Source organism: Neopsephotus bourkii, unplaced genomic scaffold (genome assembly GCF_033783945.1).
Source record: "Neopsephotus bourkii isolate Nb327-2 ecotype Australia unplaced genomic scaffold, CSIRO-AGI_Nbou_v1 NB_244, whole genome shotgun sequence".
NCBI lineage: Eukaryota > Metazoa > Chordata > Aves > Psittaciformes > Psittacidae > Neopsephotus > Neopsephotus bourkii.
Window position 1 is genome coordinate 1275589 of NW_026900754.1, and position 70950 is coordinate 1346538.

A 70950-nucleotide genomic window follows, 5' to 3' on the forward strand; every position below is an offset into this window, starting at 1 on the left:
CTTCCTCTTCCTTGAAGAATTTGGAAGCCAATTGAAATTGGAGATGCTGTTCACCTGTATCTTTGTGCTCTGTATTTTACCAAGCTGTATTTCTTATACCAAAGTCTGGGTGAGCCATCTCATCTTTGTAAAGTGATTAAAAATTACAGTTCTGTAGTTACAAGTGAGTATGCGGACTCTGTCCTGTCTGGCTGAGTAGTTACTGTACAATTCCAACATGCTTTGCTTTTGAACAAATAAAGGAAAAAAAAAGAAAAAAAAAGGAAAAAAAGCACAGCTCTAGGATTAGACGTGATGATAACTTTTGTCTGATGCCTTGAACTCCTTGTTTGTTGTTTGATAAGGAAATTTACGCAAAACTTTATCTATTTGGGTGCTGGCAGGTTCAACCATTTCAGGACAAAAAGGCCCAGACTAACACAATAAACAAAGCATATCAAATTCATTTTTGCAAGGACAGTCCAAGTTTTGTAATCTTCTTCAGGCCAAGTGGAAACCTACAAGTGCCAGCTCTATGGTTAATATTTTACAGACTCAAGTAAGAAAGAGTATATAAGCAAATGCTTTCTCTTCTATCTTCCAACTTTTCTGAGCATTTTAACCCGCATCATAATCTGCAACCATGAAGTGGGTAACATTAATTTCATTTATTTTCCTCATAAGTTCTGCCAGATCCAGGAATCTACAAAGAGTTGCTCGAGAGGCAGGTAAGAAAGAACCATTTAGTTGTTTTTGCAGTCTTTGCTATATCGATTTCATGTCTTTAATGCAATTTCATGGACAATTCTTGCAAGCCTGATCCAAAAAGAAGAGAAAAACATGATTGACTTGAAAAGAAACTAAATGAAGAAATCATGAGGAGATGGCTTGAACAGTACAACTTAACTGGGTGAGAAAGTCTGGTGACGTTCCTTTGCAGCATCAGTGTAGGGTATGAACAGATGTTGATTATTCAGCATCTGTTACTTTCCAGTGCAGAGAAAGGGGACTCACTGTACTTTTTTAAGTGCTGTCTTTTGCATGGTAGTTCATATGTCTGCTGCTCACCAGTACAAGGTGACGGTTTTCACATAAGTAGGTCAAACAAAAAATCTGCATCTCAATTTGGGCTATAGGAAGACTAGCCAAACCCTCCTAATTGTTTCATCTCTCCCTGTATTATAAAACTTAAGACGTTTGTCAAGAAAATATTCCTGCAGGCAGTCCTAGACATTTTTCCACTGATATTTTTAATTTTTGTTTGAAACGTGAAAATTTAACCAAACTCAGTTATCCGGAGGTGGCTGGAAATGCCAGTGAACAGCAGCAAAAAAAAATCTTTTAATTACAATTTTCTGCACCAAAACACTTATTATCAAAGCAGGTATATTCAGTTAGGTAAGGGAATTACTCCTAATGTTTTCTAAATGCTTCTGAATGGTATTTCTAGACCGAGACAAGTGCCCCAGTCTACCTCATTCATTAATGTAGCCATGACTCAGTATCTATTGGAGAAATCTCATGGGAGTCTTCTCACCAAGAGCAAGGTGTAACTACAACCTGTATTTGTTACCACCAGGACCAAGGGAAGGTATTTACCTGCTTTCCTTCTCTCAGAGAGCACAGATGATATGCACTGGTTGGAACCAGAATATTGAATCTGCCAAATTAATAATTTTGTGTTCAAAAAGAGAAAATTCTGTTGATGCTTGCTGTCATCAAACTACAGCTGCATTCCTTTCTTTGTAGCGTGGACATGATCGTGTTGTCAGTTACTCAAAGGACATGTTTGTTAACCCTTAATAGTAAGCTACAGCAGTCATTTTGAGTATTTGAAGTAAGTGTGTGCTTACAGAGGTAAATCTCATATTAAAATCCTAAAAATCATATGCTTGGGCTCCTTCAGAAAGATGAGTGTAAGCATTAAGTGTCTACAGACGAACAGGCAAGAAGGGTCATTTGAGACATCAAAGAGCTCAAGGTGGCTGAAAAGATGTTTAGATTGAAGTTCCCAGAACATCAGCACAGGTTACCCAGAATGGCGTGCCCAGAGGTGGGATTTGACAAGTGCTCAGCATCAGCTGGGGCTGTTTCAAAATAATGATGTTACTCCCTCCAGTTATTCCCTTAAGAGCTGTATGAATGCTGCACCCTTCTGCAAATCTGACCCAAGATGCCCAGCAGGTATTCCTTAATGGGTCTAGCACAGCCAGGGGGATGGGGAACATCACTGTTCTCTTTGCTTTTCTTCCTAGAGCACAAGAGTGAGATTGCCCATCGCTACAATGACTTGAAGGAGGAGACATTTAAGGCAGTGTAAGTGAACATTCCACTTACATTTTCTGACTGTTTTCCATCTCTTTTGATACTGGAGAAAAAAGGGAAACTAAAACACACCATACGAGCAAGTGAAGAGTGTATGTGTCTCACTGAAGGCACTGAGTTAGCCTTACTGTTAGTATACAAAGCCTACAAATACGTTAAGACCTGCAAAACTCACTATGACTTTTGTGCTCTCTGGGAAAAGAACTCGTTGCAAACCTCATGAGAAAACCTGTGCTCCTTATGGGAACCCAGTTATGCTGGACTGTGATATTACCAAAAAAGCCCAACCAAACCCACAACAGATTTTTTGAGACAATTCAATTATTTCCTTTTGAAATTTGTTTTGGGAATCCCTGCAGAAACATACCAACTTCTGAAAGAAGGTAGCCTGAAGATCAGTATTTGTAACAAAATGACAAAACCCAGCTTAGTTTGCCACTGGTAAAAGCAACAGGAAACTCAGATCATAGTCTTTTCTGGTTTATTTCTAATCTACTATCCAAGACTTTTGTTCTTGGGTAGTAAGACTGAAAACCTTCTTCTAGAAAGGAGTTGAGAACAGGAAGGATATGGGATCTGGTACTAAGCTCTTCACGGTACTCTATTTAAGCATTTGTGCATGGCATTAGTATACAGATGCACATTTGAAAATGTTAGCTGTTATGTTTCTTATCCATATTCAAAATGTGCTTTGTGTTTCAGTGCCATGATCACATTTGCCCAGTATCTCCAGAGGTGTTCTTACGAGGGACTGTCTAAGCTGGTAAAGGATGTTGTTGATCTGGCACAGAAGTGTGTGGCCAATGAGGATGCTCCTGAGTGCACAAAGTCACTGGTATGCAATGAATCCTTTGGTACTGTGTTTCTCCTCATTCTGTGCAGCTACCAGCATCATCCTCACTGAGGATTTATAACTGATCCTTTCAGGTGTGGCTGTTGTCATTGGCAATTCTCAGATTTTAGTGCTGAAACGAAGAACTCGGTTGTGTTGGGTTCTGAAACTGCATTTCAGAAATGATTAAATGATCTGTGGAGCCACATACTGGAGACCAGACACCACACGCGGGCACATTAAGTTCAGCATTGCCTGGAAATAAATGTTAGCATTTAGTGCCAATACCCCAGTGGTAAAATACAAGTCTTATTCTAGATAATCAGGTGACCAAAATGTGTGGGTTTTCACACTGGGATAACTTGAAAAGGTGTGTGTGCTGATTTAAGGTACTTAGTTTACGAAGTTTTAAACTCCTGTAAGATGAGGTAACAAAAGAAGCTTGCAGGTATTGAAGATCCCCGGCTGTCTAGCAGGCTTCAGAAAGACAGATGCCTCTGTTCTTGTGAGCAATAACTTTCACGCCAAATGACATGACTACATTAGTTCTCCATAAAGGTTTCCCCAACCTGATCATCAAGTAGAATCTGAAATTCTGCTTCACTTCATCTGAAAATTCAGTTTAGTCAGATTAGAAGTAAAAGGAGATCTCTGTCTTGCAGAGTATTTTAAATTGTAATTTTTTTCCAGTAAAGCATTGTAACAGTTTTGATACTGAACCACATGAAATAAAAATTTATGAAATTGTGTTGGAAACAATGGATTATTCTGAATTATGGTCTAAATATTATCCCTGTAAAAAATGTATTTACTTATCAATCTGGGTTTTCTTTTACAGATAAGTACATTGTACATTATACTGTCTATAAGGAATAATTCTGACCCTCAGCATCTCCCTTACAGCCCTCTATTTTCCTGGATGAAGTCTGCCAAGTCGAAAAGCTCCGTGACTCATATGGTGCAATGGCTGACTGCTGTAGTAAGGCTGATCCTGAAAGAAATAAGTGCTTCCTGTCATTTAAAGTCGCCAAGCCAGACTTCGTTCAGCCATACCAGAGACCAGCTGCTGATGTGATATGCAAGGAGTACCAGGACAACCGGGTGTCATTCATGGGACAGTAAGAAAAATGGCCATTTTGTACTCTTTAAGCATTTAGGTGTGCAGAAGAGGGGTCTCCAAGCTATACAGAGTGCATGGACATGCAAGACATGAGAATTTGCAAGAGTTCAACCGTATATCTGCATGTGTAAATCATTTGCTAAATTGTTAAATGGCCAAAGCTCTGATCGTGTTTTTTCACTCCATGCTAGCACAGGTTTTTCCATTCAAAAATGGATTTTAAGGGATCACATTCTATAAATCTTGGGGGACTTCTTTTTTCCTCAGAAAACCCCCGAAAAAACACAGTGTTTCCAATATTTACTTAATAATTTACTTGCTCAAGTCTCCAACTACTCTCATAATTAGAAAGGATGAAGAAAGATAACAGTAAAAAGAATAAAAATCAGGAAGAAAATCTTGGTGAAATGGCCATAGAATAATTTTTCACACTCAAAATCACAATTCTCAAGTATCTGACAACGCATTTAAAAAAAATCAAACCATATGCACATCAATCTAGGTGGCTGTCATAAAAGGAGTTAATCCACCTGTCATTGCTACTGAGCCCTGCTTTGGAAATTGAGATTTATGAGAGCGTTTCCCATAAAAGACATTCTATTAGGAAAGTAGATTACATTTCTGAACTCAAAATGAAAGTTATGGAATCTCTAAAAGATTTAAGGACATTTTCTGTTGTCATCGGAATATGTAACTTAGATTTTTCTTTTCCTCACAGTTTCATCTATTCTGTTGCAAGAAGAAACCCCTTCTTGTATGCTCCAACAATCCTTGGTCTGGCTGCTGATTATGAACATGTACTTCAGAGCTGCTGCAAAGAGAGTGACGTTGGTACTTGCTTGGATGAAAAGGTATATCCAGTTTTTCATTGTGGGTGAAAACTAAGCAAATGTTCTGCTGCATAAAGGTCTCTTCTGATCTTAGTAACAACTCTCTTTAAAGGAGGAAGTGGCTTTAAATGGCTAATGTTAATTTACAGTTTATAATTCCAACATTCTGCTTTACTAGGGTGGTTTTCAGTAAATATTTGTATGTGGGTTTGTAGAAACTAACACAGAGTAAAAATTCATTATTTTGGGTTTTTTTTTTAAGAAAAACAAAAACAAAAGAATCAAACTGTAGATATCTAAGTTTGTCTTTTTGTCCCTTTGCTAACATGTTATCAGGGAGCTGTGAGTATTGTGCAGATGTGCTGAATCCAAAGAACATGTAGCACTTGGAATTTTTCATCTGTAGTGGAAAGGCATGCTACCAGAGATGCATGAGGGCAAGACAGCTCTCTCTTGGCAGCCTAACATGCCATCACCCCATCCAGTGTGTAGGTCTACAAGAGGTTCTCCCCTAATTTTGCTCTATTTATTGTCCAAGCAAATGGAGGGGAAAGAGTGAGAAACAGGTAGAATCTTCCTGTTCATTAAAATCTTGGTATGAAGAACTTGCAGAGAAGGATTAATCATGAGTTAGTCCAATGATTTGATAGCAGGTGACTTCCACAGAGCTCTGCTGTTTAGAGAGCTATAGCTAAGATTCCATGTTAGTGTTGGGAATGGCTTGAGCCTATTTTCCTTTTGTCTCCCAGTGACTTCTGTATAATCACTGCAGTGCTTTGTAAGACAACTTAGGCTCCTTTGAAGCCACAGGCTTCAATCACATTGAAGTATTTGGTGAACAGCAGCATGTCTGTAAAACTGCACTGTGCCATAAGGCATAGCATATAGACTGGAAGTTCAGTGCTGATTGCAAACGGGTTAGGACTGCCTAAGGAGTTCTCACTGGTTTGGCTTTTCAGCAGAGCTAACTGGAGCAGGACCTACTGTACATCTGAAATGTGAGTTTCAGATTGCTTCTTCTCAGTCTATTAAATGTGACATGTTTAATGTGACCATGTGCATCCTGTTCCTATAGGCAGGTGCCATAAAAGAAAAAGCCAAGAAAATAAGTCTGAAGCACCAGCATGTTTGCGAAATCCTCAGCAAGTTTGGTGAGAGAACTTTCCAAGCAGAGTAAGTTCCAATCAGTTTTTTGTAAAAGGTAGGCTTGTTAACATGAGCCTGAAACTAATCACAAGGAAAATTGCTCGGTATGAGGAAAATGTTCCCTGTGAGGGTGGGTGAGTCCCTGGCACAGGTTGCCCAAAGAAGCTGTGACTGCCCCAACCCTGGCAGTGTTCAAGGCCAGGTTGGACGGGGCTTGGAGCAACCTGATCTAGTGCAAGGTGTCCCTGCCTGTGGCAGGGGTGTGGAACTGAATGAGCTTTACAGTCTCTTCCAACCCATAGCTTCCTGTGATCTTATCATTCTAAGAAAACACTAGCATGTAGAATTCACTTCCAGATGCTGAGTTAGAACAGTGCACTCATGGTACTTCCTAGTACGCTTTTTATTTATTTATTTTTAATAAGTTGCTAGTTCGAGCCTTAAATCAGTGAAAGAGTCAGATTTGGCAGTATCAGAGTTATTATCAAAGCTATGTTTTTAAGATTAAGAAAGACTTAATCATCTTTCCAACAGAGTTGCTTTGCATTCTGTGCTTGTCTAACACACTGACTAGGATTGACTTACTAGATACAGTCAGTTTTGATTTAAAGGCTTCATTAAAACTATATACATCTGTGCTAAGCAGCCTAGAGATGCTTTACAGGCCATTCCCCAGCCATGGGGAATTCTAGGCTGTGATTCTTACACAGACAGCTCAGATAGAACAGAAGAACCAAACACTTGTTTCTTTCTATTTTAAATGAGCACTGGGTACTTTTGCAGATGTTGATGCCCTTTTTTTTTTGCTAACCACCAGAAATTGGTTGAGAAGAATGAATTAATATTTACTTCCAACAATGCTGATCTACAGTATCTCAAGTGTTAACAAGATTTCTGTTCAACAGTGAGCTTTAAAACAAATGTATTTTTCTTCTTTTCTACCCAGGAAACTTGCTTCCCTGAGCCAGAAATATCCCAAGGCTCCGTTCTCAGAAATTGTAAAAATTCTACAGGACCTTAAGGGTGTCTACAAAGAGTGCTGTGAAGGGGACATGATAGAGTGCATGGATGACAACGTAAGCTAAGTATTTGTCAAAACTGTTTACATACTTGAACAATGTTTAGGAAGACAATAATTTGTGCAGCTACTCATTCACAGTCCAGGGAATTCATACCCGACACTGCTGGAAGATTCTTCAGCCACTGAAAATCTCACAGCCAGCTCAGCAGCTTGTTCCTGGAGCTAGACTTTGCACCAGTTCTGGATCTAGCCTTTCATGATCATAACAGCAAGATGTTACTTATAGTATAGTGTGTGTGTTTGCCTGAAATCAAAATGTTTATCTCGGAGATTGTTTGATGATATTTACCCACTTCAGTTGTAAACAAAGCAAAAGAAAGGCATTCTTCTGCTGTCCTCTTGTGTGTGCTGCCATTCATGCAGCTTTCCTGTAGTGCCAGGGAACTCTAGAGAGCAACTTGCATGGGAGGATTAGCAAAACTGTGCAACAGTGACATGATTTAAATATTGTCTATCTGGCTGGAATTTTGATGTGCTTTTTAAACCAGCTGGTGGTCAGTGCTGGCTTTATGAAGCTCTGGGGTTTTTGTCCTCTATCAGAACTGGGCACCTGACTATCAGATCTGTCTGGTACCCTTGTGACATATCACTCAATGACGTTCCAGAGTTTGTCTTCTCAAAGTTTCTAACATCAAGGAAGAAACAACATTCTCCCTGTACCCACGAACACAGTGCTTAGTATGCAGAGGACATGCCTGTTGCTGTCACTATTCTCTTTAATGGAAACAGCATTTCCTTAGCATAAATAGGTGACCTGGATGAAAAAGAAAGAATCTGAAAAAGAGAGGGGGGATGAATATATCTTTAAATTAATATTTCATAGCTTGTCTGATAATATGTTTATTCTTTAGGCAGAGCTTATAACCTATATGTGCTCTAAACAAGATGTTTTCTCAAGTAAAATCAAAGACTGCTGTGACAAGCCAATTGTGGAACGAGGCCAGTGTATTATTGAATCAGATTTTGATGAGAAACCTGCAGATCTTCCTTCACTAGTTGAAAAATACATCCAAGATAAGGAAGTGTGCAAGAGCTTTGAGGCAGGCCATGACGCATTCTTGTCAGAGTAAGTAGTGCAAACAGCATGTGTGCTTGCTTTTGAATGTTTCTGCAAATGAGCCTCTGTTTTTTCTGGACTATGACCTTTTGTACTGCTAGAAAAGCTGTCCTCTTGTAGTTTCAACTGCATATGGAGAACAGAGATGACCACATGGAAGTCTGATGTAGCTGTGACCCAAGTTGAACCCAAGTTTCTCATTCATGCATTGTGATTGTTTATGTTCAGCACTGTCCTACTTACCAAACCTGAATTTATCAGTGTTTTTATCTGTGGGCTTTGTGCATGCCCACATACATTACCTGCTTAAGAATTATTCTGCCCCAGGGAACTATTTTGTTCCTCTCACATTTGCCTTGATGGCAGACGACAGAATGATAAAACACGTGCTAAAACAAGCAAACATCATTCCAAGCTCATCGTCCATTTACTTGATCTTATCCAAGGAACTGTCATTTTAAGTTATTGTGCTATGCATGAAGAAAGCAGCACATTGTTCAGGAGCTCTAATTCTGTCAGCCTGTGTGTCTTTCAGGTTTGTTTATGAATACTCACGGAGACACCCTGAGCTCTCCACACAGCTGATTCTGAGAGTTGCTAAGGGATATGAAACACTCCTGGAAAAGTGCTGCAAGACAGACAACCCTGCCCAGTGCTACGGAAATGCTGTAGGTGCACAGCTTTTTTTGCAGATAACTACAGTGCTTGGTCAGTACCTATTATGAAACAGCTAGGTTGAGAATCTCCTATGGAAAAGCAGACAGAAAGCATTTTGAGAGACTAACCCCAGGGAAAGTTAGTGTCCTGATGGGCGCTAAGCAGTGCAGGGCCTGTGACAACAGAATTTTCTTAGATCAAAGAATAACTTCATTGGTCACCTTATGAAATTTCAGACCAGTCTCACAACTGCCTGATGCCTCTGTCTCTCAGAAGTGATTTTGCTTAGCCTGAAGATGCTTAATAACTGATTAGATTAATTATTCTATGAGCTCCACTGCCTATATTGAGTATGGCTGCTCATGGATTATGATGGGAACCTGCATGGCCAGCTCACAAACACTAAGCATAAACTTTGATCTCCTAATCTTCAACTGAATTGCACACAAGTCACAGCACAAATTGAGTCACTGACAGCTTTGGCCAAGGAATAGAAAGAGGATGTTCTCCTCACAGTTTATAATCCTATACTTGAAAAATATTCACCGCATTTAAACAAAAAAAAACCCAAAACCAAACAAAAAAGAAAACAAAAACCCCTGTTGTCTAGAAAGTAAGTCCAACAGGTAACTAATTTAAATTAAATCAAAAAAATCTTGCTGCCTTTTTAACTGAATTTCTGCTAGAACTTAAGACTCATATGAGAATCAAGCCCTCCCTAAGTTACCCAGGCTATGCAGAGGTAATCAGCATTACAAAATGGATATTTAATAGCTAATAAGATTTAGAAGAGCTCAGAAGCTGCGTTTGTATGACTGTTACCAGGACATCCTGCTCTAACATTACTAATGAATTCATACTTGTTTGCAGCAAGAGGATTTGAACAAGCATATCAAAGAAACTCAAGATGTTGTAAAGACCAACTGTGACTTTCTTGCTACCCATGGCGAAGCAGACTTTCTTAAAGCGTAAGTACTTAGCATGACCAGCAGGTCAAAGGAGGTGATCCTCCCTTCTACTCTGCTCTCTTGAGACCTCACTTGGAGTATTGTGTGCAGTTCTGGTTTCCTCAACATAAAAAGGACATGGAACTGTTGGAACAAGTCCAGAGGAGGGCCACGAGGATGATCAGGGGACTGGAGCACCTCCTGTATGAAGACAGGCTGAGAAAGTTGGGGCTGTTCAGCCTGGGGAAGAGAAGGCTGCGTGGAGACCTCATAGCAGCCTTCCAGTATCTGAAGCATATAAGGATCCTATAAGGATGCAGGGGAGGGACTCTTCATCAGGGACTGTAGTGGTAGGACAAGGGGTAATGGGTTTAAACTGAAACAGAGGAAGTTCTTTACTGTAAGGGTGGTGAGGCACTGGAATGGGTTGCCCAGGGAAGTTGTGAATGCTCCATGCCTGGCCGTGTTGAAGGCCAGGTTGGACAAAGCCTTGGGTGACATGGTCTAGTGTGAGGTGTCGCTGCCCATGGCAGGGAGGTTGGAACTTGATTATCTTAAAGTCCTTTACAAACCTAAATATGCTATGAATCTATGATTCTCCTTGCTGATAAATATTCCAGATTGTAAAGAATGGTGCTGGCTGCTCTGGGTGAATTTATTTGGTCTTCTTTTTTCACTTCAGTGGTCTAGCTCAGTAGAGTATTCAACAAATGTGAGCCAACAGTCATTTTCATATGACTTTTTCAGACTTCTCATCCGCTACACGAAGAAAATGCCTCAAGTATCAACTGACACCTTGCTGGAAATCGGAAAGAAAATGACAGCTGTTGGTACTAAGTGCTGCCAGCTTCCCGAGAACAAACGCCTGCCTTGTTCTGAGGGATATGTGAGTACATTGCTTTATTCTCTCTACTCTTGGAGATTTCTTCTGTTCTCAAAAAACTTGATTTCTGGTGAGATAGTTTCCATAAACCCCAAGCTGAGCATCTACCTAAGAGAATTTGAAGTCTGTTTATTTTTAATAAATTGAGAGCCTAAATAGTTGTCTGATGGAAGCTTGTGAAAATTTCAGCTAAGCTTTACTCTCCCTCAGCAAGCAAAAATAAGTTGGTTGGCTGCTGGTATTTGGAAAAGTTAAACAGTCTTAAAAAAACTAAATATACTTACTGATTGTAGCGTGATTGATAGACAGATTGTTGGCAGACTAGGAAATACTCAGGTTCAGGAATGTATATTTAATTTAAGTTTTAAGACCATGTCATTTCCAAGGAGGTGTTGGGATCTGACAGCTTCCACTTCCAGCTATGCTACTGTACCACAAACACCACCTCTGTTACTGCAGCAGATGAAACTCAAGTTTGTTCTTCTTTCCTTCTCTTTCCAGCTGAGCATTGTGATTCAGGAGATGTGCAAGAGGCAGGAGACCACACCTATAAATGACAATGTTTCACACTGCTGCAGTGACTCCTATGCTTACAGGAGACCCTGTTTCACTGCCATGGGAGTAGATACCAAATATGTGCCTCCAGCATTTAACCCTGATATGTTCAGCTTTGATGAAAAATTGTGCACTGCTGCTCCTGCTGAACAGGAACTAGGGCAGATGAAGTAAGCCAAAAAAAAAAAATACTTGTAGAAAAGCTTCTGAAGTATAATACTTGGAAGGGGGGTGCAGAAGAAAGCTACAAACACCCTGTTTTGTCATCAGACTGGGACTTCACTAACAGCAGCTAAAAAGCCAGATGGAACTATGTGTTTGCACTGCACTTGTCAGTGCATAGCATCATGTGGTTTGGAAGAGGCAAAATAGGGCGTTTTCTTCAAACAAAATCAGTCTCTTAGCTGACCTGTTTCATGTAGGCCCACTGCCAGTGCAAATCTTAAGATGTACTTCATTAAAACAACATAAAGGTTATTGCAATAAGGTTTTTTCCCACCTGTAACTGGGATAGCAAAAAGCAAGGTGGTAGACTGAGAGTTTGGAACCACAAATAGGCACAAACTCCTCTAGACATGACAAAAGAAAAAAATAGCCTCATAAATGAGCAGTACCTGCACAGAATGGCATATTTGAAACTGGGAAATCAAACTACAGCAGGTAGTGTTAACTCTGTGTTGCCGCTTTGTTTTCAGATTGCTTGTCAACCTCATTAAACGCAAGCCCCAGATGACAGAAGAACAAATCAAGACAATTACTAATGGTTTCACTGCCATGGTGGACAAGTGCTGCAAAAAATCAGATGTTGAGACATGCTTTGGGGAAGAGGTATTTCCTATCTCCTTTAAAAAACAAAACAAAACAGGAAAGGAAAGAAGCATGGGAAACCAGAAACTCAGTAGGAAACCATGCATTAGGAAAGCAGTCCTGCAAACTGCTGTGATCCCTTGTCTGTGTACCCTTACAATAATTTTGCCTGCAAAGCAGAACAGCAATCATACAGATTATAGTCGTTGCCCAGTTTCATGTGGAAAGAATGTCTGGAGGTCATGTAGTGCAGTCATCTGCTCAAAGCACAGCTAAATTTTAGATTAGATAAGGTTTTTCAGAGCCTTGTCTGGAAGAGTTGAATTACAAGCCATAGCTGTAAAAGAGGTATGTGTAGAATCTAAACTCTGCCTCTCACACAAGCTTCCTTTTGTGCTACAGATTCTTATAGAATTCTGAAGGATTACCAGTAAAAAGTGCATGTGGACCAATTATCAGACACCTAGCAAATATAGATACATTAGCAGGGGGAGTCCAGGTGATTATGTCCTGTGAACAGTCATTCAGGTTGTTTTTTTCAAACTCATCAACCACAGATACATTCATTCATTCAATATCTGAAATAACCACAGGAGGAGCTGATCTGTGGCCATATAGCTGAGAAAGCACAAAGCATTTACAGGAAGTTTAAATGACAATTTCCAACAGCAAACTCATAATCATTTGAAGCAGACAACTCTATTACTGGTATCATAAATCATTTATTGATTGAATCCTTTTTAATGTATAACCAAAGTACTGTACAGGTAAATATATTAGGGAGACCTAGGAAATAATGATTTTTGTCTCTAAAGGTGTATTTTCTATGTTTGCAAAACTGAAGAATATCCAACATACATGAGTGCACAGATTCTAAACTTAGGAAGGACCATTAGAATTATCCTTTCAAACAGAACACAGTCACAAGTTTAAGTTTATAGAAATTCCTGCTCAAGCACCACATACTTTGCTCCCTTGGCTTCTCTCTCACAGCTGTTTGTACTCCTTTTTCTAGGGTGCAAACCTGATAGTTCAGAGCAGAGCCACGTTAGGAATTGGCGTTTAACACATGGTAGGTAACAGCAGTAATGCACATATCATTTATCTATGTATGTTTGTATCTATGTATGTATGTATCTATCTATCTATCTATCTAATCTATCTATCTATCTACCTATCTCTTCCCACCCTTCTGCCCAAAACTTAACTCCTTCAGCTCAAAAAAGCATCAAGCTTCCCTTTAACCACCAAGAAGTTGCTTTTTCTAACAGCTGGTTTAACCCTCTGCCATTACACAGCATACAGCAGGTGGATGTATTACTGGTGTGCTACTATTATATAAAATAATCCTTTTTGTTTCCCCAATCTAGGTTGCCACTGAGGGAAATATGAAGAAAAATACTTCTGTGTAACTTCTCCTGCCCATTACCTTTTTTCCTTTGGTATTGAATGAGTATTTCCTAAATCTTTCGCGTTTTGTCAAACCACATGCTTTTCCAGAAACTTTTCAATTCTATCACTTTGAAAAAATGAATAATAAATAAAAGCTTTATAAATCTGCATCTGTCCTTGTCTGCTGGTGACTACCATAAGACAAAGCTCTGCAGTGCTCCCTACACAAAATGGTTGCTGTAAGTATTATGTAAGGGCAGGGATTCTATGGGTTTTTTTCTGTTTCTTGCTCTTGGAAACCAGATATGAAAGAATATGAAAGGTGCTAACACATTTAGCTAGGCTTTAATACTCTGATTCAATTAGAGGTTCATTTTAGGCTTTACTTCAGCAATTATAATCACACATTAAGAAAACATTCAAAGGAAGTGCTCAGTTTAAATAAGATGACTGACAATGAGATCTTGTTCAAAGGAAAAAAAAAATATTTTCTTACATCAGTCCCAGATGGAGTATCCCTTTGCTTGCAGAATTGCAAACAGATCTGCTTTTAGACACTTCTTTTCATGTCTGAAGTTGTTTTTTTAAACAGCTTTTGACTTTAGTCTTGTCTCCTGAAAAGCCTACCATCTGAATCATGCCTTTTGTTTCAGGAAGCTCCTAAGAGAAATATTTCTGTTCTATGCCACTAAAGCAGCATGATTTTCTAGCTTATTGGTAGTTTCACTTTAACAAGGACTCTTGCACAACCCTTGCATAATAAGACATTTCGTAAAGACAATTTTCTTGGCCTTGGCTCTTTTACCAAGTTCATGAACTAGGAATGTTCTCTAGAACCACAGAAGTACACTCAAAATGAAACATTCAGAGACACTGGGTTGAAAATTGATAAGGAAGAATCATCCATCTTGTTATGATTGAAAGGTTTGAACAGTCAATCACTGTGAGTCATAGTTAGGTATTGGTTTAGCTCGTGTGACCCCAAGTCATTCACAAAAACATCATTTGAAATGTACAGTTTTGTGAATTGAAGCAAGAATCACTTGTCAGTTGCAGTGAAGCACGTTTTCCCTTAGTTTAAGGGAGCAAAACAGACATTCTGAAGACCATTATCTAATTCACCATCCAAAAATCTGACAGTCATTCACTGCAGGTAAAACTAACCTGCTCTAGATTACTGAATTAGGACAAGTTAATCTCGTCCAAGGAACAGGTTTGGTGATGATTCTGATGCATGGAAATCAGCCTTATACCACAAATCTATCAAGAAGTGGGGATTTCTCATTCGATTTGCAGCTACTCCCCACACACTGTAGCGATTCTTATGTTTGCTGTCACATGGGCTATGGCTTTTCAACTGCACTTTGAATAACTCCAAATACAAATGAGGTTAAAGGTTGCATTAAGATTTAGTAACTGAAAATATACATATAATGTGTTTGTAATTTTGGTGGCTCCAAAGAGATGTAAAATTAATAGATAAATGATTTTTGGCCTGCATTTATCATTTATCAATGCCGAAAAGAGTAATGTGTCAAGAGAATGGAGTTGATTTAAATATCAATACAGCAAAAGTATGTGGAAACAATGGATTTCTGTCCACCCCAGCCCATTTCTACAATTTGTAGGAACCCATCTCTTTCATTCTTGCACATCATCATATCCATAAAACCATAACAAACTACCACGTTTGTTGTGCAAGGTCCTACACCTGGGTCAGAGCAATCCCAGGCACAGCTACAGGTTGGGCAGAGAAGAGATTCAGAGCAGCCCTGAGGAGAAGGACCTGGGGGTGCTGGTCGATGAGAAAATGAACATGAGCTGGCTTCAGTGTGCGCTCACAGCCCAGAAAACCAACCATATCCTGGGCTGCATCAAAAGGAGAGTGACCACCAGGTCGAGGGAGGTGATCCTGCCCCTCTACTCTGCTCTTGTCAGACCTCACCTGGAGTATTGTGTGCAGTTCAGGTGTCCTCAACATAAAAAGGACATGGAACTGTTGGAACAAGTCCAGAGGAGGCCACAAGGATGATCAGGGGACTGGAGCACCTCCTGTATGAAGATAGGCTGAGGAAGTTGGGGCTGTTCAGCCTGGGGAAGAGAAGGCTGCGTGGAGACCTCATAGCAGCCTTCCAGTATCTGAAGGGGGCCTATAGGGATGCTGGGGAGGGACTCTTCACTAGGGACTGTAGTGATAGGACAAGGGGTAACGGGTTTAAACTCAAACAGGGGAAGTTTAGATTGGATATAAGTTCTTTCCTGTTAGGGTGGTGAGGCACTGGAATGGGTTGCCCAGGGAAGTTGTGAATGCTCAATGCCTGGCTGTGTTGAAGGCCAGGTTGGACAAAGCCTTGGGTGACATCGTTTAGTGTGAGGTGTCCCTGCCCATGGCAGGGAGGTTGGAACTTGATGATCTTAAGGTCCTTTCCAACCCTAACTATTCTATGATTCTGTGGCACAAGCTGGGGGATAATACACTGTTTACTCCTAGGAGTAACCAGTTTCCAACATCCCTTGTCTCCTAGGTTCCTTCCATCTGCCTGATGGCAAGAAGGTAGGGGATCCTGATGCCCTTCTGTTTTGGGTGGCTGGCTTGATACTCCCAGGAATGGCAGAGTGCGGTTCTACCAGGCAATCTCCTCCTCGAATTCCCTTATGCTCTTTGGCCATTCCACCTCTTCCTGTACCTCTGCCACCATGCAGAGCACATTGTCAACTTGCTGACATCTAATACAGCTACCATCTAACATCACTGACAGGCTCGCCTGGCTGCTCGCCTGCCCATGCCAGCCACCACTCTGACTGCCACAGCCATGCTCTGCTTGCCCGCTCTGTTTGCCATGCTCTGGAGGGCAGTGTTTTACCCATTCGGGAGTGGTGCTGACCCTCCATAAGCCAGCTGCTGAGTCAGCAGCACTGCTGTTTTCCAGGCGAGTCTTGACGAGGACTTGAGGTTCCTTTGGTGGCTCTTTGCCGCTCAGACAAAAAATGTTTTTAGTCTTCTTATAGCTTGCAAACCTGATAGCCTAAAGTAGAGACATGCTAGGAAATGGTTTCTAAAGCACTGCACATAACAGCAGCTTCACAAACTGCTGTTCAAAGATCACCTTCAAACATCACCTTACCTATTACATGAACAACCTAAAAGTTGTCAGGCAGAGATAAAGATGGGATAAGAGCCAGTGACCCCCTGCAGTGGTGGCCTGTTGAGGAAGTGTAAAATTCCACTGAGAGACGGGGTCCTTGATGGTAGAAAGTGTCTCAAACAGACCTCTACAGATACATGGTGGAGAAAAGAAGAGCTTGCAAGTGCAAGGCACAAAGAGCCACTGTGTGGACTTGAACCAAGGGATATCCCCATCCCTTTCAAAAAAGGATATGAAATACCAGGCAGGATGGCTTCAAAAGGACTTCAATTTGGACTTGACAGCTGTCTCTGCTCTGTGGGGCCACCATCAGAGTTACACCTGAGGGGTAAGCTGCAAATGAAATCATCTTAGTAGAACTCCAGTGTTAAAATACCTGACCCAACCAAGGATGACTCTGCAAGAACAGAAATCCTGGACAAGGCATGCCAGACTACAAGAGTCTAGGGAGAATTTTCACTCTAAAAGCTAAAACTCTACTAGACCTAGAGTGAGCCATTGAGTCCAAAGACTCAATGTCTTGGAAGCAGTGCCTTTCAGAAAGCAGCTGCAAGGAGTTCAATGGGGCCTTCACAGAAGGACATGCATTTTCCTTCCTTACCTGTGGGCAAGTATCCCAAGTTCTCTGCCTTACTCAAAAGCACTGTGTCAGCAGGTCACCGCAATCAGAATTTGCCCTGTGTCAAGATAACTGTGACTGTATTGTATTACGTTAACTTGTTTTGACATTCAGCAATGGTGTTTCACTTGCCTAGACCATCATGCCTGCAGGTGTCAGATAAAGACAAGGACAAGTTGTAAATGTCACCCTTTGTACTCTGTGGTGTCCAGCTCAGTTGCAATCAACCCAGGGTAGGATTTGGAACATAGATAAAAGTAGGAGTGTTTTGCTTAAGAAGTTAAGGGAAGGGTGAGTCAGGGACCAAGGATTTTAGCTTGAGGATCAGTCCAGATGTTGTAGGTTCGTCTTATGCTCTCACAATTAGCTGGCATATAGACTTTGCATGCCAATAAGGGGAATATTGTGTTGATAACTAACATAGATGCAGCAGCATCTACAAAACATCACTCCTTTAAAGCTTTCACGCTAAGTACTAGGCTGCAGGTACCCATCCCAGTACCCAGGGACCACCCAAGGTCAATGATTACATCTTTTGTCTCACTTAGGGCACAACAACTACTTCCAGGACTTCTGGAAGGACATTCATTGCATGTAAAACAAAGTGGAAGAGTCTCTCCTGGAAATGATCCTCACCTAAGGCAGAAAAAGTTCATATCCAATTAAACCATTTCATTATCATCTCTTCATCCCTAGAAGTGTTCAAGCCCAGGTTAGATAGGGCCTTGAGTGACCTCATCTAGTGGAAAGTGTCCCATGCCCATGGCAGAGGTTTGGAACTAGAGGACCTTTAAGGTCCCTTCCAATATAAACCATTCTATAATTACGTTGTGTTCTCTTTTTTTTATTACCAAAGGTGTTTGCTATATAAGAGCTTGCCTCTGAGGCAAGCAATAGCTCCTAGAGTTACTAGAAGGTTTCTTCCTCACTGTATAGAAGTGTATTTTGCTTTTGACACTGTCCTGGAATTATGTGGAAACAGAGGAGCAGGGCAGGGTGGAAATCTGGGCAGTACAACTCACAGGGTACAACTATGTCATACTACAGAGACGATCAAATTACACTCGAGATGGAACCCTAACCTACAAACACGTACACAGATAAGTCTTCCCAGGACACTTGTCAGCTTACTGCCAACACTGAGACCACGCAAAGTACCCAGAGCACTTCCCATCCATGTGCACTGACACAAGCCACACAGCAAATGTGTCCTTGCAGGCCCAGAGACCAATGGGAGAGAGAAAGCCACTGCCAGAAAACCCATGAGGAAAGTTGTTTCATTCCCAGCCAAGTGAGTCAAAGGAACCAAAGGACAGGGCTTGGTTGCCAATTTAGAGCAGCAAGTAGGTGTGCATGGCTCGGCCATGCTCCCACCTGTACTGCAAGAAGTTATCCTATCTCCTGTGCCAAAATGCTTATGCACCCACATGGTGAACACTCCCCCAGACAAGAGGTCAAGGAAAAGTTCAGTTCAGATCAGACTAAGGGGCTGAGCAAAATGCCTTTCTAAAAAGAAAGAGAGAAGCCAGACATCATACATCAGTCTTTTATTTCCTTCAAGTTAAAAGAATTTGAACAGGATCCTTTTAGCTACACAAATTATGGTTTGTGTTACACCACATCCATCATCTCAACATGGTCAGCAAAGAGGCATGGCTGGACTATGAGTATACTTTAACACCACATCAAAACCTGCCTGTTTTTTCCATGAAACAAATCATTCTTTTGTATTACTAACAATAGTCCATAATAGATAATCCATGAATTTACAAAGCCCTTTAAAAATATCAGTGTCCAGATTACATATATAGTCAAAAAAGACTGCACTTTTGGCAAAATACACCCACTGAGGACATCATCTCCAGGTCAAACTGAAGTTTATAAAGGATTTTGGTAGAATTAGACATTTGCAGAGGCTGAAAAGAGTAATTCTTGCCATCAGATTTCCCAGCATAGCCAAATACTGTTAAATCAATTGCAGCAATGAAGTGAAGAACTTGGATTTCCTCCTTGTGTTGCCTCCAGGCTATTATGCTGGAAAAGATGTGCTGAGTATACAGGTAATAGAGTTTTATATAATCCGAAGCCACACCTTCAATTCTGAGGCACAGATTCAGCAACAAGTGCCAATACTGTCAGAGGTCATTTTAAGGCAAAACCTTTCACTCTCTTCACTGAGCTTCTAAGTAGATCCTAAAAGCTAAATACAAAACTGATCTGTTTCTGTAAGCCTCACATTGCAGCACTCCAGCCAGAGGCTCCCAGGTGAATTTGGCTGGATTGAGCCCATACTGCCGTGCTATGTGTAAACTCAGCATAATTTAGCAAGAGGAGCTGAGTATATTCCCAGTTCAAGAGCACTAGGGTGTGTGAATAGGATTCAAAGAGCGCAGAGGACTGTTCTTAATTTTTGAGCTAAGTATTTTGAGCAGGAGAGACTCAAATATGCTCTATGAAAGTGAGTTTTCTTAGGGAATCTGCCATTAACTAACTGAATAACATGGAAATCTGAAATGGTTTTGGCTTCCAGTGGAAAATTCCATGTATACAACCACAAAGCAATTGCTGGAAGACGAGGAGGAAAGCAGGCAGAGTTTTCAATGAAAACTAAACAAAGCAAACCCGCAAAAATGAACCAGTCTTGGTTTTGCTGCTTTTTTTTTTTTTTTTTGGCATATAAAACAATACTTCCAATCTTTTATTTTTAAATCTATTCATTACAAGTTCTTGTTCTTCAAAACAAGGAATTATTCCTTATTTCAAAATAAAAGCAGAAGGTTGTGCAGATAGGGCAGAAGATCTTCCACCCCCATCCTAAGAGCAACTCTACTAAACACAAGCAGTGACAGGCCCAGTCCCACAAAGACAGAGCTAAGTTATGGATAAAGCCTTCATGAGCAGTATGTCATCCTCAATGGATATGGTTTCCCCCTTAGATTTCAGGTCTGGTCCTGTGACCATGCTCCCATCTTCTTGCCCAGAATCCTTTTCCATTTGATACCATCTCATGTGATGGCAAGCAACTCTCATGCTCTTCCAGCAGAACAGAACAAGCAGCTATCGCCATTTTCTCTGGAAACAAATGAAAGATCTGTCTTTGCCCCTTCCTTCAGACTGAATACACATATCCTTGCCCACCTATCACTGTGTTACCCCTACCTGGGGCTTCCTAAAGCCATTCTGTCTTCAAAAATTTATTTTTGTCATGCATACTATTCGAAAAGTAAGTAAAATAACTGTATGAAGTGGAATTATTCCCTTCATTTTACAGTTTGAGAGTTGATTTTTGTTTCAAAATTTGGAGGCTTTTTGATGCTGCAAAAATCTTGTAAGGGGATACTTAATTCAGCCTTTTGACCATGACATCTTGGAGCAAGAGACAGCTTGTGCAGCAAGGAGGGATTAAAAGCTGAATTTGGGGTTTTTCCATCAACAGTGTGTTACAGAGACATCTTCTTTGCAGCAATCACCTTTGAACAAATTTGCAAGTAGATGAGATCTACGTGCACAGTAAAAAGCCCAAGAAGTGTTTAAACTTCTTGTTTGAAGTCTGATAAGTTAAAAATGTGTATTTGTCTAAATCTTAAGGGGGGGGGGGGAAGGAATCCCCAAGGTCCATCCTTTGCATCAAGCTGGTGGATTCATCCCCCTGAGCAAATAATGAGATGTCTAAATATTGTGAGAATATTCCAAACTGGCTAATGTTATACGTGACAGTAAAAAGGTTTTGATTAACCAGAAATCGTTTAGGAGAGTATAAAAGTAACTGTTTCCCATTCCTTCTTTCTGCCTTACCAAGATGAACCAAGCTTACCCCAAGCCCCTGCCAAAATCTGACAAGATGAACTGCAGAAGAGTAATTTATGTGATTTTACTGGTGAGCCTACCCATAGTCAAAGCCCTGCCTGGCAGTAATCGGGACATAGGTAAGAATGTATCTTATGTTTTTACTCTGTCTTTTTGTATAATACTGATGGCTGCAGCTTCTCACACATGGTTATTTGGTATCTTGCTTTGCCTCTGCCAGTTCTATGCTGGTGTTTTCTATGGGTCAAAGGTATACAACGATCCTCAATCTGTATAACTTACTGGTGATCAACCTCAGATGTGTGGCTTCTTAAAGGCCTGAGAATCTATTTAGTGTGCAGGACAGCCAGTGGTTACTGAGAGGAAGCCTGTTGAAGGGGAATTCCATCCACAGGAATGTGGTTGTACCACTGGTTTTAGGTACTCCAAAACCTGTTGAAATGAAGCCTGTGGCTTTCTGGGCTCCCTCTGCAGTGCATCAGGAAGTGAGACAGAGGAGGCCCAAGAGGGATGCTACCTCCATCTCTGGTGGCTGTTCAGAGTAGCTAAGTTATGGTGTTGCTCTGTGTTTTCCTTTGGAGGGGTCTTACTCTCCTTCATTGACTCCTGAGAGAGCTTACAATGACCAAATTTCTCACTAAGGCCTAAAAATGGGGCCTAAAATAAGATGCTTCTTTCCCATTGCATATTGTCTTCATTAGTTAGCTCTTTTTTCTCCCGACAGAGTACCACAGACCTGATGTTTGTGTTGTCTCATGTTTTCGTCACAGTTGACACCCTGGTGTTACTCAGAGGGATAAGCTGGCTTATTTCTTTGATTTGTTTGATCTTTTTACAGTGATCTCAGCCCTACTGATGCGAGGGTGAAACAGTAACACTTGATTTGGGAGCAGGCCCCTTACTTTAAAATTAATTTATGCGTATTCTCAAACAAACAAGGACCTGGATAAATCATGACATTCAGCTTTGCCCATTAATAAAGGTGCAGTGGCAAAGGAAGAATATTTGCACAGGATTTTCACATACATGGGACACATACTTTCCTCTGAGCCAGTTCATAGCACAAACAGAAGAATGCAGCTCTGTGGATTGTGGAGGAGCTTTGCATGCCATTGTAGTCCTTATTTTATCACATTTTCTGCACAGAAAATCCTTCATCAGTAGCTAGAGTGGTCAAGTGCACTTTAAGATAGCTAAGGCAAGGTTCAAAGGTGTTTTTAAGGTGCTTCTTTAATCATGTGCAGCATCAAAGTAGCTGAACACCCCCAGGTTTTAGTGTGTTCCTCCCCACAACACTTATGCTAGGCAGGGAAATTATATTGGCCCTAATATATTGTAGGTCAGAAACGAATAGTTTCACATCCTTGCACTTAAGTCAGATGGGAAATTACATCTCAGGCCTTGGTGTTCCCACTTCTACTACCCCAGGCACTGAATTATCTTTCTCTTAGTGTCCAATACCAAAAAAAGAGAAGGTATTTGATGCGGTATTGAGCAAATATTTTTTACTCAAATACTCTTGTTTTTCAGAGGGAAAAAACAGCATTGGCCAACGCTTTCTACAGCTACAGAAGAATAATTTTAAAGCCATGTAAGTCATCCAGATAAAGCTTCTACTTGCAAATTAGCTGCCACTGCACAGCCTTGCATTGTTTGGAATGAGCACAGACAGCAAGTCAAATGCTCACCACTTCTGCCAGCCCAGAACGCGTTCATGCCAACTCAGCCCCAGTGACAAGAATCCTCTTACTGTCTTACATTTAAAAGTTACAGAATTAGTTTCTTAGGTAGCCAGCAACAGGTTTAATGCTGTGTGTTCTTCTCCTAGGGCCCTGGTCATGGTTGCTCAGTATGTGCAAGGAGGCACATTTGGCAGAGCAGTTAAAATGGCTGAGGACCTCACAGACCTCGCAAAAAGGTGTGCTGCTACTGCAGCCAGGGACAACCCAGACTGCCTGAAGCCCTTGGTAAGCACATTTACCCTCATAATCTGGCAACTGTTTTCAGAAGTGACTTGTCATGTCAGAGCCCTGATGTGTGTATTCTCAGAGAGGCGTGTTAGGAGACTTTCCTGAGTATATGTGTTTGGCCTTAACTGACACTTTGGTTCTCCAGGCTCCCATCTACAAAGTGTCTCAAAATCAGTGGAGGAAAACAAAGCGCCTCTCCTCCCTAAATCCTGAATAGCACAGTACCTGCAGCCGTGACCTGCATTTCACTAAAAGATATTCAGAAAGATGTGCCTTTATGGCTGGTGCAATAAAGAAAAAGAGTCTGAATAATGTTATAAGGTCAGAGTGTTTGACAACCATTCCATTTGGAAGCATGTCTTGGCATAACAGTAGGTACCAAAGTTCAAGAAATCATCACCCAGGTTTTAGAGGTCAGTCTGATTTTTACTGCGGTTAAAGCAGGAAAGAATTAAGAAACAGTTTATGCAAGTTGGGGCTTGTTGGCTTGAAGTAGCCTCCTTGCAAAGCTCAGAGGAGTTAAATGGAATCCTCACTCAAATTAACTTTCTCCTAATTTTCATAGGACAAGATCTTCCTTGATACAGTATGCCAGGAGGAAAATCTTCCCGGCTTTACTGACTGCTGTGCTAAAAAAGATCCTGAAAGAAATGACTGCTTCCTCGTTCTTAAAAATTCATCAAGAGGGTTCATTTCTCCTTTTGAAAGGCCAAATGCAGAAGCCGCCTGTAAAAATCATTCACAGAATCAACATCTGTTAACAGAACAGTAAGTCATAAATTCATTGCCTAGATAAGACAGTTATGAACCTGCAGACAGCAAATACAGTTTTCAATGCAGCTGTCAAGTTCCATCTAAGATACTCTGTAATCCTGTGCTAGTTCTTCTTCCTAATGTGAATTATTTGCATAATTCATCCAGCCGTAATGGTCATTCTGCAAAGCCTGTTCTGCCATCTCCTGCTTTGGATACAGGTCTATATGTCAAACAATCTGCCCTGGTTTATTGTAGCGCATGTAAAGGCCTCATCTGAAACCAGGAACCTCTGTTTAGTCCTTAAAAGCCAAGCAGAAGCTGTGCTGCTTCTGAACCAGAACTGGCAGGACTTGAGATTTCCAGGAAACTGGCCACACCATCAGCAGTTTCCAAGATAAACACCAGGCTATGTGGCTTGTTGTTATGACAGTAAAACAATCAGTTTTAGCAGCTACCATTTTAATTTCCTGCAGAGGCAGCTATACCACTGCTGCTCCTGCATGTGGGGGCTTACTGGGAAAATATTTTTCCCCGTGTTTCAGTTTTATTTTTGAGGTAGCCAGAAGACATCCCTTCCTCTATGCCCCCACCATCCTTTCTGTCGCTATCCGGTATGATGAGATGATGAAAAACTGCTGCAGAAGCTCTGAAGACCTCACTTATAACCTGGAGGAATGCTTTCAGAGACAGGTATTCCATCACAGGCTACAGATAGCAGCCACTTCTTCAGAGAATCATAGAAGAATAGAATGGTTTGTGTTAAAAGGGACCTTAAAGCTCATCCAGTTCCAACCTCCTGCCATGGGCAGGGACACCTTCCACTAGACCAAGTTGCTTCAAGCCCCGTCCAACCTGGCCTTGAACACTGCCAGGGATGGAGCAGCCACAGCTTCTGTGGGCAACCTGTGCCAGGGCCTCCCACACTCACAGGTGAGTTCTTAGGAAGAACTTCTTCCTAAGAGCTCATCTAAATCAACCCTCTATCAGGTTAAAGCCATCCCTCCTTGTTCTTTGCCTACACGCCCTTGTAAAAAGTCCTTCTCCAGATTTCCTGGAGGCCCCATTAGTTATTGGAATACTGTTATAAGGTCTCCCTGGAGCCTTCTCTTCTCCAGGCTGAATAAGCCCAGCTCCCTTAGCCTGTCTCCAGAGCAGAGGTGCTCCAACCCTTGGAACAGCTTTGTGACCTCCTTTGGACTCACTCAAGCAGGTCCACATCCCTCTTAAGCAGGTCCACATCCCTCTTCCCATAATCTCAACCAGATATTAGAATTCAGCTTCTGAATTGAGGACAAGCTGAAATCAGACTCAGGTGCTCTCCTGAATTATAGCTTGAACTCCTAAATGAAAATGCCTGAATGTGGGGTGTTGGGCAGCTGAAGTTTCACAGTGAGAGCCCAAGGCAATCCCCATGCCCTGTGACAGCATCACTGTCCTCCCAGCTCTGCTCAGAGAGGACGAGGTGCTACACGGCATGCAAAAGCCTGATTTGTTTCCCTGCTGATAGCACCATGATACAGCTCCTGCTTGTCTGGATACCTGCACTGCAGAGACATGCCCCACACATGAGACATGCCCCACACATAACCCATGTCAGAAATTCAGAGTACACTACCTGTCACGGTGGAAGACAAGGATGAGGAGCATGGAACACTTGCTTAATAAATGCCAGCAACTAACTAGCGAGCACAGGAGTTCATACTGCAGCCTGGACAGCATTTTTCTTTCAGTATTAAAAGCTCCTTGATTAAAAAACAATCACAGCAGTAGTTTGAGTGTAAAGCATTGTCTTGTCTTTTTATCCTCTTTCACAGTCTGCATCTTCTTTCTACCAGGCACCAAAGGTGGTGAAGCCAATAAAAGAAGATGGCCTAAGGCAAGAACACACATGTGGAATCTTGCACAAGTTTGGAGAAAGGACCTTGAAGGCTCTGTGAGTGTTGCCCATGTCCATCTTATTTTGAAACGAAGCATGGATGTTGTGTGTTAGCTATGAGCAGCTCCACACCTGCATACAGCACAGTGACTCAAATGCCAGTGGTGTCCTTGTCATATGCAGGTCAATAGCAGCATCTAACAAGGAAGACAGATTAGAAATACAAATTTAAGCATGACAGTTCTCATTGTTTCCTTAAAAACTGCCATTACCTTTCAAAATCTAAACCCAAAGTCTGAAAGGAACACAGTTCTCTGGAGCGATTGTGAGCAAAATACAACTCATCTCTCTTACCTAGTTTTGACACAAGGCTGCTTCTGTGATTTTTTGCCCCACCTACCACATTTCCTTCCACCATCTCACAGTGAAAGTCGCCTGGGGTCCTTAGATAACTCTGACAACCTCAGCTCTTGCCTTCAAGGAACATTTATTAATTTGAGAAGGGAAGAGACCATTCCTGAGCCGTTTGGATATCCCCTGCACAATAAAATGAGAGGAGCTATCACAGCCTCACACAGTGATTCAAAACAATAACTGTTTTTCTTTGTTATAGGAAACTTGCTCAGATAAGCCAAAAATTCCCTAAAGCTGATTTTGTTACTGTTAGCAAACTTGTGATGGATGTTACTAACATGCACAAGGACTGCTGCCGCGGAGACATGCTGGACTGCATGCATGATAGGGTAAACCTCATTTGAGTGTTTGCTGAAATGTAATGCTATTTTTGTGTTGGTTTCAGATTTTTCTTCCTCCTGTGCTTCACTGATTGCTCTCTGAAACTGGAGATTAACTCTGCAGTCTAAAAACCTGCTTGATTTTCCCATTTGACTTTTTAATCCAGGAGCACCTTTTGCACAGCAAGCAAGGGGCTGCACAAATAAATCAACAGGGCTTGAGTTTTCTTCCCTGTTGTACCAGAGTTGCGTGGCACAGCCTTGATCAGGCACTTCTTCTCTTTGGGAGTCACCCCCTCCATCTGGAAAATGCAGATAAAAACACTGATCAAAAAACCCTACAAAGACCAAAATCTGGCAAAACTTCCTTCATTCCTTTTCTGCTTTACAGGAAGAGCTTTTGCGCTACGTCTGCACCAACCAAGACATCCTATCAAGCAAAATAAAGCAGTGCTGTGAAAAGCCTCTGTTACAAAGAAGTGAATGCATAGTTAATACAGAAAATAATGACAAACCTGCAGACCTGTCCCCCCACGTCAGGGAGTTTATAGAGGACAAGGGAATATGTGAACGTTTTGCCCAGGAAAAGGACACACACTTAGCCAGGTAACTTCAGTCTGCCTCAGCTTTTCTATTTTCTTGTTTCAATACTTGGGCTGCAAGATGACACCTTGGGCATAAAAGTCCAGCTCATCAGCCTCAGATTTGGCTGCTCTGGGAGCATGTAGGCTTGATATACTGGGCAAGTTGATCTTAGTAAACCACCACTCACTCCTAGAAGGTGTGAATGCAGAGCAAATGCATTCTGCAAATTTGGAACAGAGCACAACAGTTATTTCAGAGGCAAAACTGAAGAAATGCCGTAAAATTTAGGAGCTGTCAGTTCTGATTTCAGGTGCCAGCTACAGCTTTGATACACTCTTCAGTGTTGAATTCAAAACACCTAAATCAGACTCATGCCTCAGTTCAAATGGGATTAGTTGGTTTCTGTTCTAGACATGTCCCTTTGTGCAGTGAAGCCCTGTTCCTACCTGTAGTAAACATAGGCACAAATGCTCCATGCTGCAACAGACACAGACAGCATCAAGTCCCAAAGACAGAGAATTCACTTCAAATAACATACATCAGGTCCAGTTATGAAAATTTATTGGGTTCAAACTGCTGTGTAGAGCAACTGCTGCAGCAGAGCTCATCTTTTCATTGCCTGCTGAGAACTGAGTCTGGTACTGCAAATTATTTCACAATCATTAGGCAGCTCTTTTGGCTCATCTCTAATACCTGGTACTCCACATATTGCAGGTTTCTGTACGAATATTCCAGGAGGCACCCTGAGTTTTCTGCCCAAATGCTTTTAAGAATTGGTAAAGGATATGAGGACCTACTGCACGAGTGCTGCAAGCCTGGAGCTCCAGAGGACTGCTGCAGCAGAGGGGTGGGTGCTGTCAGCCTGCACACTGCATACTGATCAATTCAAACATATATATGACCACATGACTGGCCTGCTCCAGGCCTTGAGCCACAGCTGCTATGACAAACCAGCACGTGTTACAAGGCCTTACTATGGAAAAAGCATCAACAGAGCCTTTGCAATCAACACTTGTGAAGTAATTCCACATGGATAGACAGAGATGCTAGGAAAAGGCTTAGAGCTAAGGTTTCTGCTCCAACAGTGCTAGTTGCCCTCTTCCAAACATAAAAAGCACTTACAGTTACTGTCACAGACCAAAACATGGGCATGGGCATTGTAAACCTCTTAAGCTAGGAGGTGCCCTGTACCTCAGACCCAGACTTCCATCAGTCCTACAACATTAAATATTTCAAGGTGGTTGAAGGAGGACATGCATCACATTCAGGCAGTCTATAGAGGTTTCAGACAGACAAAGGCTTTCTATGGAATTAAAAATGGGTTGCATATAGCAGGTAAGAAGTAGTTACAGATAATCCAGGCCTTACCTGGAGGGAGTGGGGAATTCTTCATTCCCCCTGTTACAACAACTCAACTTATGTTTTTCAGGAGGAGAAACTGAAGAAACATATTTATGAAACTGAAAGTGTGATGAAGACGAGCTGTGACATTTACAGGGAGAAAGGAGATTACTATTTCCAAAACGAGTAAGACTTTTTTACATGCTTGCATTACTCTAACTACAGTAGGCAGAGCAAACCTAAAGTAGCTGAACTATACATTGTGCTCAAACACAACATGCAGGCACAAGCCTCCTGCAGGAACTTTGGGTCTGATTTGCATGTTAACAAGCACATGCCTACCAAATGTACACAATCTTAATGAAACCTTTAAGCTGCTTGCATAGAGTTAGGCTTCAGCTGGCCTGCTCTGGGGAGAGACACTGAGCTTTTTGCCCTCCTGTGTGTGTTTGATCTTTAAAAGACGCTGGAATTAGAGGCTTCCAACAAGCCTGACGGGCTCCTTCTGCCTGTTACCTCACTTAAGGCCTTCCTGGCCACAGTGGTTAATAAGCACACTTCTTAAAAAGAAAAAAACAAGTAAATTTCTTTGAGCTTATCTTCTGCCCCCATCTAGTGTGCCAAGAAGACACTCAAATCCAATTTTGCCCTTAGACAAGCTCACTGTGCTCCCAGGGAAACAAATAACAAGGGGAAGACACAGCTACCATCCCATTAAAAGGCCCACTAACACGTAACTGGCAATTCTGCTGTTAATTCTATTTGTTTAACCTGGTAAGAAACTGGTCAGAGAAAGGAGAGAGGTCAAACAAATAAAGCAGGCTTGTGAGGTTCTACACACCAGGCTTAGTCCTGCTGTTGCACTACTGAGTGTTCCCTGTGGTTTGGCTGGAGCTTTGAACATGTGAAGGCAGAGGCTTGCTCACTGCTGCCTCATGAAACAACATCACTGACTTCAGAAAAATTACCTTTTCAGGCTCCTCCTGAGCTTCACCAAGAAGATGCCTCAACTGACATCTGCAGAGCTGATCAAATTCACCAAGCAGATGACTACAATTGGCTCCAAATGCTGCCAGTTAAGCCTGGACAAGCTGCTGCCTTGTGCTGAGGAAAAAGTGAGTATTGTTCCTCTGGATCTCAGTCATACTTCTTCTGGAAACCCTGTCACAAATTCTGCTGCCAGCAGGGTCCAAGAGTAAAGGTGAATGTTGACTGAGCTGCTGAGTTGACCTGAAGGTGTACTCCCATGCCTGAAGGAAGCATAACTCCATCTCATTGAAGTTAAAGCTGGAATTGAACTACATAAAAAAGCTTCAGTCCATCCTCCAGCCACCCATTTTCTCCATCATCCCCTTAACAAGAGCAGCCACACAGACCCACAGGTGCCCTACTGAAGACAGCAAGCCCATGCAAGTGTGCTTTATGAAGAAATCTGTCCCCAGTTCAGCAGTAGCAGTCATTTTTCTCTTTCTTAGTAGCTGGTGCAATGCTGTGGTTTTGACTTTCAGCCTGAGAACAACACTGGTAACACACTGATGCTTTTTCTGTTGCTAAGTAGCGCTTACTCTGACCAAGGACTTTCTGAGTCTTAAGCTCTGCCAAAGGAGGAGGGGAAGCTGGGAGGAAGCAGAGACAGGGCACCTGACCCAAACTAGTCAAAGGGCAATTCCATACCACAGCACGTCATGCCCAGTATAGAAACTGCAGGGAGTCACCCCAAAAGGCTCAGATCACTGCTCAGGTAGGGCTGGGTATCCTCTGGCAGGTGGTGAGCAGTTGTATTGTGCATCACTTGTATTTAGTGTTTTCCTTTTCCCCTTTTAGTTTTATATTCTGCCCCTTTGTTATTTCCCTTATCATTATTACTATTGGTGGTAGCAGTAGGGGTTTGTGTTATACCTTAGTTACTGGCTGTTCTTATATCAACGCATTGGGGTTTACATTCTTTAGATTCTCCTCCCCATCCCTCTGGGAGCTGGGGGGAAGAAAGGGGGGAAAGTGAGTGGCTATGTGGTTCTGAGTTACCAGCTGGGCTTAAACCACAACAAAAATCACATGGTTTCTGTGCTCAAAGGACAGTCCCTGGAACCACAGAGACATACTTCTGAAAAATTACTGCACTGACAAAAGCCAGCATTCAGTCAAAAATAAGCTGCCACCTACATTACGAAGTTTAATTTAAGCTCTCTGTTATTCTTTATTACTTCAAGAGCAGTGTGTATTTTTGACCATAAAAAATGTAATTTTTTTTTCCCACTTCTCTTGGTAAAGCTGGATCTTGTACTTGGAGAAATATGCAGAAGACACCTGAGAGACCCTATAAACCCAGGCGTGTGCCACTGCTGCAGCAGCTCCTATGCTCTCAGGAGACCCTGCATAGGGAAACTGGAAATGGATGAGCATTATGTGCCCTTATCACTGACTCCAGGGCTGTTCACTTTCCATGAAGACTTGTGTACAACTGAGGAGGAGAAGTTACAGCAGAAGAAGCAAGAGTAAGGCGTGCCTCTTCTAGTCTGTTACCCTCCTGTTTCTTATTCTTACCCCGGCCATTAACTTGTGCTGGGGTGAGCCCAAACTTCCTGGACCCTGTGGCGTGCTGTACAACACAGACAACACCTGCACACATAGTTCATGGGTAATGATAGAATCACAGACTCGTTTGGGTTGGAAGGGACCTTAAAGCTCATCCAGTTCCAACTCCAACACCTTCTACTAGACCAGGTTGCTCCAAGCTCTACCCAGCCTGGCTTTGAACACTGCAAGGGATGGGGCAGCCACAGCTTTTCTGGGGTGGACCAATACTAAAACCTCACACAGATATTTTATTTCCCAGGGGAGCTGAGCATGTCTTTGCTCCCTACTGCAAATACCTATCTGGGGGGGGGATAAAAATGAAAAAGCTGTAGAAAGGAGGTGGGCAGTAACAGAGGGACTTCGCACGACTAGGGTTGGAGAAATGCACCATAAGCCATGTGCTTCCTCTGCTTTCCTTCCAGAATGCTCATCAACCTCATCAAATACAAGCCCCAGATCACACAGGAGCAGCTGACAGCCATCACGGCTGCCTTCACCACCATGAGAGAGCAGTGCTGCAGAGGAGGCAACCCCCAGGCCTGCTTTGCCAAAGAGGTGTCCTTTCTGCTTCATCTGACTCACAATGGAAACAGGGAGTATATGCAGGAGGAGGAATTTCTCCTTTAAACAGCCAAACCAAGTCTGGATAGCCAGAATTCCTGCAGTTATTTTTCCAAAGGCAAATCTGATTGCCTGCACATGTAGATATCAGCACCAGTTGATTCATCACTAAATGACTTACCTAATTAGTCTTGTGTTTACATGCAATTGATGGATACAGAGCTCAGCTCCATCTGCTTCTTCTGGGGAGCTGCTGGGACTGGGCCTGTGAAAGACATAGACAAAGGTCTTTCCCTGGCTAACAGTTCTGAAATGAACTCTTCATTTTTTAATTCTTAGTTATGAACTGGATTTCACTTGAAAAGTTCCTCAGCAGTAGGGAGAGAAAGCATGTAGTCACCTTTTAGGGTCAAAGTATTTTCCCTGTTTGTTTTCCCTACCACTGTTTTCCTCTTCTCTTGCCTATGTTCTTGTAGCTTGTTGACCCTCACACTGCAGAGCTACTTCAGCTTCTCCTGAAAAAAACCCTCCAGAAAATCTGCCTTTGTCTACTTCACATCTCTCTCTGTGATGTATTCCTTCACTAAGCTTAAACCCTCCACAACCCTTAAGCCTGGCTCTGTTTTCCTCAGCCTTTGCCTTGCTTTAAATGACAAAAAAAAGTCTCTCCTATGATTTCCACCTCTGAACACACCAAGCCACACATCTGCAAAGCAGCAATTCTGCCACCTTCTCCCAAACATCACATCTCCAAAGGCAGCCTGAGCTGAACAGGAAAAACTATGTTTTTTAAACATAGTGGTAAACATATCTTTGCTTTGCAGAACACTCTATGTACACAGCTTGCTAACAAAATGCTACCCACCGCTGCCACAGTGGGTAGTGGCAGCTTGCTTGCTCACAAGCACATCACCTTTCTGACTAGCTCATAGATATTTTGCTCTTTTCCAGGGTCCAGAACTTATAAAGAGAAGTGAAAAAATGTTGTCAGCCTGAAGAGCTCCTGCAGCACATTGGACACCAGTTGCCAACCTAACAGCAAGCATATCTTTTCTGACGTTCATGAAGCATAAACAGGAACATATGATTTGTCAGAGTGCACAAAACTACCTTGTGGCTCTTTACTCACAAATCTAAGGAAGTCTGGATGGTTTTACACCAGCTACAGCTCATCTGCTGCTGCAAACAAGGGACAAGAGGGATCTCAATAAACCACATTTCCCATAGGACCTGCTGGGCTGGGAAACTGCATTTCAGTCAGATGGGGAGGAATCCACGTACAAACCTCAGCTCTGGTTCCTGTCACAGTGATTCAGAATTATCAAGGAGACGTAAACTTTAAACCAAAGCAAGTAACTTAAAGCCAGCTAAATTTCTTAGTTGTTCAGGATCCTTAAGCATGGAAGCCTTAAGTGCAAAGAGAAGGCTCATCACCTTGAGGAAGTCTGCTGAAAGAATAAGTTAAATGGATGCAAATTGTCATTAACGATATAAATCATCAGACCAAACCCCATTTGTTAGGTTTGCAGCTGACAGCAAGGCGGAGCCAAACTTGCAAATCTCTTTACAATTCTTAAATGTCAAAATCACCTTGGCAAATTAGAGACAACCTAGAGGAAACCAGCTCTATTCTACCAGGACACATTTCACACATGACACAGGAACAATTAAGCAGCTGTACCATTTCACTACAGGAGAACTACTCACTGGGGAGCTGTGCAGGTCACCATGTAGTTATAATGAACCACAGGCCAAGAACCATCAACAGTTGGCTGCTGATTCAGGTCTAACTTATTGCTCATATACTGGGGACATAAGCAGAGCAACAGCTAAAACAGAACAAGGTTTTACTCAGGTATCAGTGGTGGTTTTGGTATCCAATCAATGATCAGATGGGCCCTTGGGCTTCTCCAAGCACTGCAACTTAGAGATGCAGATTGAGATCAGTCCTCTGTAATCTGGGGTAGTTTGAGGGCTTTGACTCTTCTTTTTTTATTTCAAATCAGTGATGACTTGAGATGTTCCTCAAGGGGAAGCTCAGTCATACAAATACAGGTAAGAGACAGACTCACTGCTGTCTGTATGGTTAATGGCTTGGGCTCCCCATCCAAAAGCAAGGCCCCTTGCCCCTGTCCCCTCTGCTTTTCACTGCTGTGTTACCTGCAATATCTAGTAAATCTTTGGAATAAATTTTCCACCTGTTCTCACCTGTATTTGTCAGAAATTATTCCTTGTATCCAGCAGAGCAAGGCTAAAGCTTTATTGCAGTAGTCCTTCAAACCCAGCAGGCTCCAGTTAGTCAATGCATTGTCCCATAGTAATTTCCCAGCATACTTCTGTCCCTGTCCATCAGGACAAGTGAAATGAAAGTATTTCAGCACCAGAAGGTGGCACAAATGGCTCAGTTTAGGAATTGTGCTCATGCACAGAGCACTGAAAAGCCTGCTTGAAAACATTTTCTCTCTTTACCATATGGTCTGAGCATTGATTTATCTTTTAAATTCCTTGCAGACCAAGGAATTATTAATATTTCATGTTCCAATGTTCTCATAACTTCACCTTCACACAATTACTCAAGCATTTAGGAAAATAAATATATAATAAAAAACACCCTGTTCTGCATGAAAATACTCCAACACCCTTTCCTGGTTCAAATGAGAAAGGTGCTACAGCACAGGCCAAGATCTCTGTTGCACTTGTCCTTTCTCAGCGAGGTTAGACAAGCTGTGTCCCTGCTCCTGAATCTGATCTACCTGAACATTGCTTTGCAAACAGGTTCCAACTTGTCTTTACAGAAATTTAGGTGGAACCAAGCACAGAGATCCACACAAAGCTCTATGTCTGCTCTAGCACCATTTCCATGGTGCATCACTATTGCACCTGGTACTCAAATCTCACCTGGCCTGGAGGTGACAAAAGAAGAGGAACAAAAACATCCACCCATGACATGGTTGAAGCAGCCATTTCTGCTTGGGTTTGGCTGAGAACTTGGCCATGGTCTTCTTCAGGCTGCACAGAGAGCTGACATTCCAGGACCTGTGATGGTTTAGGGTAAGTTTCACGCCTCCAACAGCTTGGGTAACAGGTACCTGAGTGGGCCGTGGGGACACGTCCATCACGCCTGCATACACACTTCCGGTGCTTCAAGGAACTTAGATTTGCACCTGTAAGGCAACTATTACTTAAAAATATGCATCTTAACTGATGAATTACCTTTATTTCTCCCCTCTGTGCTCACTTGCCCATAATTATTTTCTGGGCAAGACTATAATAGACTGCATATTCAAAAAAACCCTTGGCCCAAACCACAATATCTTCAATTATGACTTTCAGTTATTGTCATTTTTAAATCACCATCATCTCAGACAATGTCGTTTTCCATATTTCATTTATTCTGTAAGATTTAGAGGCACCATTTCCCACATGGTGATTCTTTTCTTCTAACAGTGTTTTTATCTCACTACCTGCATGAGGTAGCTAATGCAAAGCACAGATACCATGTAAAAGAGACAAACTAACACGGCAGGGCAATTCCTCGGGCACAAGTCAGATTTTATTTACATTGCTACAGTTTAAGGTTTAGTATTAAGCAGGACCCATTTGGAGAAGACCCAGCACTCTGCACAAGGGTAGGCTGCACAGACACTGCACTGAGGCTGTGAAGTCTACCCCTCACAGAACACTTATTTACATCTTTAGATTAAAAAAAAATCTAAGGCATTAACTTGGAATCTTTTGTTTCAGCAACAAAAAAATCTGAGGTGCCTCCCAGAACCCCATAAGCAAATTCAAGTGTTTAGTTTGAGCTCTTACTTGGCAGTTCAAGGGATATTGCAGACATAAGTTCATCCTTTTATTGAGGAACTGAGAAGCTATTAGGTGGGAAGGTTCCCATTTGTATTCTTCTAACCACAGCTCAAAGCTTAACCAAGTTGAACATCTGCTGTTCTGAAGCCAGGGGGATTTCAGTCTCTTGCACAGGTATTTTGTTGTTTTTTTTAATTTAAGTGAAAATCTTAACTGCAGCCTTAGATACATAAATATCATTTGCCACTTACCTCTACTGAAAGGCTTTCTTCTAATGTAATTCAACATTTCTCTAATAGAAGGAAACCCATATATATAATTCTCATATTTTCTGTACAATTATCACACTGGCTATTGCAGTATTTTTCTCACATGCCAGATTTCTCATAATGGTCTATAAATTAGTAGGTTTTAAAGCCTTGTGCCTTTCATAGCAATTTACCCCCTATCTTAAGCTATATTAAGTCTTTTGGGGGATCTACTGCATCTTCTGGGGTGGCTCCCAACTCATAACCAGAGTTGTAGGGGAACAGGTTCAGTTTCAGGTGCATAATTATGAAGAGAAGCTTCAGCACACAGAACCCCCCTGTGCTGTCAGGGCTCTGAGGTCCCATCCTGCTCACTTCAGTGTGCTGATCTCCCTTAGGCAGAGGAGTGTGGGGCGTTCACAACAGGCCCTTCAACTCAAACTGTGGTCTCTGTTCTTTGAGCAGTTCGACTGTGAAGGTGCTGACATATCAATCTCTTCTCTCTCAGGTACCTGAGATGGAGAGAGAAAGAGAGAGAAAAGGCATTTCAGCAACACAGAACCTTGCAAAACTTCAATCCAAACTCTAACAAGGCAAGTTGAATGGCTGAAAAACATTGTCACGAAAGCTTTTCCCATAGCAATTGCCATTCTCTATTTTTTTTCTATTTATTTCCTGGCCATTTTGATTCAAAGAGATTATCACACAGTCAGTTCCTAACAGATCCACATCTGATGCAGGTTCCCACTGCTTTTGTGCTCAAGACCCATACACCTGTTCAGAAACACCACTGTGTTTCTAATGTGTACTGGTTGTGCATTTTGAGCTACCACCACAAGAACTTGCAACATTTATCACAAGTCAGGTTTTAAAGAGACATTAAGAAATTAGCACTAAGCTCCCTTAAATGCCGTGCTACCCAAGTACAAGGAAATACACAGCAGCAAGTAGAAACTGAGGAACCAGTTTGAGGCTCAGAAAACAAACCAAGTAAAAATGAAAGTGACACTGAAAGTCAGAATCTCCTGGAACAATCCCCCCTTACATCTGTGGTCAGTATTCTTCAGTCTTTAACAGCAGCACCTCATCTGGTTATGAAGAATACGTAAAAGAGGATAAATCCCATCAAGCCTCACTTAAGTAATTGCAGCACTGTGACTCTGCTACGGAAACCCATTCCCTTTTCGAGCCAACCCCTAATTGTGAATATTCTCCCAGCTTCAAAGCGACCCCACTCCTTTTCCTTCTATTTGCCTTGAAATTGTCTGTTGAATCTCCTGTTGTTCTTCTTCATTTATTCTATGTAGAATCGATTCCAAAAAGGGAAGATGAAACTGAATATATTGAGCAACCTAGCAAGAAGGCAAGAAATGCACGTTAGCAACTACACTAACTGGGAAAAATGCTGGGAGCTACTAGAAGTGGTGGGATACGTACATCACTGCTGATCTCTTCTACATCTCTGTCCATGAGGAAGAACTTGGCAATCTTCTCAGAGGGACCGTGCAGCAGCCTGTGCAGTAAGGGGACATCCCCACTCCTCAGTTGCTTCTTCTCTGGGATTCAAGAGAAACATGGTGATGCACAGAACACACAACAGTGCCTCGGGGTACCTCACACAACCAGTAGCCTTTTTTCTTGACAAAGGCCCTGAATTCAACTGATGTGCAATTATTAGATAACAAACAAGGCTCCAACACATGTTAGCAGGAGGATGTGGCACCTCACTTATGCTATGCATGATCAAAGAAATAGGTAGATACAATAGAAAGGACCTGTGATTTAGGTAGCCACATAAGCATGATCCAGGCCCATCAGCTTGACCCCGACTCCCTAAAACAAAACTTACTTCATAGATTTCAAACATAACTTCAGCTTCATATTCTGACATTTAAGATACATACCCATCAGTTCTCTCTCCCATTCTTTCAGGTATTCCTTTTAACAAGGATCAGATTTCCTAAAGCAAGAGTACGTTGCAGAAGTAAACATTTTCCCCCCCAAAAAGGTTGTTTTAACTAGGCATCCAAAACTATCCACTAAAGTATCCCACATGCCATGGTGGTCACTGTGCAGAACAATGGTTAGGGCAGCAAAGCTTTTTAACACGGCCTTGGAATATGGGAATACCAAAGGCCTGTTTAGCCTTCCATAACCAACTACACCAGCCCACAGTTACTCAGGTTCTCCCCTCCACCAGAAGGCCACACATCCCTAAGGGTCTCCAGAAGAGCTGTGATGCCACACAGCTTCCACACTGTCCGAACAATGACAGATGCCCGGGATGAACCCTGTTGCTCCAAGTCCAGCCATCCGCACACACACACACACACACACACAGAGGAAGGGTCACTAGAGATGAAGGGATCACACAGCAGTGCCCATCTTACCTCCGGACGCGTGGATAATATAAAGTGCAAATTCATGGGGGCTGTTTTCTATCTGTTAAACAGAAAGAGGCAAGATCTTAGGAGGTTCTTCCTTGTGAGGGTGGTGAGGCACTGGCACTGGTTGTCCAGAGAAGCTGTGGCTGCCCCATCCCTGGCAGTGTTCAGACTGACCTATTTCACTGTCAGCAGACACTCTGTGCTTCTCAGCTCAGGTATTTAAAGCAAAACCCTGGGATCCACTTGCCCGTACAACCACATTCAGCAAAAGGCAGCCCTTTTGAACAATTACTTTTCAACTTACTCTCTTCAACCTCACAACCTGCTCTGTAATTCCATTCCTTGTGTTATTATTCAGAGAAGTCAACTTCTCCTTTTAGTATCACACCACAAAGTCTTATTAAAGGTATGAAGCCATTCTGTCACAGCAAAGTGTTCAGGCAAGTTATAATAAAACAAGGTAGCTTCAGACAGCCTGGCACTAATCTTGAGCACTACTTTTAACTCTGACTGTCTGGAGCTTTCCATGTGCCCGGATCTAACATGGCCCATCTCTCAGACCCTTGGGTTAGAACAGAATTCCCAGCTGTCCTGAGCACAACACTATGGGCAGGGCCTGTCACTAGAGGAAAGCGTGGCCATAGGCATTGCATCAACCCATCTGTGCTAGGAAAGGCTCCAAGTGCAGCTGGGTTTTTCTCTCCTGGGCCTCAGTTCAGAGAGAAGCACCTCTTACCTTAAACTTCTGAAGCAGTTGTTCTATTACTTGTCTTGTTTTCATCTGGCTGTTGATTCTTATTTTGGTTTCTGATCCAAAAGCTGGAGTAAAAACCGATGTCTAGGAACAAAACCAGCAGCAAAAGGGCATGAGCATGAGGGCCACTCAACACAGCAGCAACGACCACAAAGGATGTGAACCAGCACAGCTCTGGGACAAAGCAGGCTGTCAGGTGTGGCTGAGTGAGCCAGGCTTGTTCAGCCTGGAGAAGAGAAGGCTCTGGGGAGACTCATAGCAGCTCCCAGTGCCTAAAGGGGCTACAAGAAACCTGGAGAGGGGCTTTGGACAAGGGCCTGCAGGGACAGGAGAAGGGGGAATGGCTTTAACCAGACAGAGGGGAGATTGAGATGAGATGTTAGAAGCTCTTCCCTGTGAGGGTGGTGAGGCCCTGGCACAGGTTGCCCAGAGAAGCTGTGGCAGCCCCATCCTTGGCAGTGTTCAAGGCCAGGTTGGACAGCACTTGGAGCAACCTGGTCTAGTGGAAGGTCTAGTGGAACTCCCATGGCAGGGAGTTGGAACTGTGTGAGTTTAAAGGTCCCTTCCAGTCACTCTGTGATCCTATGACAAAGCACAGGTCATGCAGTGTCCTCAGGAGAGCACCCTTGGTACCAGGACTACTGTGGACCCCATCACGCAGGGTTGAGTTCAGGGCCCACCAACACCAGCCTGGCCATACATGGGGCCATTGGAGGGGTGCCCATCAGCTCAGGGGCCTCCAGCCACTTGCTGGGAATTCTGAGCTGTCCCAGTACCCAACCTCAGGGGATGGCAGCAAGCATTTGTACCTCATGATTATAGAAGTGGCCATTAATTGAAAACCTGTGAGTTTCTGCTTCTGCCCTGGCAGTCTCAGGGAGCCAGGTCCTGCTCCGCAGAGCCACCACGGTGCTGCCAGCCCGGGACAGGGTGGCACAGTCCTGGTCCTGCTGGCTCCTGGGTGTCAGTGTGCGGCTTTCGTAACAGGAATGACCTGGACAGAAAAACCCAATGAGCTGCTTTATCCTCACTGCCAGAACCCCACAGCAAGGAGCCTCTGGATGGAAGGTTTTTGCTATCATCACCATCATCTTTATTATTATTAGCACAGCCCACTAGAAGTGGCTATTTGAAAAAATACTCACACAGCAACCTTTTCACTAACCAGCCACACATCAGTGTTTCACTAGCATGGAATAGATGTTCCGAGATAACCCTTTGCTGGCAGGGAAGGCCTAGTGTGTCAGATTATATTTGAGCAACAGAACAAAGAGTTTTTAGTGAACATGAGAGCAGCAACACTAACTTTCCTCAAGGTTGGCCTTTTCTTCAGCAGATTTCAGCATCTCCCCACTAATGCGATGGAGGTCATCAAATTCTCCCCAGCGTGTCATTCCTCTGAAATACAAAACATACATTTATAGTATGTTTTACTATGTAGTAATCTATGCAGTACAGATTACTATTCATTAACTAAATTCATTAACCAATTTGTAGGAAAATAATAAAAAATCATTTCATATATATATATATATTCAAAACACACTCAACTAACTCCAATGAACATGCCAAGAAACAATGTGAGTTGTGTTCCCCGCATTTAAAGAGCCCATTTAAGATCAAACAGCGAAGCTGCTCTGCATACCTTGAAGCATGTCAGGGCAGCTTCATGTTGTTCTGATCATGAATTAATATTTGCTTTAAGATTCAGATCTTCACCAGTCAGAAGTATTTTTAAGAAATAAAAGGCAAAGCATAACTCTGACTACCAGACTGACCCCATCCTACAGGCCAGATCCACCCTGCCCCAGTAGGCCTAGTAAAGGGGAACCAAGAGAACCAGAACTGCCTCAGATTCGAGTTCCCCAATGCTTACTTCTGCCAGGTTACATCCCTCAACTTCCAGAGCAAGAGACAGGCAACAAGACTGTCCCTGACTTTACTGGAACTGCACAGCTGCAAAGGCGGCAGAATTAAATCCACAGTTCTAACATGTACCACATGGAGCCCAAACCAATGAATAATTAAGAAAATAAGCTCTGAAATACAGAATTTATCAGGGAGTTACTCAGTGTAAATATTGGCCCAGCCCCCATATTACACATTACTCAGCTTCAGCTCATCAAACAATTCAAAGTCCACCAACCAACACTTGGGAAATACTGTTCAAAACAGAAAGAAGAAATACTCTGAGAACCTACATTAGTTTTTAAAGTTACAGCAAATGTAGCAGTAGTCCCATCAGCACAATGGATTTGATGGGCAATGCCAGAGGTAGCAGCAGCCTGAAGGAGTAGCTGGTGGTGTGTTTCTGAGGATGTTTAACATCAGATTTCACACAGACAAAGCCAGTATTCATTCCCTGGCTAGAGTATTGCCCTAAGAGGCAACTCTTTCTCACCTGAGGTACCTGGAAAGGTAACCTCCTCCACCTTCTCAACTGCTCTTCAGCTGAAAGCCAGGCAAAAATGCAAAAAAGATGCACCTTTCTGCCCAGCAGAAGTTGCTGAAGGACCACCACAACCTTTGGGGAACCTGGGATATGCAGCCAGACACATCCATTGAACATGAGCTATCTTTAAATACTACTGTGCCTCTTTCTGATGGAGGTTAATTACCTTTTACTAGGGAACAAACCCACATTCTCCAAAGACTTCAGGGTTACAAATGAGGGTATCTGCTTCTCATCCTGAATTTTTAATCGGATGGGATGTCGGATGCCCCAAAATATTGACAAGATTCCTTCAATAAATGGTTTGCTTCCTTCTCGCTGGGGAAAAGAAAAAAGGGAAGAAGAGTAATAATAATGTGACAATCAATGATTTCCCCTCAAACTTAACAGAAAAATAGTGAAATCATTAAAACAACAGGAACAAGGCTTGTGAAGAAGTTAAGTCCAGACCCCGAAAGCAGAGGATTTGTGGTATGAGAAATGATTCATGCTTCAAGCCCTCCTTCAGCTCCATAGAGGATGCATTTCTGGGGCTCAGCTTCCCAGCATTTCCCTGCACTAAAGGTTCACACTCCAGGAGAGAACATTAGTCTGTTCTTGATGGGGTGACAGTCATCCTACCACTACGCACCAGGGGTTAAAGCAGAAGAGTGGGGGAAGTGCACCCCACATCTGCAGTACAACTCCCTACAATATCAATGCCCATTAGAGTTTTTCCTGCCATTACATTGTGCTTTCTGTATTACTTTCACACTTACCTGAGTACGCGACAGTTGCAGGTTTTCTTGGTCAGAATAGTAAGAGTTATAAGTCTTCAGAAGTGAACTGAGTTGCTCTCTAAAATAAAACATCACAATGAAAAGAATCATGCTTTTAACATCCATATCACTGTAAACCCCTGTATCTCTTACCCACTGCCTCTTTGTTAATGATTAATACTTCATTTTCCAGAAGTAAATTTGTGTCAGGAGACTGGGTTACTTTCAAGCTGCCTCTTTACAGGCCTGATACACAGAGGAAATAGATCACTTGTGGACTGCTGTGATGTTAATAACCCTGCCCCAGAATAACTTGTACTTTGGACTTCTGCTGCAGTCATGGGGGGAAGAAAACAGGAACAACACTCCCATGCACCAGCATTGCAGATGACTGCAGTCAGGTTACCAGTTGTTTTCCCTGTATGAGGGCTCTCAGTAGGTTTTTGTGTCTTTTTCAGATGCATTTCTTATTTCAGAATACCTCTGGTATGCCTAGAGAAAGCATTTCAGTTTTCTTCTGCTTGAGACATAACAGCTTGGCACTAAGTCTTTGCTCAGAGGAGAAGGGACGGAGTTAGTTGAAGAGAACTTCTGACAACAAGCAAGAGTTATAATCCTGCCCTTCATCTTTTATTTCAAACAGAGATTGAGGATGCAATTACAAAAAGCAGAGTAACATCCTGCTTTGAAAGTGCTGCATTGAGTCAGAAAGGCAACATGAGACACACTGGTGCTAACAATGTTTAAAATTCAGTATTTAAGAACCACCAGAGATAATTATAGCTGTCTCCACCACTGACAAACTCACATATAGCCCTTGTGAACAAGGCAAGGGGCAATAAATGCCATGTTGCACAGATACAGGCTTGAAGCAATTGCTTTGGCACTGACACTGGGGAAAAGCACCTTCTTTCTACCACTAAGCAGCTGCTGGTCCCAAGTCAGCTGTGCCATGCTGAGATGGAATACACAAGGAGAATATCTCCTCAGGGCAAGACTGCTTGAATTACAGCTCAAGGCCCGCTTTGGTCAAAGTACTCTGCCTTCTTCATACTACTATTGGCGAAGGATAAACACCAAGTTGACAGCATCCAAAGAGTGTGGAAGTGATAAGAAGCATCAACCACAAAGGCAAAAAGCAAGTTGCGACTTTGGCTAGGGAGGAACAAGGCAGAATTAAGTGATATATAGAAACATGGAATAGTTTGGGTTGGAAAGGACTGTAAGATCATTCAGTTCCAACCCCCCTGCCATGGGCAGGGACACCTCGCTCTAAACCATATTACCCAAGGCTCTGTCCAACCTGGCCTTGAACACTGCCAGGGATGGAGCATTCACAACTTCTTTGGGCAACCCATTCCAGTGCCTCACCACCCTTACACTAAATAACTTCTTCCTTATACTCAATCTAAACTTCCCCTGTTTAAGTTTTAACCCGTTACCCCTTGTCCTGTGTCACTACAGTCCCTAATGAAGAGTTCATCCCCAGCATCCCTATAGGCCCCCTTCAGATACTGGAAGGCTGCTATGAGGTCTCCACTCAGCCTTCTCTTCTCCAGGCTGAACAGCCCCAACTTCCTCAGCCTGTCTTCATAGGGGAGGTGCTCCAGTCCCCTGATCATCCTCGTGGCCCTCCTCTGGACTTGTTCCAACAGTTCCATGTCATTTTTATGTTGAGGACACCAGAACTGCACACAATACTCCAGGTGAGGTCACACAAGAGCAGAGTAGAGGGGCAGAATCACCTCCTTCGACCTGCTGGTCAAGCTCCTTTTGGTGCAGCCCAGGATACATATTTCAGAACCATCAAGAATAAAACACTGTTACACCAATTAAACAGCAAAGATGATTTAGATTGTTATTCAAGAAAGCAGCTTCCACCAGCAGAGGTAAGTAAGCTTGGGAAACAATTGCATGGAAGCATCCAAATTCTTCCTCATGGACAATCTTCAAGCACCAACTGATACAACTAACAACAAAGCAGTTTAACATACTGCCTTGCAGTGGGGAGTGAAAACACAGAGTGTGTTTCCATGCTTTTGTCTAGCATGAGATACAAGGGCTGAATCATAGGCAGAACAGACAGCACTTGCAAGCTCTTCTTATGGCAAGTTGCACTGAGATCTACTGAAACTGGTCAAGATCCGTGTATTATCAAAAGCACTGCTACTGCTCCTACACCAACTTTCAGTAAAAAAAAAAAAAAAAAAAAAAGAAAAAGAACAAACAAAAAAAACCCCAAGCCACTCAAAACCAACCCCAAGAATTGACTTCTAGCACCATTACTGAAAATCAAATCACACCCAAGAATGATGCTCAGTAGAAAAAGCATTTTACTATTTCAACAGTCAGATATCACCACAAACAAAGGAATAATGTGGGATGTGTAGGAATTTTCACAGTTCTTTCCCTATAACAGCCGTAACACACCCAGAACATGAGGAAGTGATCCATGGTGACAACAGCACCCTTATTAGAGATGACAAAGCTAAGAGTGATCCCTCCCCTAGAAACGGAATCAGTTTGTCCACCACAGCAAGCAGTTCAGAAAGATAACTTCAAGAATGAATGCCCAGCACATCTCCCTTGGTGACTCAATTTAGTCAAACTGCTTAAATGGCTCCTCAGTTGACTCTGCAAACTTAAAAACAAACAAATAAAAAACAACTAAGCAAACAAAGTCAGTGAGTCAGGGGATCTCAACTATGATACCAAGAAACGGCTTTAAACTGACAGAGGGGAGATTGAGATGAGAACTTAGGAAGGAGTTCTTCCCTGTGAGGGTGGTGAGGCCCTGGCACAGGTTGCCCAGAGAAGCTGTGGCTGCCCCATCCCTGGCAGTGTTCAAGGCCAGGTTGGACAGGGCTTGGAACAACCTGATCTAGTGGAAGGTGTCCCTGCCCATGGCAGGGGGGTGGAACTGGATGAGCTTTAAGGACCCTCCTATCCCAAACCAGCCTGGGATTCTATGAAACCAGTGCAAGAGCATAGAAGGATGGATTACACAGAGAAACACAAGTAATTTTGGTTGGAAGCTGCTATGTATGATTTTAACTGTTCCAGTGAAAGTATGTTCTCCCAGGACTATCACTGTCTTACTCCAGCAGTGTACACCCTCTTCTGTGTCTTATGACTGTTTCTCAGTCACCTCTTACCATCAATGCATACCCACAGCACCTGGACAATGCAGTACCTCTGCATAATGCTGAGCAGAACTTCACCACTGTATGTCTTTACATAGGATACAGACCTGCAGCACCTGCTTCCTCCTTCAGGACATATGACCCTAAGTCAAGCAGAGTGCCAAGGTGGACATGGCTATGTTTGTGGTAGAGGGGCAGGCAGAATGTGCCAGTCTAAAGTTTCCTCTTGCATTCCCTACCTTTGTTCCACTTAAACTGAACTTGGCAGCGTCTTCCTGCTTGATGAGCCTTTTTCCATGGTGAGAAGGGAAAAGATACTCAGGACTTTTACTTAGCAGGTAACATTAGAACAAAGGCTTCACCTTGAAACTCAACAAGGTTAACTGCATTTCCTTCTAACACATTTGATATAAATTATTTACAGGAACTCACTGCAACTCTCAAAAGATGTTTTCCAGTGGCTTTATCAACCAGGCATGGGGCACCAAAACAGCATTTTCAACAATTACTTCAACTCTTAAACCCTAGTAATATAGCTGGTGAAAGCCCTTTTTCCTTTGAGCTGGAATAGCTCATTATAGGTTGTCTCACAAACTATGAGGACTGTATTCAGATCATCCCACCAAAAGGGAAAGTTCTAGTAGCCATAGCTATGAATCAGATAGAAGCAAAATTGGGATCATACTGGCTAAAAGTAAACAAGATTAAGGATGTCTCTGCCTCATACACAGGCAAAATCCAGATGCTATGCGAGATTAACATGCAAGTAGGAGATAGGGAGTTTTGTTTGACAGATGTTGTGACAGACCTGCTGATCCTGCTTGCACAGTGCTTGAAACATAGGTCATCTTATACTTTGCAGCCTAGTACGCTTGGGAATCATTTTATTGATTACCGAGTCATCATTTTGCAAGATTTTTCCAAGTAGAACACTGGGGTGATCAATTTCCTGGAGACCCAGATCATACTCTGAGGCCCATTTATTATTTGTAAGCCATGCTGGCTCCTAAGCAAATAAAAACCACAGGCTAAAAGCACTTAATGATGTGGTAAGAGTTATCTCTGAAGCAGATTTCTGTTTCTCTCAAGATTTTCCCTTGGTTTCTTGTCTTGTCTAGAATAACTTCCCATTAAATGCCACAGGATTTTGGTCAGATAAATTTTTCAGGTTTCAGTCCTGCATTAGTGCAGCCAACAGTGACAAACCACATGAGCCATTACAAAAGCCCTGAGGGAGAGATTTAACAGCCATTCACTGACTTGTTTGACCTTGTGTAGTGGGGACAGGAGGAAAGAAAAGGTTTTTCCTTCTTTTAACCCCAGAAATGAGTAACACATGCACCACCCTATTAGTTCCAGAAGCCTTTCTGGAACGCATCTTTAATTACAAAGGCCCAGAGACTGCCCTAACCAGGGGGCATGTGGTCATCTCTGAAGAGTTAAGCTTGCCAGAAAAGCAGGGGCTCTGTGTTGCAAGACTGTTCCTCATAGCACAGCTCTGGGACAGCAGCCAAATGCAGCCATTTCTGGAAGCCTGAGCTAAGTAACTGGTAGAACTACCTAGAGACAAACCGCAAAAGGTAACATTTACTACCGAATCATCACTTAGTTCAGTAATGAACGCAGGATACAAAGCTATAAAGTGAAGAGCCCTGGTGGTAAAACCACAATACAGCCCAGACTGTTTTCGCTTGAAATGCCAACACAGGACAGTTCACCTGTGCCTTCTCCCTCAATTCCTAGACACTTATCCATGGATATTTATGACAGTTATTCACAAAGACAATAGTTTAGCCAGCCAAATGCCCTGGCCAGCCTTTTGATCAAGCCCTTGTGCAATTCCCAAACAGCAAGCTTGCTACATCAGCAAGATTCACTCAATTCAACTGGAAGAGGCTTGATCTAACAGCCAACCGAAGGTATAGATGATGGATGGTAGTTTGGAAACAGCATTGGAACTGTATGCTCAAGTGCATACAGAATATGTCAATGACCCTTGAAATACTTGTTATTTGGTGGTTTTGGTTTGTTTGGTTTTTTTTCCAAGGCAAAGCAGCTTCAGCCATACTTTAAACCATGACTAACACAAGGGTCTCAACCATGATTCACATATCATTACTGGAACAGGCAATAACAACTCAAACACATTGGTTCATTTGGTACATTTTCGAATGATTTTATATGCCGAGTATATAAAACTTCACACAGATTAATTACCTTTAACACAAAGTCACTATGTCCCAACAACGCTTTAAGAGGAGGAGGAGGATGCACTTACTGTCTGCGTGCTTTCAGCAAAGCTCTGATACCCTTAGAAAGGGAGAAATCCACAGCACTACTCATGCCACATATAGAAGTGTCAGGATTCAGATGCAAACACCTACTGCACTGTGAGAATGTCTATTACAGGCCCCATCCCTGGATGCGTGTGTACTTGGCTTCTTTGCACAGGAATATTAGGAGAGGTGGAAATGAAGTAAGAGAAGAGCCCCCTCTTTCAGCTCCTATGCTCTGGTCAACAGCAGAAAAGCTATTTCCCTACAAAGGGGGATGGAGCTACAGGGCAGACAGCTCTAGGCTCATGGCAGCATTAGGAAAAATTCCTGCCAGCCGGATTTAACCAAGGGAAAGCATCCCATGAAAAACTGTTCGAATGCAGTTCCAAGCTTTATACGCAGAACAGAGCTGGGAACCTGGCAAATCTTTTGCAAGAAATCCCCCATCTGTAGCCGCAGACTAAACCATTGCCTCAAACAAGCAGAGCTCAAGTGAAACTCTGGAACTCATGTTCAGTACCAACATATTCCAAAGATAGGAAGGTCATCCTCATTAATTTGGAATTTTACTTCAATATCCTCTAAACATGCTGTTCTACATAAACAAAATCTACAGACCAAGAGGTTTAATGCTCAATTCTTGAAAATTCTTATATAGGGCAACTTTGTTCTGGAGACACTTGACAGAATGCAAGTTCTAGGACTGCTACTGCTACAGGCCCAGCTCTCTACAGGATTCCCTGTTAATGAAGAAATACAGAGTGATTTGAAAGAAAGCAGCCAAATCATTACATGGTTTTGGAGTTCTTTTAATAGTTTACCTGGTTATGAACTTCTCCTCACTGATGGAAACAGAAGGCAGATGCTGTGCTTTCATAGTCACTTTCTTCATTTATTTCAAGGAGATGAATCTAAATAAAAGGTTAAAATAATAATTATAGCCACTAATGCCACTAAGAAAGACCAAGTGGTAAACATAACCACAAAGCCTTAGTTTGCCAAGCGAAACAGACACTCAAGCTACGGGTTGACTACACCGTATTTTGACCTCTTTGTGCTCAGCCCTAGTACACATATTTCCTACTCCTAGTAAAAAAGCCATAGGCCATTCCCACCAAGTACATTACAGTACCTCGAATCATGTAATCCCAGGCTGGCTTGGGTTGGAAGGGACCTTAAAACTCATAACAGTTCCAACTCCCTGCCACAGGCAGGGACACCTTCCACTATACCAGCCTTGAACACTGCCAGGGACTGGGCAGCCACAGCTTCTCTGGGCAACCTGTGCCAGGGCCTCACAGGGAAGGACTTTATCTAAGTACTACATATGCCAGGACTTTCTCAAGTAGTTTTAGGACCACTCCACAACTCCAGGATTACACTCTACTCGGTAGCAGACAGGCTCCAACTACTGGTCAGAATTCAGTGGTTAGTTACAGGTAAAACATTGCCCAGGGTCACCAAAAACCCCTAAGTGAGTCAACAAACCACCCTTAACCAGGGCTGTAGAGCTAGACAAGAGAAGAAGTGCTGATCATCAGCAGTGTCCAGCAGCACAAAAAGAAAGTAGCTGAGAGATTAAAAAGAGCACAAGGCTATAATTAAAGTGATGTAGCAATGTAATTTACAGATCTCCATGTTGCAATTCCAGCACATTGCGTAGGCAGCAAGCCAGCCCCTTGAGACTCCAACAATGCATTCTTCAATAAGCTTAATTATGGAGTCTTGGCTGCCTTTATTCCCCCTCAGGTACTAGAAGAAAAGGCAGACTGAAGAAAGTAACTGAAGAGACTCAGACTTAAGACTGACAACAGATACTGCACTAAAAAACTTAGTCTCAGCCCAAGACATGGCATCACACAGAAAGGCTGGAGGCTGGGGAGGGGAAGGAAATGGACCCCATGGAAAACAGTAACATCTCCAAAGGCTGTGCTGGAAGTAGAACATTCATTTCTAAATATTAATCGTATTTCTTAATGCAAGAAATACTTGCATTCAAAATTCACTTAACAGCAGTTGGTGTCCTTTCTCCCTCATGCTCTGGACTTGAGACTGATTTCAGACCGTGTGGACAGAGCCTGATGTAACATCTCTGAAAAGTAGTTTATTGTCTACAGTACTAACATCAAGTAGCCTTCAGGAAATCAATTTAAAAAAGAAATCCAAGCTTGGAAATCTCATTGCTAGCTAGAGTAAGTGCCTAGCTTCTATCCAAGTGATCCTACATTACTGAGCTCCTGGTTTAGAAGTTACCTGAAGTTTTCATAGTCATACAAGAATAACTTCTAAAACAAATGTGGACAAACAAGAAATTGTGTAAAAATACAGTACCTTCACCCTACACAACATCTAGGACATCTTTTCACAACCTCTAAACCCAAAGTGCCGTAGCAAAATGAGCTTTATGCGAGCAGCTGGGGTTTCTAGCAGCACTGTATCAGTAGCTCACCAACAGAAGCAGGAGGGATCCCTCATCTCATTGTCCTTTGGGTGACATCCATTACAGCAAAAACACACCTAGAGGCCAGATAACCCCAGGGACTTCTGTATAGCCATGAGTTTGTATAGAAAGAAGAGATCACTGTATATAATCAATATAATCTTGCTCTTTCTTTGCCTCTGAAATAAGTTGAGTTCAGAAACCACTGGACACCTCTTGAAATCTGTTTTTAGGCAATTTACAAACACCTCCATCTGAATCAACTGCCTATGACACAGTATTTCAGACCAATTTTAAATGATGCAGAGGAACTAATGTACATTGGCACCTGGACAACTGGATGTACACTTTGGCTTCCTCCCATCCACCAGGAATCAACATGTTAAGAACACCAATAACCAAGTTACCAGGTACCACTGGTAGAGCAGCAACCCCAGCAAGCTCCTGCGCTACTTCATTGCTGGTAGTGGCATTGTTTTCAATAGAATCTGACCTTCAACAGATTCATATGAAAGAAAAGCTCAGACTGAGAAGTGACCTTTACACAAAAGATGATAATCACTGACCTGTTTTATTACAGGGAATAACTTTTGCTAATTTATTTACCTTAAACTTGGGCATATCTTAAATCAGCTTAAAAATGCCTTAAAAACAGCCACTAAAATGCTGGCACTGAAACAAACTGGAACAGTAGCTGGTGATGGGAACAATTCCCCACCATGCCTCCCCCTTTTCCTTCCCTCAGTGCCCGGACAAAGACTGGCCTCTTCTATAGCTAGGGCAAAGCACAAAAAGCTCGTTACAGTGATGTGACCAGTTCTGTTTATCAGAGTTGTACAACACGTTTCCACACCACCAGCTCACCCTAGAGATAAAATACTCCCTGTACCCTTCCTAGAAGCTCACACATCTCACAGCCTTCATTTTTGGTTAACCCAGAAACCTGCAGGTTGGAAACATGCAGCGACTTCCCCAGCACAACTACCGGACACCACAAATGATAGTATATTTACATTAGTGCTCCATAAATTCCTGTCACATATTCTGTAACCTCCTGGCATTTTCTTGTTTTCCATGTTACTCTCCTGCAGTTCTTCTGATGAAGCAAACAGAAGTGAAATGGGTTTTTTTCCATCGTTCTCTATGATTTAAACTAACAAAAATAGGCTGATTTTCCAGTTCTTCCAATGGTACATGGTTCAGGCCACCTATTCATCTATTCAAAGCAGTCTCCTACCTTGCTTAGTGTTAGAGAAATGTCTTCATCATTATATTAAACTGGACTAGACCCACACAATCCCACCTCAGATAGGCAAGAACTTAAAGAAGCTAAGACTAACCTCCTGGCCCGAGACTTCACTAAGAAACTTAAAGCTCCAGGGAGGAGTGAAGGCTAAAATACTTTTGAAAGGAGAGAAAGAAGCAGAAGGGAAAGACAGGAGTAAATGAAAAGTGGGCAGGCAGAAAATGAGCAATTTCAGAGGAAGGCTGTTAGTGGAGAGGCAGATGAGAGGACTTGTTTCATTTCAATAAGTACAGTGATCTTGAAGTTATTTGCTTAAGGGGACAGCAGAGGGACAGAACAACCAAGGAATGACAAAGTAAAGGTAACAGCAAACTGCCACACTGATTTTTACACAATGACAGAAGGAAGCATCTGTAGAGGAGGGCTGGAACGAGAGGGACACCCCACATCCAGAGCTGAGCCCAGCAGGAGCTGGAAAGCAACATTTTAATTTGTACATAACAGCTTGGATGTGCTTTTTGGCACATTTCTATACTATATTATTGCCAAGCAAGCAGTGAACTACACACAGCTCGCACCAGTCTTAACAACAACTAAATGCACAAATCTTGCCGAAGATTCCTAGGCATATTGACCCAGTGCATTCCCAAGCTGTCATAAAACCACAGGAAGTCAGAATGGGGTGAACCTTCTCCCTTTTGTGTGTAGAAACCCCAAGGCTCAGTTTTCTTTACTCATACATACACATGTACAGCATGATGAGCTTGGCACTGTAGTCACAATAGCACCTATACCCAAGTCACGTTCCGGACTCAGAAGCGTCTGGTATTCAGCCAAATTTTGGGCCAGATAAAACCAAGTTAAGGATTTATTCACGTACATGAGAAATGAAGCATCAGCAGAATATTCTTCCTCATCTTTACTTAGTCATACGTTATATTAGCCTTCATGCTGTTTCTTTTTTAAGTTCCATGTCTACACCAGTAAATGCAAAGGTCTAAACGAAAGAAAGCACTTAGTCCGAACACTGGCATTTTTCCTTACTGAAAACAGGGGTTTCTTTGGTTTTTTTGTCTTGCAGACTCCTTTACTGTTTACTTTAAAAACTAATTGCTGCAGTACAGAGGAGTAACAGCCTGGCTTGAGTACAAAACACAGCTCAGCCCCCCTGCTCGGGCAGGTTCAGAACAGGCTTTGGTGGCTGAAACCAGAAGTCAGCATTAACCAGTGAACATGGCCCCCTAACTGAGTGGAGAGACAAGACACACGAGCTCCCTCCCTTCACACAACAAGAAAGCAGGGATTGTACCAAATCTATTCCCAACACTGAGTAATCCAGTCTTATGAAGAGAAGTTACTTTTATTTTTTCCATGTCCCTCGGGAACAATGGCTTTTACTTGCCAAAAAGGGCAGACAAGGTCACTGATGTAACCTTCACAATCACACTGAATGAAGAGCAGCAGAGGCTTGTGCCCACGAACACGCTGATTAACAGCAGCAGCACTTCCTGTTTCAATCACAACTAATTCACACAACCCACCTCAACTTCAACAGCTTCTCACCAAATATTTCTCCCTCCCTCCAGCACCCCAACCACCCAGAATGAATTCAGCTGGAGTTCTGGATGACTGCAAAGGACCTTACTTCCCACTGACACCGCACTTTGCACGGCAAGCAGAACAGCTCCAGCGTTACACAGCGCTTACCTGCACAGAGGGTCAGAGCAGAAGCAGAGGAGGAGTTTCACGTACCTTGCACTGAGCTCTGGAGAGGCATGACAGCAGCGCACTGCTGACAGCTACCTCTGCCACTTCAGGGAACCCACAGAGCCCTTAATTACTGTTTTGCTTCACAAACTGGGAGTGCTGGGAACCCAGGACACTCCCCACACCTCAGAGCATGTCGGGAATATTTAGCTACCCACCTGCCTCCCTCTCCCTCCACGCTCTCTTAGTCATGGTTACACCTATGGGGAGGCTCTGGTTAACACTTTAATCTCTAACTTCATAGTAAGAGGCAACCTGCTGACTCCTGGTAGTTATTTGCCAACAGGGCGTACCCTGAAACATCCTGTGCTGGAACAAGCACTGTTAGGCTTTAACCTCTTCTCTGTTTAGCAATCCTTAAGATAAAGTCAATTTCCTTCTCCAGATAAATGCTAATCTTTGGTGGTATAACCAAGCCATACAATCACATCATGCTCAAGTAGGCATCTATGGATTTATAACGTAACAGAAATGGTGACAACACAGCTTCATCATTTAATCACATCCAGCTGCATAATCAAATATTCGCTTAACTGTAAAATAGCATTACGGATATTACTCTGTGGGCAAGAGTTGTGTCTGTAAGAGAACACATTGATGCTCAGCAGCTAATTGCATAAGCAGATGTTTAAGCTGTAAAAAATATCTGAACCAACACACACCTTCTGAGCAAATTCTGTTTGCCCATTCATTTATTGCAAGAGATTTACTCACAAGATCAAGCCTAAAACTGGAAGTCACTGGGCCACAGAGAGAAGAACACAAAAAATCCTGAGTCCTGAATAGCCTTCATACTCATCCTACAGCTCTGGGATTTAGATCAAGTTACTTCTGCCTTTATATAGTGGTGGACTTGGCAGTCCTGGGGGAATGGTTGGATTTGATGATCTTAGAGGTCTTTTCCAACCCAGTTGATTCAATGATTGTATGTTAGAGAGGCAGAACAGACTCATGAAAGTTTGATTCCTGCTCACATCTGTACCCTCTGGGGCACTCCTTTCCAGAGCCTGTGCACACAACACAACATCCTTGGTATTTGAGGTTATAGTTTATGCTGCATTTTCTAGCTCAGCACCTGAAAAATAGTCAAACAAGGGTTTCACCGGTATATATATAACATTGAAAAGTCTCTCACACCACCGGAAGGAGCCAGCACACCAGATTTTTGCTCAATTCACAACACCAGAGAAGCTCCATGTTGTGGTAGACTTGGAACTTCACACCAAGCTCAACCCCTGGAGCTGCCCCATCTCTTGTGCAGTTGTTTAACACAAATCCATACAACACCCCAACTTGCTTAAAACCAGAGGTTTGATTTTCTTCTGGCACAGCTTCAGACTCTGCCTGATCCTCTTGGGATCAGGGAGCAAGCACAGCCTGGCACCTGCAAGTCTCCAAAGCAAGATACCACTGGATCTCTGATAGACATAAGCCACACCACTAGACACTTCCACTGTTGGGTACAAGGAGGTATCCAAGTATTTCTAGATCTGAAGACAATAATATTAGCTTACAACAGGGCAATGACACTTAATGCTTCAGTGTAACTCAGGCTTCATCCTGACTCCCAGCTTGCAAGGTTTTATTTGGGTTTGGGGTTTTTTTTTGTTTTGTTGGGGTGTTTTTTTTTAAGATACATTTAAGTTTTTCTGAATAAATTTTCAAGTTTAGAAGCAAGTTTTGGAAACCCAATACTTAAATTACTTTGACACATGCAAAGATCTCTCTGTAAGAAATTGATACAATAAAACAATGAAAAACCTAATTTGAATAAAGGACTAGAGTTCACACTTCCAGTTAAACCAGGCTTAGTGAAAACGGCTCAGGTTTGTTTCTCTCCCACTTAACTAATCCCACCAACAGCCTAGCTGTGATCTCATTTGAGTCTTACAAAATTACTCACTAACTACTTTGTGAAGAGTGGTCAGTGCAGACTAGAAACAGGTATCACATGGAGGGGGGGGGGAAAGCTTTAGGGACACATAGAGGAATTAGTTCACTGTAAGCTCCAAGAAAGAGACTGCTGCTATTCCTTTCACAGGAAAGAAATAATCAATGCACACAGAGGTTTGTGGAGGTTTTTGTTTTTTATCCAGCATAATAAACACAGTTTATATTTCCTGGAAATCTAAGAACGAGCCAAAACATGGCTATACTGTTTCACCCTTCAAACACAAGGGTAACAATGATTCCTTCAGCAGGAGCAGGGAACATGCTGCTTCGAGTCTTTATAGGCTGTATTAGATTTCTGGCTCCTTGCATGCTGAACATTCAAATCATTTTAAGTTAACAAAGAACTGGAAGTTTGAGGTCAGCTGTTTAATAACTTGGCCTCAAATCATTAACAAACAGACTGCTGGAGCTAAAAAAAAAAAAAAAAAAAATCCCAAATGGATAAAACTAAGACTCCTGCTCTATTTTTGTAGTACACAGTCACAAGAAGCAGTCTAGCCATTGTGAGATCCTACATGCTTGCTGGACTCCAGTGGAAGTGTTCTGATAAACACAACAGGATACACGAGCTCACAACAGATTGCTGTGCTTTATGGTGAGAAGGAAAATCCATAACATTGCTTGCAAACAGCTGTTTCTGGCCAACTTCATTAACCCCTAACAGAAAAAATCCTTCATGGACTTTGAGCCAGCTACTGTAATACAAAGTTAGAGCCCCATCAGGCAAGATCTGAAACTAACTTAACCAAGTGATCAATTCTTTCATTTGTATTACAAACATTACCAAGGGATTGCATTAATAATAGCCACAAATCAAGGAATTTAGAACTGCAATTCTAAGTACAAAGGAATTCCCATTCCTTAGCAAGATGATTTTCTGTCATCACACCGAAGTGCCAACAGGTGTGATGCCAACTTGTGTGCCAGGACATGGTTTGGAGACACACCTGATAAGGATAGAAAACAAAGTAGAAAGCAGAAGATTATCTCAGATTAGTAGATATACAACGCACACAGCCACTGTTATGCCTTACAATTTATTATGTGCCACAATCCCTCACATACCATCTTCTGAATTTTGAGGACCACAATTTTTTTAAGGTACAGTAAAGAAGCAGAGCTGATGCTTGTAGCAGCACATGTGCTAAATGGTATAGGGTTTTAACATCACTTAAAGAGCTGGAACTTCCCAGCTAATAATTTCCACCTGCACTTTGATTGCATATCTCACTCTCTTTGCCCTCATGAACCACCTTTAGAGGAGCAGGTCTGTAGCACCATTAGTCATGCACCGTGGCTTTGCATTGATTATACACACCCATTTAGTCATTCATTTGATACTACAGAAAATGACAAAGCCATGCAAGAATTTTCATTACCTGGAGCTAGAGAATATTTTACAGTGCAGAACCGAATGGAACTGCCCTGTCCAAAAGAGTCATGCAGCTCCTCACTCCCTTTAGAGCATAAAATCACCATCTCACCACACCCAGCCAATTTACACAGCACTTACCAGCTGTAAGTCTTCCACAGTTAAGATTTTCAGGCCCAGCTTTCACTCAAACCCCAAGGTATTCTACAAAACACCACTTTCACAGATTCCTTTCTATGTACGATGCTACATCTGTACACTTCTGCCTTCAGGAGTCAAAAACCCTTGTCCACCTTGCTTCTATAACACCACAAAAAAAAAAAAGACGGCTATGGCTCTTCCACCCCCCCAAACCTCCATTCTTTTTCTTTCTTGTACTATGGGCTCCTTTTATGCTCAGGTCACTGCTCGGTAGTGGTCAGTTGAGGCTCATGTGACTGTGGCACCTGAGCCCCATTTCCAACATGCTAACAATTTTTCTTTAATTACTTCTTTGTTAAGGCAGCTGAGTCATCACATGGACTGTCTCCTATATTCTGTTTCTCTTAAAAACTTCCCTCCAGTCCTCTCCACAACCAAATGGTCATACAAGTTCTAACCTACAGTTTCAGAGAAGCTTCAGGTCTTGATCCTGACTTGAAGCTATTGTCATAATTCTGTGAAGGTACATTTGGAGCTACCCTGGCAAAACAACCAGTTAATTTCTCTGCTACTTCTGCACTTGTCTTTAGGTTGTGTATAAATGGGAAGATTCAAGCTGCAAAGCATTGTATGATTAGTTGAGGTGTCGGGGGGGGGGGGGGGGAATTACTGTCCTCAGATTATATCTGAATGGGACCTACAAGGATGCTGAAGAGGGACTTTTCATTAGGGACTGCAGCAACACAACAAGGGGTAATGTGTTTAAACTTAGAGAGGGGAAGTTCAGGTTAGATATAAGGAAGAAGTTTGTTACTGGGAGGGTGGTGTGGCACTGGAACAGATTGCCCAAGGATGCTGTGAATGCTCCATCCCTGGGAGTGTTCAAGTCCATGTTGGACAGAGCCTTGGGTGACATGGTTTAGTGTGAGACGTTCCTGCCCATGGCAAGGGGTTGGAACTGGATGATCTTAAGGTCCTTTCCATCACAAACCATTATGTGATTTTATGATTCTCCTCATCCCAGGATGTACCAGATAATAAAGCAGATTTCAGCAATAACCTAATTCTAACACATTTTGGATCACAGACATACATATGCAAGTTTATATTTTCTCCACAAGCAAAAGGAAGAAATGGGAAATGTCTTTTCTCCAGTGAACATCAATCCCACATTAGAAATACAGAAAATAGAGTCATACTAGAAATATCCAAACCTTATCCAAGAGTCTACCAGTAATCAGTCTGAGTTGAATTTCTGATGAACACAATGCAAATCACACATTATTTCCTTGACTTTGTTGCAGTACATGGCATTGTGTCATGAACTGATGAATTATCTCTAGCATACAGCCTTGCAGCACTGTCTTACGCCCTGTTGAACATGCCCACGTGTGGCTGATTTCAAGGGGGTTTGAGAGGCTGTTCACTGTCATGCTGTCAATGGTTACTACCCTACCAGTCAGACCTTCAAAGGTACTACCTTTTTTGCCCCAGAACTTCATTCTCTGCAAACTGACACAGTTCCAGATCCTGAGATGCTCTGAAGAGATCTCTGTGGCTCCTCAGGTGTCTCTAAGAAAGTTCACCTTTTGACAGAGACCCTCCTCAACTCTGCTTAATCTTCTTGATGAAAATCACTACTCTGGGTGGTCCCTATCCTTCCATAATGCTGCTTTCGTATTACAACATCAAATAACCCCTCTGGACATTCAGCTGTCAAGCTGATTTTACCAAGAATAGATGCATCAGTGTACTTACTGTGTCATATTTATATTCTATTCATGAGTGTCTGATTGTAGGGATCACATATTTATTCCCAGTCAGATATCCAAGACCCAGACGCTGCAGAGTATGGTCCCACAGCACAGTGAGGTCTGCATGCTGCCGATCACAGTTACGTGTCAGCTCAGTGGCAGAGGCAGTGGTATTGCAGTGGTGCCAGGTAAAACAACAGCCTCTCTAACACTGAAAGGCTCAATCTTCTCTCAGTGCTTGGCTGACACATTTACAACGTACTCCAGGTTTCATGGGAATGAACAAGGCTAACAGTTGATCTCAGTGCTGAGAACATCTGATTGTCTTTGGATGAACAAAGCCAAGTGAGGATGAAGGTATATGGAACACAGTGGTATATAAAATCACTATCTGATTTGGACTGTGAGCTCTGCCTGTTCCTGTTAAGGCAACATAAAAAGTCAATAGCTGTTTAGAAGATGCTAAAATTCTAGAAAGCTTCTTCCCCGTGTAGTTGCCGGAGAGTGTGTCTTCCAGTTTGGAATCTGATCCATCTGAAACTGTCATTCTCAGCCCTGTGGGCGATACCTAGATTCTAACCATTACACATGTCCTTACAAGCGAAGAATCTGAACAAGCTGCCCACTGGAAATGCAAATTCAGGCTCTGAAATGGTATTGTCCCAGCTGCTACGTCACTGGGAATGTACCACACTGGAGGGAGGCAATGCCCACTGCAGGAATTCAGTCAACCAGGATGGTTAACCAGCTAAAGAGCTGTAGAAGAACAGGATTGTCTTTTGGCCTGTGGGCTGGACAATGTGCTGGCCCAGGTCTGTGGGGAGCACAGCTTATAACTGATGCAGGAATGAGAGTAATTCCAGGCGTGAAATGCTACACAAATGCCATTGAGGAGACAGGAACTGCATCTGAGCAGTAGAAGTCCAGCTGTTCCTGGAGGCATATGGACAGGGAGCTGGTTGGTCCCCTCCTGGAGCTCTTAGTATCTGCATAGGTCCTCACTGGACCCTGTGTGCTCTGCAGTAGTCAGCTTACTAGCACTGCAAGAACTAGTTGTTACATCAAATTCAGAGCAAGGCACACTGAATTTCATAGAATCACAGAGTAGTTAGGGTTGGAAAGGACCTTAAGAGCATCCAGTTCCAACCCCCTGCCATGGGCAGGGACACCTCACTCTAAACCATGTCACCGAAGGTTCTGTCCAGCCTGGCCTTGAACACTGCCAAGGACAGGGCAGCCACAGTTTCTTTGGGCAGCCTGTGCCAGGGCCTCACCACCCTCACAGTAAAGAGCTTCTTCCTTCCATCTAACCTGAACTTATCCTGCTTAACTTTAAACCTATCACCCCTTGTCCTATCACTACAGTCCTTGATAGAGTTCAAGCCTTCATTTACAGTGATGAATTTCAGACACCTGTGTAAAAAATTAAGGAGTATCTGTCAGATAGATAGCTCAAAGTCCTACCAAGGCCAGTTTGGGTGGGACTTTGAGCAACCCAGTCTAGTGGAAGGTGTCCCTGCCCGTAGGAGGGAGTTGGAACTGTGTGAGCTTTAAGGTCCCTTCCAATTCAAATTGTTCTGTGAGTCTAGCATCCCTAGATGCTAGATCCCCATCTAGATTTAGATCCCTGTCTAAATCCCCTGAAATTGAAGACTGTTAGATCCACAACCATTTCTACATGATTGATGCAAATGATCAATCGTGTGAAAGACTAAACTGCTGCCAGGGAGGTACTGGAGAAGGGCGCCTGCTAGTGCTAAATGGGCTTGGGCTGCAAGGAGTCCACAGCTCAGTGTGGTGGCATTGCACTGGCCCCTGCTAGCTGCTGCAGCATGATGTATGCCCCAGAGACCTAATGTAACAGCTGCTCCTACTCTGCTTCCCAGGGTGTCTGGGACTGCCACTTAATAGATTATGATATATACCTATTAAAAAAAGCTGTATTTAAACTCACTTTGTCTGTTTTTCTTTGTTTATTACTAAGAGCAAACTCAATTGTCTGTGTAGTTAAAGAGCTAAGACACTCCAATCCTCGTGCCTCATGTCTTTCTCTCCAGGAAAGTACCTTAATCACCCACATGTGCATGTCACTGCAACACAAATTTAACAAGCTGCCAGGGCCTCTGTAGAGTGAAAATACTTTTAACTATATAGTCTTCAAATATTTTCAGAATAATTTGTCTAATTAATGCAGTATCTGTTCCAACACTGATAGTTACAACTGAAATTTAGTAACTGTAAATTTGTCTTGCAAAATGTAACCTTTTAGACTTAATTTCCCAGGTGAAATAAAACCAAAATGGCTTTTGGATATGGTCAGAAGTTGCTGTGAACGTGCAAATCATGTCTGCCAGCTCTCACTTAGCTCATCTGGCCTCATCTCCTCTGATTTTCTTCACCGTTGTTTTCCACCAAGTCTGTTTCCAGATATACATGTTCCTGCAAGCCTTCCCTGGTACACAAACTGAGTAAAGGCTGTTGCCTTCAGAAGCTTGCTGTAAAAACGTATCCTAATAAAAGTAATTTCAAATGCTCATCTGTTACCTTACACTAGGTTTGTTTCTTACTCACCTTTTTGTGACTGTTTTGACTTTGAACACTTCCGGTGACACATTTTTCAGCCCTTTTCCCAGTCTTTCAAGAACTAATAAAAATCAGTAGTCCAATATAAAGATTGATAAATAGTTATTAATTTTATTATTAGTTATTAAACTTATTATTATTATTTTTAAAAGTTATTAAACTTTTTATTATTAGTTATTAGACTAATTGAAGTCAGCAACACTAATCTAGGAACACAGGTAGGAACCCTGAGTAGAACCTGTTCTATAACTCCAGGATGATTTAGGATGCAGTGGAGTGGAAGTACCACAAGGTGGGGGGCAACCCCAAAGGCTTTTGACTGGAGCCTATAAGGACAGGATAAGGGGGAATGTGTTCAAGCTCATAGAGGGGAGATTGCGGTGAGGTATTAGAAGTTCTTCCCTGTGATCTTTAAGGTCCCTTCCAACAGAAACTATTCCATGATTCTATGATTTGAGAATCTCTGTCACTCTCCACTTCTCCTCCTTCCAGATCTCTGAAGATGCTTGGAGAAACCGATCCTGAAAGTCATCAGCCGATGATGCTGTCAGCAGACAGCAGATGAAACACTGGAGAGCACAAATGTGGATCTTCCTGGGACGTGCCTGTCAGTCCTGCCTCACATAACCAGGTGAGGCTTGTAGATGGAGGAGCGTGACTGGGACATGAGTACCAGTGGTGTCCAGGTGGGGCAGGGTTCACACACTTTCCAGACTAAAAGAGGCAGCTCAGCTGTCCACGTAGCAAGTTCAATGTAGAACAAACCTGAGTTCCTAAGTAGTGGCTTGTTTTTCCAGGCTGCTTTTGCTCGATACATACCACTGTTAGCAAGGTGTTAGAGCATATTTCCATTTCACTATTGTGAAATCTTTCAGAGGGACATGTAGTTACTGGCAGACACTTGCTTCCTCAGGCTGCTGTTGCTCTTTGCTTAGGAACTCCTCCAATGTTCACATAAAAGTAAACAAAGGAGCTGTTGGGCTCCTACTGAGCTGCAGACTTATGTGTCCTAACACCGGCCTCTTGCAACGCTGTGTGAGAACGTTTGCAAAGCACTTCCCCTTCAGTGAGGGGTTATGTTCTAGAAAAGCATGTGTTGTCAACCTATGGAGGGAGCCCTTGGGAATGGGATGCTGCCTTTGAAGTAGAGAACTGGGGAGACCTGCAGTGTATCAAGGCTGTCTTAGGATGCTGTGATCCAGCTGTGTTGTGAATCCAGTCTCCTGCTGGAGAAACTGCAGTCGTGGATGCTGTCCCTATGTGTAGTACTGGCTTGCAAAGGGGAGGCAAGGCAAAGTTGAAATGGTTTTGAGTGTAAAGGGGAAGCAAGGTGAAAGTGATGACTACAATCGTGAGAGATGTGCAAAGATCCCTGGTCTGTGGTAAGGATCTTGTTCCGTTGTTTGCTGGTGGAGCAGAGATGTGAATTTAGAGAGCAGCTGGAAAATCAGCCTGTTGATGCTACTAGAGTTACCTCAAGGCCTTTACGAAAGTTTAGTCTTCCTGTTCCCTTCCCTGTGACTATTGTAACGTGCTTTCTGTTTCTCCTTCTGCTTCAGCAAATGCCTCCATCAACAGTAGGTGAGGATTCTCTGGCCTAGTGGGTGCAGGAGATCACACAAGATGAGCTGAACAGCCTCCTCTGGCCTTGAAAGCCTGTGGCTGTCCCATTTGTTTTTTCCTCTCTTTTCTTTCTCAAGACAAGGATCACTGTAACCCCAAAGCTTATGTGGCTGTTGATGGGATGACCAGAGGCACAGTCCTTGTGGCACAGGTGCATGGGAGCTGTCAGGAAAAGTCTTGCTGCTGATGGTGCTCTGCTGTGACCCTGTCTGCCCCCTCCCCAGTCCTGTGTGCGTGAAAATAGACAACAAAGCCAAAGCCTGTAAGTCTGCCTGCTGGGCAAGGCCTTGTTGACAAATCGTGGTGCTGAGAACTTCCTTGTGGGGCATCAATCACCGCCCAGGATGGTGTGGCTGGGAAAGGGATGAGCATTCCCTCTCGTTCCTGGTGTGGGCAGAGAGGAAGGGCACCGGAGCAGTCTAGAGCACAAGTGGCCTGTTGTCCAGCAGACTGAGTCTTCATAGAATCCTCGAGTGGTTTTGGTTTGGAAGGGACCTTCAAGATCATCCTGTTGCAAGCCCGCTGGATCTGCACTGCAACACTGGCAGCCAGTCACAGTCTGTCTGTGCCGGACAGACAGCCACTGGCCTCTGGCTGGCAGAGGGAGAAGTGAGGCTTCTGGCACCATCCCAGGGGCTTCTTTCTGGTGGCAGGAGCAACATTTCCTCCAGCCTGCTATGGGATGGAGTACCTGATAGGCAGTGAACGATGCTGGCCTTGCGTCCTCTATGGCTCACACCAGAAATGCTGCCCACTCATGTTTCTCTGTGTTTCCAGGTCACAGATTATGACAGGTCTGCCACTGATGGAGCTGTGGAACTCAGTGGGTGAGGAGGTGTGTGTGTTGGCGTATGTGCTTTTCATCGCTGTTAGAGTTTACGATTATACAGGGGTTTTGTTGTTTAGGAACTTGCTGGTGTTTCTTGCTAGTGGTTTGTTCACCTTTGTTCTGTTTGTGTTCTGTCACCTTCCTTTAGGTGGTGTCCATCAACAGAACTCTGGTGGCATGAGGGCTTGCATAAAGGGCATAAAGGGCTTGCTAGCTGGCTTTACTGCTAGCGGAGTAGTTGTCAACCCTTGATAACTCTTTCTGCAGAGAAAAACGAAGGGAGAAACCGTTTTCTGCACTGTTACAATTATTTTGGCAAGATCTTGCAAGGAGCCCCCTTTACACCCGAGTGCGGAGTCTTGTGGTCCGTCGAAACATGCCAACTGTTACCATTTCACTTGAAACACATCCTTCACCTCATCTTGGTGAAAAGCGGGGTGTTAAAATCCGTAAGGACAGGTACTGTGGCTTTAAAGCAAAACATCCTCCCTGGCCTCTCCTCCAAAGTTGAATGAAAAAACCTTCAAACCCTTAGGGTTCACTTGAACCTAGCAAATGCCCCTGAAACTGTGGTTGCACTTTGTTCACGATCTGTAATTCCCCACGAACTTAGCATCTGCTTTTCCTAGAGGTTACATTGCTTGTCCTTGTTTAATGGGCTCTGCTTATGAAATTAATCATAGAATCAACGAGGTTGGAAATGACTTTTAAGATCAACTCCAACCATTACCCCATGTCCTCGGTTCAGATGTGACATTATTTTTCTCCTTCTTACTATCTGTGCAGTGCTGTGATTTCAGCTTTAGTCTGAGAACACTGCTGGTAACACATCAGTGTTTTAGGTGCTGCTAAGTAAAGCAGCAGCTTTTCAAGTCTCTCATGCTCTGCCAGTGAGGAGGAGCACAAGAAGCCGGGATGGAGCAGAGACAGCACACGTGACCTAAACTAGCCGAATGGGTATTCTATGCCACAGCACATCATGCCCAGCACATAGACTGGGGGAGTTACCCAGAAGGGACCTGATCACTGCTCAGGTAGGGCTGGTGACCAAATGCATTGTGCATCACAAGTGTTTATTTTTTATCCCTTCCCTTTTTAGTTTTATATTCTCTCCCCTTGTTATTTCCCTTATCATTATGTTTATTATTAACAGCAGTAGGTTTGTATTATACTTTAGTTATTGGAGTCTTATTTTCTCAATCCTTGTGGTTTAAATTCTTTTGATTCTCCTCCGTGTCACTGGCTTTTGTTTGGCCACCGTTGCACTTTGAGCTGATGATTCCAGAGAACTGTTGAACATGGATGTTTTCTACTACTACTGTCTTACTAACTGTGCTGGGACTCCATGCCAGGTATCAGAATAGGGTGCAAGGGCAAATGCTGGATATTTGGGGTACCAAAAGAAAGGTCACAAATTCCCATTTTGATAGTCAGTTTGTGGCTTTTTGATGCAGTAAAGAGTTCCAGCTCTGGGGCTGATCATTACAACTCTGGCATCTGAGGGGACGATGTGCTTGCCTGCAAGGTACTTAAGTAAGGAGCCTTGCCCTGCAGCCCACCAGTCCCCAGGCACTGGGAGTTGCCTGCAGAGAGGAAAGGGAATGATTTACTTTGCCCTAAGAGTTTGTTACTGCCTTCAGTAATGTCAGGGTACCCTAACAGGGTGAGTTATTGTACTAGGTATGAAAAATTTCCATTTCAGTTCCAGAGATCAGGCTGAGGAGGTTAAAAAGCCATGAAGCAGACTGTTTCCAAATAAAGCTAATGAAAATGTGAAATAACAAACAGATAACAAACAGATTTTTTAATAGGAAACATTTAATAATACATCATTAGGAATAGTGACGCTCTCACAAGCAAATTCTGTGTATACAGGGTGGAGGTTTTTCCATTTAGCAGAGTAAGGAGCTAGTTTGGCATACAACCAAGTCCTTGTACAGAGCAATGAATCTGTGAATAGTTCTTAATAAATTAATAGTAGGAATGGAGAATCCAGCAGAAATTAAATAAATTATCATTTTCTCTCTTGCATCAATCCTACACAATAAATACATTTATAAATACCATGGAAATCACAATAAATAAATACCAGACTGACTGTCTTACAGATTCCATAGGATAGCTATTCCAAGTGAGAAATCCCAGCTCCCAGCACAAGGCTGGCTGTGGCTCAGGAACCTGCTGTTGACACAACATACTGGCGCGCTCCAGGGGAGCAGGAGGAAGTATCAGTTTGCTGGTTTTCAGCAAAATAGCATAAACGAACCGTGCTGTGAGTGCCGTGCACTTCCCCGGGTGCGTTTGGCTCAAGTGGTTGCCAAGGGTCCTTCATTTCCTTTACCAAACCACTTTTCCTATTCAAGCATCTTCAGTGTCAATGAGCTGGCAACACTGCCCATTCCAAAAGGCTTTCTTAAATAGATGCAGTGAAATCAATCAATCAGTAAATAACCAAGTCCGCAGGAAGCAGAGTAACACTGATGGAGGAGGTGGCAGATGCACCCTGTTCAAAAGCTGCTTTTCCCAAATGCTCCTCTCAAGGGAGGAGTGGGGGCAGTTCCCAGATTTGTTTGTCCTGATGTTTCTCAGAGTGGAGAGTCAGAGTTGAGTTGAGCCCTAGGAAGAGGTGAGGGAAGAGAATAATTTAAAGGGAGGTTCAAGGATAGTTATCACCGCTTAGCATTAGCAAACAGCTGAGCGGTCTGTTTGCCACTCTATGGGCTGTCCTGAGGCATGGAAACAAGAAAGGTGACGTCTCAAAAGCGATTACTGAAATCCTAGTGTGTGCATATCTGGTGCCCAGCTAGGAAACTGCTGCTGCAGGAGTTTCTGCATTTTCTTGCATCAAGAAACTCATTAATTCAGAAATAGGATTTGTTAACATACAGTACTGTAGGAAAGGAAAAGATGCATTTTTTTAAAGCCTAATTTTTCAAACTGAGCCAAACATTTCTGAGTTCCTTTCCTTCCAGACCAAGTTGCAGGTACTCAAAGGTTTACTATTGATGCCTCCGCTTGAACAAGGACCTTGCAGCAGTCAGACTCTAGACCAATTCTGAGACTAATTCTGTAATTAATCAGCAAGGTTCCTTGGGGTTTTATATCTCATGAAGACAAAATGGGAAGTACCACTAAGAACTGCCTTTTGGGGAGGTTTAGCCCTCAGCTGCCCAAATGGAAAGGGAATGGGACTTACTTGGCCAAAATTGCCTTTATGATTATCTGCACCCAGGGAGCAGTGGGCTCCAAGCACACCTCTCTGCCATCCTTCAGAGTAGCTCTGCAAAAGAAAGATTAAAGAGAAGTCAGGAAACCACTGCATGGGTCAGTTTTACTCACATAGTGCAATATTGCATTTGTAGATGAGTGTAAATTGACCCCAGCTGCTTGTTAGGCTTGGCCGATTTGGTTTATGTGTTCCACAACAGAGGAAACTAAAACCAGCCAGGAGCTGTGTGACTCTGTGCCTGCTCTCAAAGCAGCCATGCATTCCCCACATCTTCTTCAATATATATGGGTACTTGGTTTGAATTGGTTTACGTGAGTGACTGAAACCTCCAGCGCTGAGGATGCTTCAGCAGTACAAGAATTTCAATCTTTCAGTCCCTCCTCCGTGCTATTTAAGACCAAATTAATTTCATTTCTTTCCCTGTGTCTGCTTGTGGGAACTTGTTTTTTCCCTCTGAGACTGATCCAAACTGTTTCCCCAGGAGTATTTTTGCCTAATAAATAAATGTAGCATTTAAAGGGCACTGTTGTCTCGTGTATCAAGAACTGCCTGGTCCTTGAAATTAATGTTTTACCCCCAGAAATATTTAATATGTCCAATGACAGATGAGTAATGATCAGTTCGGGAATACCTAAGGTCACAGAGACGATGAAGAACATGGTGTATTACTTGAAACTGCCTTTCTCAAAAGAATAACCAAATCTGACCCCATCATGTCATGGTTATGAAGTGTGAAAGCCCCAGAAGCAGGAGGAAGGTGAAGAAGAGGAAGGCTCTTGCAGAGCTACTTACATGACTTCAACATTCTTGCAGTGGGGACCGCTCTGTGTGAGCTTGACATCTTGAATGGACTTAGGGGGGATGAACTTGGAATGAGTGGCTATGCACTGGCAACGGAGCTCGGTTCCCATTCTGGCCAGGGTCCTACCTGTGAGCAGGAAAGGAAGGACATGGTTGGAGAGGTGCTCCTACCCATTGGTGGGTCAGGCATAAAGCTCAACTTCTCTGGTTTATCCACATTCGCAGTTAAAATACTGTATTTGTCCAAGCTGCCTAAATCAGTCCTTATGGAATAAAGATGAGTTGCTTGTTTCAAAAGAGCTGATGCCCAAGTACATTGAAAACTAAATGAACGCCTCCTTTTGAAGTAAACTACATGGGTTGTGTTTACTTGTACTGGCCACACTGTACGGTGAGTTGCATCATTTTAACATGTGGATTGACAAACTGGTGACTACACGGAAGACAGAGCCCTTGAGCTTTTCATTACTGCAGGCTTGCCCATGGTTGTATGTTCATATCTGTTCTCTGTTCCCAGCTGTATATTACTTGCTTGAGGCAGTATGATCATTAAGTAACAAATATGAGATCATAAGCTGTTCATTATGTGGGAAGGAAGTGAAACATTCAGACACATGAGAAGGAGATCCTGTCTCTCTCTGCTAACACTTCGAACGAAAAACAGAAGCAAGGCAAATTCAAGTTGCATCCTTAAGGTTTTTCCCACAAGATGTCAGTAACTCGTCTGCACAAGGGCTATGTGAAGCAAGCCTTCAGAATGCAAAGGAGTTGCTGCAAATCTCCTGAAAGAAACTTCCCCAAACCAATGCAAAGCTACCTCAGTGCAAGGAAAAGCATCTTGGAGATGCCTACGCAGCGCTGCGGTCCTCAGGAGGGATTCACTCACCCTGAGAGATAGCCACGGAGATCAGGCAGAAAGCCAGGACAGCCACGAGTTTGCCGTTCATCGTTGGACAAGGAGCTGCTGCTGGATGGGTTCTGTGGAGCAGTGAGCTCTTCTGTCCCGAAGGATTGCTGATGCCTCTCAGGACGATCCATGTGGCTTATATAGGGCTTTGCACCCCTCGCCTCTGCTGGGCTAGCATGGGGATTGCGTGAGAGGAATTTCCCCGATGCAGAACAAATGAGTCACATGACTGTTGTGAAACGGCTTCCTAGATGACGAGGAATTATTCTGCCGAGAATGACAGAATGTGTTAATTTATCAAAATATGTAAAGAATAGCCATGCATTCCTATGTCTGGTGTTGGCTTTTGGAAATGCCGTGCTTTGCATACAGCTTTGTGATGGCCTCAGTTACATCTGTGTTACAACTGTTTATCACAAGGGAATAACTTCCTTGTAGAGCTGCCAGCTCTAGACTTGAAACAGTGAACTTCTCATCTCCGTTTCTGCTGATAGCTTCCACTTAACCTGATCTTAAGCCACTGGAGTGGAAGTGGGGCAGTGCTGAAATCACTGAAAAGATTTTTCGCTGGGCTCAGGATTTACCTTGGTGTATTTTGATATCGATGACTTTAATTCCTTGTGCTTTTTTCGATGTTCAAGGTGCATTTCACAAAGGCAATTCGTCTGTGCTACTGTCAGTTCAGGAAAGGACCTGAGGCTGCAGTCTTTAAAGCTTCCTGGGGAAAGCAAATGGTAAATTCTGAGCAGTTTTGAGAACCCTGCCTGCATTTGTCATGTCACACATATTAATGAATGATGAACAGAGGAAGCTTTGCATGCAGGCTAAACAGCATGACCTGCAGAACTGCTATTGCTTTTGTTCCCTTTGTAAGTCTAGATATTTTTAATGAGTCTTTTCTGCCTTCTTTTTCAGTGACCATAACCGTAGGTCTTAGCAAAGGGAAATAATGAAGCATTAAAGCACTGCTGCAGATATTTCTGCTCAAGAGCCTTGTTGCATGAACACCGGCGCTTTACTTGCTGGGGCTGGTAGTGATACTTCCTTTTGAGGGTGACAATTTCAGGGGAAGACTTGGGATTAAATCATAGAATCCCAGACTGGTTTGTGTTGGAAGGGACCTTAAAGCTTATCCAGTTCCAACCCTGCCACGAGCAGGGACACCTTCCACTATTGCAGATCACTCCAAGCCCTTATAGACGTGCTTCTCCCCAACTCTGGGGAGCTTGTAAAGGCTCTCAGTTACCAGTAGTGTGTACAACATTATAAGTTATTTATAGTAATACTTTCAGAGCTTGCCCATGATTTACTATGGTTTACTGTGTGCCATTTGTCATAAACTTACTTGATAAAAGGACCTTTGTGATGACAATTCATCTGTTTCCCAGCACTGTCTCAGCTGGCCCAAGGGAAGACACCACCAAGTTTGTCTTTCCTGCCTACTGATCCCAATTCTGACTTCTGAGCTGCGCCTCAGAGAGTTTTACATGTATTCTCTGAAGGCGTGACAAGGAGAGGATTTTACCGGGTACTGAAGGTTGTGTTTTATTGTTCATGTTGTCATGCTAAATTCACAGGACGGTTTCACTGGAAGCAGGCTGTAAATGTTGGAGCTTTAACCAGTTTACCTGGAACAAGGTTTTGCTGATTCTTTTCCTGTGGGCTCTCTGTGTCTCTACAGATGTATGTACACCCGCAGGGCAATTAAAATTGTATTAGGGATCCCACTTTTCTCTGTTACTATTTGCAGCTTTGTTATCTAATCCTGCAGTGTGACAAAATGTCATTAGTGTCCGAGGCAAAAAGAAAGAGAATTCCCCCTCAAATCCCCAAGGAAAACCAAGGATTGCTTGTCCTCCTGACCACTGGGCTCAGCAGTTTCCTGAGCGTGGCAGTAACAGATCTGCAGAAACCCCCGGACCAGAGGGAAGCCAGGAGCCTGTTCGACCTCTGTGATTAACCCTGCCCTTAAGCAAAGAGATCTCTTCAGAACAGGATGTTCCTTATGAAAAAACCCACCGTGTTTGCTGAGAGCTGAGGCATTTTCTCTCCCTCCACTTCTTCTCTGATGGGGGACAGCTCCAATGGGATTATGTGAAGGGGGTGTTACAGAGATGATAGAGGCATGAGATCGGGCCCAAAGACCAGGTACTCCTAACCTGGATTCCTGGGGGTGCCCAAGTCCTCCCTCCATCCTGTCTGCTCTTTGCCCGGGATCTCACCCCAGCCTCTGCCTATGGGAACTCCATTATCTCATTTTGTGAAGCTGATACTGCCGCAAGCAGATACCTTCCATGACTAAACCCGTTAAAAGCATGCCAGTAACCAACAAAACAACAGTTAGGCAATAGTTCAATAACTGAAAGACAGTTGAAAAGGGAAGTAAATACTTCCCTTGGCTGTGCTTGAAGGCAGGGGATAGGATGTGTTCTCATGATGCAGGAGGGAAACTAGTGGGTTTTCTTTTTCCTGATTCATAGCCCTGTCTAGTGAACACAAAAGTCAATCTTTTGTGATCTTGTAAAGGATCATTCAGAGCCTTTGTATCATATGCAGCAAGGGACACCCAAACACAGCGGTGGGGGGGATTCATGCGTGCTCTGGTGACCAGGGTAATCAGAGAGATGGGGGAAGAGCTGGGCTTCAGCCCCTTCCTTGTTTCGGCCGCCCAGTTCCAGAGGACTGCTCCAGCCCGTGGGCTGCTTCAGTTTCTCTCAGTAAGAAAAGTCAGAAGGACCCTGTCTTGGTTTAGACAAATGCAAGCCTCCCACTGGAGCAGCTGTGCGCACAGGAGCCCGGCAGCCTGGGGGACACAGCTTTTGCTCGAGCGAGGGTTCAGCCCATGCAAGGTGACCTCTGCCAACCCCTGTCTCCTGGGCATCCTCTCTGCAGCCACT

At 43.0% G+C, this 70950-nt stretch overlaps 4 protein-coding genes across 6 annotated transcripts; 2 read left to right on the forward strand and 2 right to left on the reverse strand.

The window, feature by feature from the left end:
* The first annotated feature begins 553 nt into the window (after nt 1–553).
* Nucleotides 554–13781, forward strand: ALB (albumin). Its single transcript, XM_061345847.1, has 15 exons — nt 554–707; nt 2235–2295; nt 3007–3139; nt 4040–4254; nt 4975–5107; nt 6162–6259; nt 7179–7308; nt 8165–8379; nt 8906–9038; nt 9898–9995; nt 10722–10860; nt 11359–11582; nt 12108–12240; nt 13235–13291; nt 13590–13781. Exons 1-14 carry the CDS (start codon nt 623–625, stop codon nt 13283–13285), a joined length of 1848 nt encoding a protein of 615 aa, XP_061201831.1. The 5' UTR covers nt 554–622; the 3' UTR covers nt 13286–13291; nt 13590–13781.
* A 7394-nt stretch (nt 13782–21175) lies between these two features.
* LOC133208171 (alpha-fetoprotein-like) lies at nt 21176–33500 on the forward strand. Its single transcript, XM_061345865.1, has 14 exons — nt 21176–21302; nt 22714–22774; nt 23012–23150; nt 23719–23921; nt 24452–24599; nt 25745–25842; nt 26399–26528; nt 26911–27125; nt 27819–27951; nt 28534–28631; nt 29422–29560; nt 30717–30940; nt 31445–31577; nt 32535–33500. Exons 1-14 carry the CDS (start codon nt 21176–21178, stop codon nt 32577–32579), a joined length of 1893 nt encoding a protein of 630 aa, XP_061201849.1. The 3' UTR covers nt 32580–33500.
* Nucleotides 33501–34956: 1456 nt separating this feature from the next.
* Nucleotides 34957–52998, reverse strand: RASSF6 (Ras association domain family member 6). Of its 3 annotated transcripts, XM_061345859.1 has the most exons (12): nt 52802–52998; nt 49037–49160; nt 48230–48319; nt 41990–42068; nt 41398–41549; nt 40086–40177; nt 39589–39773; nt 38762–38863; nt 38029–38080; nt 37076–37194; nt 36893–36990; nt 34957–36150 (listed from the first exon to the last, which is right to left on the reverse strand). In XM_061345859.1, the coding sequence occupies exons 3-12, from the start codon at nt 48298–48300 to the stop codon at nt 36075–36077; spliced, it is 1026 nt and encodes a 341-aa protein (XP_061201843.1). In that variant the 5' UTR covers nt 48301–48319; nt 49037–49160; nt 52802–52998; the 3' UTR covers nt 34957–36074. The 3 variants fall into 3 exon arrangements, with proteins under 3 accessions (XP_061201843.1, XP_061201841.1, XP_061201842.1); XM_061345857.1 differs by lacking the exon at nt 49037–49160; XM_061345858.1 differs by lacking the exon at nt 49037–49160 and having other exon boundaries at nt 52847–52988.
* Nucleotides 52999–64900: 11902 nt separating this feature from the next.
* On the reverse strand, nt 64901–68299 carry LOC133208152 (interleukin-8-like). Its single transcript, XM_061345823.1, is given in 5 exon segments — nt 64901–65732; nt 66313–66396; nt 67138–67273; nt 68033–68102; nt 68104–68299. Coding segments are annotated over 5 exon segments (402 nt in total). The 5' UTR covers nt 68185–68299; the 3' UTR covers nt 64901–65701.
* Between the last annotated feature and the right edge of the window lie 2651 nt (nt 68300–70950).

Bases quoted from the DNA above. Each gene is read 5' to 3' on its own strand.
- LOC133208171 (XM_061345865.1), top strand. From the start codon at position 21,176: ATGAACCAAGCTTACCCCAAGCCCCTGCCAAAATCTGACAAGATGAAC. The intron at 23,922-24,451 runs GTAAGTCATAAA...CCCGTGTTTCAG, and splicing joins CAACATCTGTTAACAGAACA to TTTTATTTTTGAGGTAGCCA. The intron at 29,561-30,716 runs GTGAGTATTGTT...CTCTTGGTAAAG, and splicing joins TGCCTTGTGCTGAGGAAAAA to CTGGATCTTGTACTTGGAGA.
- RASSF6 (XM_061345857.1), bottom strand. From the start codon at position 48,300: ATGAAGAAAGTGACTATGAAAGCACAGCATCTGCCTTCTGTTTCCATC. The intron at 40,178-41,397 runs GTAATTAACCTC...TTTGTATTTCAG, and splicing joins GGTTTGTTCCCTAGTAAAAG to AGGAATGACACGCTGGGGAG. The intron at 38,864-39,588 runs GTACAAATGCTT...TTTTGTTCCTAG, and splicing joins GCCACTTCTATAATCATGAG to ACATCGGTTTTTACTCCAGC.
- ALB (XM_061345847.1), top strand. From the start codon at position 623: ATGAAGTGGGTAACATTAATTTCATTTATTTTCCTCATAAGTTCTGCC. The intron at 2,296-3,006 runs GTAAGTGAACAT...TTTGTGTTTCAG, and splicing joins GAGGAGACATTTAAGGCAGT to TGCCATGATCACATTTGCCC. The intron at 9,039-9,897 runs GTAGGTGCACAG...ACTTGTTTGCAG, and splicing joins CCCAGTGCTACGGAAATGCT to CAAGAGGATTTGAACAAGCA.